We start from the raw sequence: 72,089 nt of genomic DNA on the forward strand, positions 1-72,089 counted from the left end.
GGTGCTTGAAAGCTTCAGATCAAACATGAACTAAAAAAGTCAATCGTTATTGATGCTAGACTCTAGCTTTTCAAGATCGCGTGCTGCAGTACTTTTCTGAAATGCTATGCACCTTCTGCTTAAAAGACAAATTATACAGCCTATTGTGTTTATTTTGTGCTTGTCTGTATGAATGATGGAGTTCTGTGGTTGTCTTCTTTTTTTTCATTATCGTCATTCTTAACAGTAAGGATTTATTTTGTACATGGCCAATATGTGTAGATGTGTGTTTATTTTTAGATGTTTTGTATTACCGGTGCTTTTCTCGCATATAGCTGTTATATGAATGTGAAACTTCTCTGTGTTTATTGTTGAGTGAGATAGTGAGGTGTATGACATTATCTCCCTGTCCGTGCCAGGAGACCCTCATGTCTCTCAAATGGAGAAAAGGGACATAGAATATTACAGTAACAGTACAGAGAAGTACCTGTCATTCTATACAGAAACTACAAATTCGCATACAGACGTGATGAGTCATTTCTGTATGAGGAGAACATGTGCTCCCGGTGCTTCAAAAGAGCCCAGCGCTACAAGATAACCACCCGACAGTTATCACGCACTCACAATTCGGTCTGTCGAGATCGTAATTAAAAAGTCAAACGGAAATAAAACAAAACAGACTACCCTTCATGAAAGTATTACCTTTCTGTCGTCATTTCACACTGGACATCGCCAGGCCTGCACACATAGGTACAGAACATTGGCTCCGTCGCCGAATTCCCACTCGGCGATGGAAAACATGTTTGACGGTCAAAAAAGGAGGTAGAAATCGATCACGCTACATCAACAGAAATGGATCCATACAGAGATACTTTTCACATAAAAAACGTAAAGCGTGTAACGAGTTTTCCGAATCAATAACGTTAAGTATTCTTTCACATTTGCTGATGGATTGACGCACTAATGGTTCTAAAGAAGATAGCACATTTGGCCTGGTTCCTATAAAGTGTACGGACAGTACCCAAGTTCTCTTTCATATCTTCAAAATGGCTCTGAATCCGTCTCAGACCTGCTTCTGCTCATCCAGGGAACGGTACTCAATAATTAAAAGCAGATGGGATTTAGCAGCGGCATCTCGGGTCTTCCTTGTTTCTGGTCCGTCATGATTAAATCTGGCTGAGGTGAACGAACCTGTCAGTAGCACTTATCTCACAGACAGACCATATGGACGGAGATAGATGGCTCTCTGCAGTGAGATTAAGTGTTTTACAGACCTGTTGTCTTAGTCGTTCCCTCACATAAGCAGAAGAGAAAGATTTTGTCCACAGTCTGTGACTAGCACCCCTCTGATCTACAGAGTGCCTATTTACAGTAGAGGGTGTAAGAGACAGGTAGGACAGCAGAAGTTCATTTATAGATCATATTCTAACCAAAATCCTACAGTCCCACCACTGTGTAGAGTTCAACATGTGTGTGTAAATGTGTGTGTGTGTGTGTGCGTGTGTGTGTGTGTAACAGGAGTGAGAGTCTTCAGATTGATGGAGAACGCTGATGAATCCGATGATTCGTGTAGAACTGCGTTCACTCCACACAGAGCTCTTCTACTCGAAGCGTTCATAATTCCTTGTCATTCGGACCCGTGGCACCATGTCAATCAGCAGCCTGAGAGCAAGGTTACACCAATCAGACATTACTGTAAGTATGAAAAGTATAGCTAATGCAGCCATATGTATTTTCTGAACTGGTATTGACAGTTCTAATAGGTCACCTAATGCATATACATTTACTTCAGATAAAAAATGCAGCTTTTAAATTTCAAACAATTTAAAAAAATTTCGAACACCTTGAAAGGTCAGTGGAAACCTTAGTTTGACTAAAATGCTGATTACACATTAATGGATCAACCTGTACCTTTTGGCCAAGGTGGTACAAAGGAGCCTAGCAACCTGGAAATTTCCACTGAGTTAGCACCGTAATCTCAGCCACTCATAGAGAGTATACATGAGCATGCATATACATTTAAGGGTCTTATCTGTGGGAAAGTTTCCACATGTTGACTAAAGTGAGAGTCTAATCTCTCTTCTCCCTACTGGTTCAAGACTGTTGTCCCTCTTCTCAGTGCTGGCTGGAGGCTATAGCTTCTCCTTTATATTAACCACGTTTTTTTTTGTTTTGTTTTGTTTTTAAGTACAAGCTGAGCTCTCACTTGACTCCGTAGCCAAGTATGATGAGGCCGATCAGAACACCGATGGTTCCATCCAGGTACCAGATTTTGGGCTCGTGTTTAAACACCTCTGCACTGATGAGGATGGAGAACCCCATAACTCCTCCCACGAGTGAATTAAAACCTGGGACACAAAGACTGGGATTAAACTGAATTTGCACTAGGTTTATGTACATTAAACTGGGCTTAAAATGGATTGATGTGTAAATTAAAGTGGTCTTAAAGTTGACAGAGACAGACATTATACGTCAAGTAAACTGGAAAGACACATAAAGCTTAAACTGAAAAAAAGAAAGAAGAATGATAATAAGTTTAGACAAGGAGAGCAGTGACATGTATTAATTGTGTTTAACAGGACTATTTATGCTGTCATGCTTGTGTAAACTGTTTCAATTGCCCATTATCCGTTTATGTGCCACTACCTCACTCCATTTCAGTTCATTTTCTACTATCTTTGCCTTCTGCTGTCTGCTCAGTAAATACACTTGGATAAGTTTAAGCAAAATGGCTTGTGAAGCAGCATGAACTTGATTTAGAGTAAAACTGCAGTACATACAGAAACGTAATATTCATGGACTGCGGTGTTGTCTCTTATAATGGTTTTTACTCTCTTCTGTTCTTCTGGAACATTCTATGGGTAAGTGTGTTGCTCAGCAGTAAACAAGAACTAAAATTCTGAAAGTCTGGTTTTGTGTACCCTGTAATGTTGGGATAGAGCAGTAATCTGTGATTACTGGATGTCTTTCGTAACCATGTAACTAACACACTGCTTTCTCAATCTAACCTCTGATGCCTGGATCAGACGTTTGGTCTGGACTTCTGGGTGGGACTGGCTGTGGGATGCAGTGCCTGAAGAGGTGGTGCAGAGCTTGAAATTGGGACACCCACTGCAGCCCTTTGCACCTGCTGTTGCATAAGCAATTCTGCCTGCTCCACCCCACCCTAGAGCTCCTCTCCATATTGGCCAGAGCCTTAAAGATGATTTTCTCCCTACTGGCTCAGGGCTGTACACTCTCCTCTCCCTACTGGCTCAAGAGTGTAGTCTCTCCTCTCCTTATTGGCTCAAGACTGTCATCTGTCTTCTCTCGACTAGCTTCAATCAATAGCCTTTTTCTTGTTGGCCAGCCACTATAGCCTTTTTCCATCCTATTTGCAACAAACTCTGCTATTGGCCAGGGTGGGAGTGGGAGTGGCTGAGGGGGGTCTAAGGTTGGTTCTGTTGCCATGGCACCGTGAAAAATCACAATGTGAGGTGGTCATTACGAGCGTAACCTACCAACAGAGGGACAACGTACCGTCAGTGATCAGGGCTCTGCTGGTTAGTACCTTCCCAAGCATGAACTTAAGCACAGCCAGTATAATACACACCACTCCACTGACAACCGACACACTGTAGAGAAAGTCATCCTGAGAGAGAGAGAGAGAGAAAGAAAGAGAGAGAGAGAGAGATGAAGAATGGGACTCTGCCTAAGCAGAATCATAAATATTGCACCAGGTCCTAGCAGGCATATAAAAATACATCTGTGCAACCCTGCAAGGGTACAGGGTCAAACAGAGGGGGGAAAAAAAAACAAAAAACCTAACAACCAGAAAACCGTTAAGGTATTTTCTGACAGTACTCTACAAACTCGACTGTGTGACAAATCTAAAACTCATCCATATTAATACTGCTAGGCTGAGAATCTCCCAAAATAGAATGAACCCGAGTGCTGTGTTATGACTACAAATAAACGTCTGTACACACCAGCCCCTGAGTGCAGTCTTCAACTCTGCACTCTGCTGCCACTGGTCTAAGATCTCAGACATCCTCAGACACCACCATATGTTAGGTTTGAGTGTTCTCTCTTGATTCCCACTCTAATGAGTTTAGTTTGTATTTCACAAGCATTCTGGTACTGGAGACATCACAGAGTTAGCAGTGACCTAATCATTAATGAGGAGGGACTTTGTCTCTGTATCAGCCTTATGTGTTACACACATTGCACCATGTGTGCTGGACACTGTCAAAGTGTCAGGACATATGCACGTTATTTCACCCTTGCACAAAAAGGTTTTACTGTTTCAATAACGATGGTTTGTCACTCTGACAATAAGCTTTTAGGTTTGCTCTTTTAGTCTGCAGAGGTTCCTCCCAGCCAAGCCTCTGCCTCTGTCACAAGCACAAAGAATCCCCAGCCCTTATTACGTTTTTATGAGAGAGAGAGAGAGAGAGAGAGAGAGAGAGAGAGATTCTGACATCAGCACCATCAGCACCAGTTGGCGGAGATGAAAAATATCAAAGCTATTTTTAGAATGTGCTTATGTGCACCAAAAAGAGCTTTACTTCCCTGAGCTAGACCTCCAGGGTAAAGCCAAAAGCCAAAGTTAAGATTAAATCAAATACTCTCTTTCCCTTCCTCTTTCTCTCTCTCTTGTTCTCTCTCTCTCTCTCTGTCTCTCTCTCTCTTTCTCTATCTCTCAATCTCTCTTGCTTAGTATGAGAGGGCATTTCTTTTATTTGTCTTGAGTTAATAAAATACGCTAGGTAAAGCAGATCAAATCTGTACCTGTGTGTTAACTGCTTTGTCAGAGTTAGCTCTTGGTTGGTTGGTAATGAAGCTATGTCGTCTCTAACTGATGTTACCGAGCTGTGTTCTCTTTCATTGCCTGGCAACAGTGGGGCAAGAATATTCTACGAGTGAGAGCATTTTGATCCCACGGTTCACACCTCTCCTCTGTCACATTCTTCATCTAATTACAGCAGTGACGGCAGGCACAGTCTCACGGACTGATGGAACACGGAAAGGTGCCATGCTCTTCATCTCAGCCGAAAATTTCTCTTCTGAAAGTGTTGCGTTTTCACATCACTCAACCCCAGAGCCTCCTAAACGGAATTCACACCCGCGGATGGAACTCAGACAGCAGGGAAAATGACGACACTCTCTCTCTCATAAACACACAAACGCTCACACTTACTCACTCACTCACACCAGTACACACTTCAGTTACTCTGTCACTGGTGTAGTCCACTTACCACTTCAGGCAGTAACTTGGTGGCCAGGTCATGGATGGCTTTGATTAGGATGGTAAAGGCAGACAAAATAAACACCACACCTAAGATAACACAGGCTCTGAGAGATAGAGAGACAGAGAGGGGGGGGGGGGGAGAATGATTTATCTGAGTTGTGTTAGACAAGATTACAAAAAAAAGGTTAGTCAGCCATTAGATGTCTGTGTGTGACTCCATTCATCTTCATTTATTTTCACCTTAGATCTCTTTTTCAGTTTGTCTTAGAAAGTCACAGGATCACCATAGCAACCATATCATTCAACCCCTTCATCTAACAAAGCTGAGAGAGGATCATACAGTCAAAAATGAAACAGGACAATACCCAAGAGTCAAACATCACTGCCTGTAATAACATACCCCTCTCCAGCAAAAGAGATTCACAGATTAATTAAAACAAATTTGGTTTAAAGGAGGATAAACTGGGTGGGGCTGAAATGACTGACTGTTTATATAAAGAAAGGACTGTTCAAATATGCAGAGGTTAATGGACCACAGTGAAATAAGGATGGAAAATAAATTAATGTCTTTTTTCATGGAACCTTCCCTGTAGTATTCCTTTAATCAAATAAATCTCACACACACTCCAAATTCCCGGGTGCCATTTCGATGGGTGTTTGGTTGTTAAGAGGGAAGACTGATTTTTAAACAATGTTTTAGCCAACAAAAAGAGCCAAAAGATCTAGTGGAGCATATGAGTGTCAGCTGGTTAAGTCACGCATGGTTGGTCTGGCTGTTTACACTGTCTGCTGAGACTGCCTGTTCCAGTCTCTCAACTTACACTGCTCTCCTCTCATCTGGGCAGGGGCTTAACCTTCTCACTGCCTCAGACTGGACAAATCCTCTCTCTCCACCCCTCCCTCCCTCCCTCTTTCTCTTCCTTTTCTCTCTCCTCTTATATCTCACACTTTACACACAAGCACACATACACACACACAGATACACACTCAGAGGAGGTCTAGATATCTTTTAAATTGTCCATGGTTATGAAATGGTCGCAAATGGTCATAATTCTGGCATGTTCTTCCTCACCAAAGCTTCAGTATGTTAATTAATTATGGTTATGACTTCAGTATGTTGATTAATTATGGTTAAGCTGTTTCTTTTAACATAGAGGCGTGGGGACAGGTGTTTGCTGTGTTTGCTCAGCGTGCTAACGGCTCGCTCACACACACACGCACACACACACACACACACATAGTGGTCTAGAACACCCAGCCCCCTGGGACGCCATAGGAGAGTTGCTAGGCAACTCAACAGTGAGTGGGTGTACAGGGGAGAAGTGAGGACAGCAGGGGGTGGGAGAGGTTTGGGGTGAGGGAGGGGTCTTGAGCTTGAGCATCACTGTTTCAAGTTCAGGGTAAAAGCAGGGTCGCTATTGGACATGTGCACTGTCACTCATTCTTATCTGATGGAAAGAATGATCTAGTCCTCAGTGTGTGTGTATCAGTCACGTGGAGACGAAAACTGAGCACATTACAAACACACGCACACACGCATCAATTAAAGTTCTGGAAAAACTGTTCCTTCCCAAAGGTTTCACCTGACACCTTGAACATGGCCCCTCTCCAAAACCACATGAATCTGCATAGTTATGCAAGTACACTGCATACCAACACAGCAAATGAAAACAAAACCAGTTGTTTGTTTAGTGTGAAGAAACACTAACTGGCCACGTGGATGTGAATCCATAGACACAAGGCATGTATAAAGTGCACAGAATATACTACCAATAACTGGACGTGTATGCGCCTTACATTACCTCTGGTTTGTCCTAATTTTCACATACAGAGTTTAAGTGTGAGATTTGAGGATGTGTAAGGTAACAGGTTTAGTGGACTGAGCAGGTCTTTCTGTCTGAGGGGATTTTTGGCTCACTAGCTGATGTCATCTCTCTCCCTGACGATCAGCATCACAACAGCTGTCCCCAAGAGACTGCGGCTTGTGGACTGCACCAGCGAGCAAGAGAAACAGGATGCTGTGTGTGCGTGCGCGCGCGTGTGTGTTTGTGTCTGGGGAGACCAAGTGCATCTCCGCTGCTCTCTTTCTTTTTTTGTCTTCTTTCTCTCTAACTGCCTGGCACTTCAACCTCTTCTTTCACTCAGTCAACAAAAGCCTTCTTGACCTTTACACACTGCCATTCTGTGTTTTACTGATAAGAAAAGCTGCACAGAGCCGACCACACACATACCCACACAGAGAAGGCCAGTACAGGACACCTTCTCTCACAGTGTCCACTGTCATGCACCTCACCTGGGACACACAAAGCCAGGTGGCCTGGTCCTTCTATGCACTACCAAGAGTTTCCATTACAGACTCACCCTCCCCAGTTTGGCTTATGGGACAAAATGTCTGTCAACTAAGAGCTCCAAAGGGAGGAAGGAACATCTGACAGTTTAACCCAAAGTATATGCAAATTTATCTAAAGAACCCCTTTATCAGTTTTCACTCAAGCATACAAAAGTGCTCACATTGTAATGTAAGTGTAATCTATATTCATGTTAAATGTTAAGTGGAAGCTGAGAAAAGTGTTGTTTAAATATATTCAAGTACAGTTTCCAGAAAGCAATTCTTATATCTTAAAGTTACATGTTCTCTAACTTTTAAAGAAATATAACGTTGTATAGAAATATAGACCTCAGTCCAAGACTGCAGTGCTCTCTCTCGGATACAGATTGGTTGTGAAAGTCCTGATTATGGACCAAGAAATGGCTACCTGAGGATTATTTGCAGCTGTAGTCTACACACTCCTCATTTCATTTCATTTTTGACACCATTATGCAGAGTAATTTGTTATCATTAACTACCTACAACAGAGGTCAAACACCACTGGATAGAATGTGGTGTTCATTACCTTACATTCACTTTGATTTATTCTCATGTTTATGTGGTCCAGGACTCAAATGTATTCCCTGTCAGCAGAATGTTGCTTAAACTTTGTGTTAGTGTGATGTCTGTGAGTCAACATGCATTCCCTGTAAACATAATATTTGCCATTGTTGCTTCAACAGAGATGAGAGCAGAGTTGTTTGTTGTTGTTGTTGTTGAAACTCTGTGTTAGCATGATGTCTGTGTGGTGGAGGACTCACATGTATTCCCTGTGAGCAGAATGCACAGCTGCTGCATTACTGTAGCGCCAAAGCACAATTATGGAGGACAGAACATCCAGAGTTGCATCAAACTGTCATGGGCAAAGAAGCACAAAAAAATCATATTTAACTGATACATCTGTAAGTAAAAAATCTGTAATTAAAATCATTCACAATAAAAAAATCTACTAGAAAAAAATCTACTAAAAAAAAGTACTAGCTCATATCCTACAAACTATGACACTAAATACGCACGACACATTGTTTATTGCACATACATGCAAAATTCCCACTTACCATTCAGCCAAACCAACAAACCACTGATGGAGCAATGTCTGATAATGTATTGATACACAGAGTAATACTTACAGCAAAACCAAAGGCTGATGCACTATGCCTCATGATGGAAACAGCTAGAGAAAAACACAAAGGAGAGAGAGACAGAAGAGGGAGAAAGAGAAAGAAGGAGAAAAAAAGGAGAGAAGAGACAGATAATGGTATAAATTTTATTTATTCATAGAGATGTTGCGCCAATCACACTGTTCAATATTTCCATAACAACCATTACTACCAGCACGTAATTAACGTAGTGTGTGGGTCGGTTACAGATCTCCAGAGGACAGTGAGAGAACACTTGAATGGACTCCAGAACGCAAAAGTGCCCTCTGGCTTAAGTTACAGTGCTTTGGGCTGCGGTAAGCACTTCCTGTCACGTGACCTGGGATACGAGAACCGCACTGTGGCCCCTCTCCAGATATCGACCCACCCCCCCGCATTGACCCGAGATGCCCTGCTTCATCTGCCCCGGGGACCCAGGCCCCTCTCCTAATGAAAGGTTGCAGTGTGACTGGCTTTGCTGCAGCGTGTTCATGAAGAGATGGATCTGTCTACCTCCACGCTAAACCAGCACTGAGCCTCCACAGCATGCTGCATCATGCTCCCAACAGAACCAAACACTCCGTTTACCCCTGGATCTGGACACATACACAGAGCGTCAATGTCAGAGCTCAGTTCATGAGGTCAAGAAAACAATAATAAGGGATGAGCAATGTCCTCCTCTCTATCCTATTCTTTAAAGAACAAAAGAGAGAAAGAAAAAAACCCCAGAAAATCCTTCACTTAGTCCCTCAAGTAACTCTTTCCATCAATATGCCCCCCCCTCCCAAATCTCCTTCACCAGCCCAGCAGAGGAAAGAAAACACTCAGGCTAACGTTGTAAGTCCAAGCCAGGCTGTTGGCAGACACTGAAAGATGTGAATAAGCTCACAGAGACTCACAATCACAGACAGTGTGAGAGGACTCTGCCAGTAGAGATCAGTCTGTAGTGTGGGCAGTGGAGCTTGTGGCTTCGGAGAGCGCTCAGGCTCGTCAGATGAGCAGGATCGAAGCAGAGCCTCCTGGTACCTCAGGCAATTTAGACTCAGACACAACGACACAGAGAAACTCTGTGGGAGGAACCGTGTGAGTCTGTTCGCTAACTGCCGTTACCCTTCAGTTCACATTCTGTGATCCTCCACTGCTGTCTTCAGGGGAGAAGTAAGTTATAAAAAAGGTTTGAGTGAAACTTCTGGCAATGTGATCACATTAAGAGGGGTATCATGACCAAACTGAAGTTCTGAAAAGTAGAGCAGGAAAATCCTGGACAGGCAGTTGCAGTATGTAGAATAAACAGTCTTTTGCAAATATGATTTTCCACAGTGTCCACGGCCATCCCAGTTATGTTCTTACATTGCAACCACAACAGATCACAGTTACAATCTTTGTAAATAAAAACATTTTTTTATTTTTGGCCTTCCAATATTTTGCTGGTATCCTCTCCCATTCTTTTCCAGGACTGCTGTATTCCAAATCACCACAGTTACCCACCAGGGTTTTAAAACCACCACAGCCAGAGAGTATAACACTACTTCAGCAAAACTGACTATAACACAAACACAGTCTGACTGACTATAACACAGATAACACACAAAACACAGCTACCATCTAGCAATCTGACTCTGGTAATGACACAGGTGTAGTATGACTGTAATTATGACACAGGTGTGCTATGACTGTAATTATGACAGGTGTAGTATGACTGTAATTATGACACAGATGTAGTATGACTGTAATTATGACACAGGTGTAGTATGACTGTAATTATGACACAGATGTAGTGTTAGAAAGACCGAAAGCTGTGGCAGTTCGTCATGCGCGCATGCGCTTAGGACTGTGTCATGTGCGTGTTTTGTAACATACCTGAGTGTTCACGCATTACAAGCTTGGTGGCTCATTCGCCTGTTGTTCTATCCAGCTTCGCGTATTTGCCGTTCGACTCCCTCCCTACCCCCCCCTCGAGTGCAAATTGTGTGTCGTTGACGATTTACCACAATATTGCATGTACAGCGTTCTCGACAGTTAAACCCCGTGTATTACTGTGCTGCCGGAATCCTAAAATTAAACCCGTTAACTGGCATTCTGACTCCAGAGTTGTTCTTACCGACACACCAGGGCGACACCACAATATCCGAGCACTCCCATACAGTCCTTTATCCAGTACTAGTTTCAACATTGGTCCTTCGAGCCGGATTGTGGTGCTACCTTGGATTCCTAATCCTTCAGAATGCAACATCCTTCACTTAGTGGGGAACTTCCACCAGCTTCTACACGCCCTAAGCGCCAGTCTCATCCACCTGCTTACTTGAGAGACTATGATGTCCAACCTGCAGGCAAAAGGCAAACACTACAGTCTCGGGCACCTAATGCAGCACAGTACGCACAGGGGTTAGAAGACAGGCACCACAGCATTACAGTGGTTGGAGCAAAGGGGATGACACCACATTCATCTCGCTCTGCCAGTGCCAGCCCTGTTAGCCAGTATGCAGAGTTTATGACAGTGGATGAATGGAGTACCATCGAGGACTCACGGGAAGCTAAGAAATCTGCAGATGAAGGTAACATGCAGTATTTCATCCGTCCCGATGCACGCATGGCAGTACCACCAGAGGTGGAACAAAGACCCTTTCCATCCTTCCATAGACCTTGGGAGGATCCTGAACCTCAAGGGACACAAGCAGTGCATTATAATAGACCTGTTGGATTGTCATCTTATGAACAGTTTGCACTTCATGGTGATAAGTCTTGTTTGAGTGTTTATGGTGATACTGTGTTTACCCCTTGGCAATTTCCCCTTGTCACTTCCCATGCTCCACCACCAAAGTCTAACGTACTACCTCTTTCAGAGCCTGTGTTACAACCGCCACCTCAGAGGTTTAGCACACCGGCCCCCATGCCTTACCTAGCACCTCAGCCCCTCATGCCACAACCTCCTGACCCTAAGGGAGGCAGGATTCCAGAGGTAACAAGTAGAGCCCACAATCATCCTGTAGACCCTGCTGCGCAGTCGGCAGATAGGAGAGAGCAGCTCGTCATGGACTCCCTAAACAGGATGATGAGTGAGCTACAACTCATCAAGGACCAAGCAAAGGCAGCTTTGCCTAGGAACCCACACTCAACTCCTCCACATCCAGGTGAACAGTCTTACCATCAGCATTTACATCCACCTCAGTATCAGGGAAGACATCATCACCAAGTGCCTGCCTCCGGCAGCCAGCCTTATGCCCGTGAGTATCCACAACAGCCTGTTTCCAGTTGGAATCCACCAAGACCTTCAGAGCCACCACGGTCAGTTAACCGCAAGCAGGCATATGTGCCCCTGGATCCCCAGCCTCAGCTTGGGCCACATCCAACGGCATTTGGTACACCAGCACAGCAGCCACTGGCATTTCTCAGAGAGAGAACTTATCGGGGTCCCATTCCAACCATTCCAGATTTCTCCAAAGGAGACCCTAGTGAGTTCACCCGTCTCAAGATCGCCTTAGAAAACCTCTTACCTCCTGACGCCACAGAATTGTTCCGCTACCAGATTCTTCTGGACCATCTTAAGCTAGAGGAGGCACGCCTAGTGGCCGACGCCTATTTGAACTCACCCACACCCTATTCAGATACAATGGCCGCATTGATAAATAAGTTTGGTCAACCTCAGAAGCTAGCTCTGAAGAAAATAGCCTCTGTAATGAATGCCCCAGATATCCAACAGGGAGATTCACAAGCCTTCCAGAAGTTCGCCCTCCAAGTGCGTGCTCTAGTGGGGATGCTGCAAACCCTTGGACGCGAAGGTGTGGTGGAGCTCCAGTGTGGGTCACATGTAGAACGGCTCTTAAGCAAACTGCCCTCTGATTTGCGATCGGAATTTCGCAGACGAATGTGTCGGCAACCTGGAATGGGGTACAACCTGATAGATTTCTCAGAATGGCTGCAGTATGAGGCATGGTGCCAGGACAGTGAAGGCCAAGCTAGTCTCAAGGAGTCTAAGTCAGAGAGTAAGCGGCGGGCAGATCAGAAACGCGACACTAAATCTTCTCGTCCAGCCACGATACTTCATGGTGCCGAGGATACCTCCGACAAGCATCCAGCAGAGCTAGCGTCAAGGAAACCTGACAGCACAGGCAAGAAGAAAGCAGGGCAAGCTTACTGTCCATATTGTGAAAGTGAGGCACACTTCTTGAGCCAGTGTGATACCTTCAAGTCTTTTGATAAAGACCAAATTATACAGTGGATTAAGACCAACCGCCGCTGCTGGCGATGTGGGAGAGCACATCAGGCAGCGCAGTGCAATCTCAAGAAGCCCTGCAGTAAGTGCCGAGGTAAACATCTCCAGATACTGCATGATGTTAACATCAAACCTGTAAAGGAAGGGTCCTGTCTTGTCAGCTCCGCCACCGAGACCCTGTACCTAGACCGACCAGCAGAGTGCAGTCGAGTTCTCCTGAAGGTTGTCCGGGTTCTCCTCCATCATGAGAACAAGACACTTGATACCTACGCAGTCCTAGATGATGGCTCAGAACGTACAATGCTTCTGCCTGCAGCTGCACATAAACTAGGACTACAAGGGCCTCCAGAAACTCTAGCTCTGCGGACCATTCGCCAGGATGTGCAAACGTTGAACGGCACATCAGTTACCTTTCGCATTTCATCCGTCACCCAGCCCAACAGAGCCTTCCGAATTAGTGATGCTTTCACCGCCAAGCGCCTCAGCCTAGCTGATCACACATACCCTGTGGCTACCCTCAAGTTAAAATTCAAGCATCTCCAGGATATTCCTCTGCAAGCCTTTGACAAAGTAAGCCCTATGGTACTCATTGGGGCGGACAACCCTCACTTGATAACTCCAGTTGAGCCGGTTCGTCTAGGACCCCCAGGGGGCCCTGCGGCCATTAAGACCAGGCTTGGTTGGACACTCCAGGGTCCAGCAAGGCTTACAGAACTGCAGTTATCACCCCAGCAATGCTTGTTCACTTCACTCAGTCCTCAGGAAGTAGAACTACGGAGGAATGTGGAGAAGCTTTGGCAACTGGATGTCTTGCCACCTAGAGGTGAGAAGCAGGTAACACGCTCAAGAGAAGACCAACAAGCTATCCATCTACTTGAGTCTAAGACCACCAGAGTTAACGTTAATGGCATTCTCAGGTATGCAACCCCATTGCTTCGGAGGAAGAGCTCCCCATTCTTCCAGGCTCCCATGGAGGCCGTGATGCCAAGGCTCAGAGGCCTGGAGAAACGCCTACTGAGAGATCCAGAGAGCTCAGCTGCCTATGAAGCAGAAATAAGGAAGCTAGAGGTAGCTGGTACTGTTGCAAGGTTACCTGTACAAGAGACACCTTCTGGTGGAGAGAGCTGGTATATTCCGCACCACATGGTGCAACATAATGGAAAAAACCGGATAGTGTTCGATTGCTCCTTTCGGTACAAAGGCCTCAGTCTCAATGAGTCCCTCCTGCCTGGCCCTACGTTGAGTCCTTCCCTACTTGGAGTCCTCCTGCGTTTCAGGGAACACAGTGTCGGCATTAGTGGTGACATCAAAGGCATGTTTCACCAAGTGCTATTACTTCCTGAAGACAGGCCCCTTCTGCGCTTCCTTTGGCGCAACATGGAGAGGGAAGAAACACCTCAAACCTATGAGTGGCAGGTGCTGCCATTTGGGACTACTTGCAGCCCATGTTGTGCTACCTATGCGCTGCAGCGGCATGTCGTCAATCACAGCAGTGCTGAAAGTGCAGAGCGGTTCTCTATAGAAAGGTGCTTCTATGTCGATAACTGTTTACAGAGCCTACAGTCTGCCCAAGAAGCAAAACAGCTGATCGACAACCTTAGAAGTCTCCTTGCTACTGGAGGATTTGAAATCCGCCAATGGGCCAGTAACTTGCCCGAAGTCATAAACCACTTACCTGCTGCTGCCAGATCCGACAAATTGGAGTTGTGGCTGGCACACGACAAATCTGAAGCACATGAATCGACGCTAGGGCTGCGCTGGCAGTGTGATGCTGACACCTTCAGCTACAAGCACAGGTCAGTTACCTATAATGATGCCACCATGCGTAACATTTACCGTGTGTTAGCTAGTCAGTACGATCCTCTTGGGTTCATGCTTCCTTACACCACGCGGGCAAAGATACTGGTTCAGCGGCTGTGGGACAGACAGAGAGACTGGGATGATCCTAATCTCCCCGAAGAGCTTCTGACAGCCTGGCGTGCCTGGGAAAGGGAACTTAAATACCTGCCTCAAGTACAGCTACCTAGATGTTACACCCCAGCTGACATGGACCACCCAGACACCAAGAGAGACATACACATATTTTGTGATGCCTCCGAGAAGGCCTATGGATCGGTTGCCTACTTGCGGTCCGAAGATGTCAAAGGAATGGTTCATGTTGCTTTCCTTCTTGCACGTTCAAGAGTTGCACCTCGGAAGCAGCTTTCAATGCCCCGGCTAGAATTGTGCGCCGCAGTAACAGGGGCCCAGTTAGCGAAGCTACTGAAGAATGAGCTCACCTTTGAGATCCGCCACTTTGTGCTTTGGAGTGACTCAACAACTGTCCTCACATGGCTGCATTCAGAGTCATGCCGCTTTAAAGTGTTCGTTGGCACGAGGGTGGCGGAAATACAAGACCTTACAGACCTCAAGGCCTGGCGATACATCGATTCCTCCCGGAATCCTGCAGATGACCTCACTAGGGGTAAAACCATGCAAGAGCTAGTGGAACCTAGCATATGGTGTCACGGACCAGACTTCCTACAGTTATCTCCTGAAGAGTGGCCAATCGCTCCTTCACAGAACCACTCTGAATCAGAGGACACTGCCGAGCTCAGGCGTTCCACCTTCTGTGGACTGAATATTACCTCCGATGTGCAAAGAACAGACGGGCCTACGTTCAATACCTGGAAGGAGCTAGTGGAGTCTCTCGCTCATGAGCTTCACGGGGCGGCTAACCTGTCTGGACCTCCTCCTGCTAGTACGTATCAGGCTGCAGAGATGCTTGCTTTCAGGAATGCTCAGCAAGAGAGTTTCGCAGAAGAGTATGAGCTCCTCAAGGCAGGTAAATCCTTGGCTTCCAGTAGTCGTCTCCTTTGCCTTTCACCTGAGTTCGACACAACTCATTTAGTCATCAGAGTGGGAGGACGACTCCGTAGAGTGGAGGGGCTCGATCCAGCAGCCATACACCCCATTGTACTTGACCCTAGTCACCCCTTTACGAAGTTGCTTGTCCAGGAGTATGACTCCAAACTGCACCATCCTGGACCTGAGCGAGTATTCGCTGAACTGAGACGCACAGTGTGGATCCTAAGAGGTCGTGCGGCAGTAAAGCGTCACCAACGAGGATGCGTTGAGTGTTGCCGATGGAGAGCCAAACCCTCCTTTCAAAAGATGGTTGACCTGCCTCCACACCGACTTAGGTTGTTTAAACCAGCATTCTACTCCTGTGGTATTGACTGCTTCGGCCCGCTCCTAGTAAAGGTAGGCCGGAGGATGGAGAAGAGGTGGGGTATTCTCTTCAAGTGTCTCACCACAAGAGCTGTACACTTAGATGTGTTATCATCACTTGACCTTGACTCCTACCTGATGGCGCTACGGAGGTTTATAGCTCGGCGCGGCAAACCAGCAGAGTTATACTCGGATCAAGGAACCAACTTCCGAGGGGGTGAGAAAGAGTTAAGGGAAGCCTTTTCCACATTAAACCCTGACCTCCAGCAGCAACTGGCTACCCAGCAGATTTCCTTCCACTTCAATCCACCTGCTGCACCCCACTTTGGTGGTGCATGGGAACGAGAGATCCGCTCAGTAAAATCTGCCATGTACACCACTATTGGCTCCCAGACAGTTAACGAAGAGGTGCTCAGGACCGTCCTCATTGAAATTGAGTCCATACTCAACTCTAAACCCCTGGGCTATGTTTCAGCAAATGTAGCTGATTTGGATCCGGTCACACCAAATTATCTGTTGATGGGGCGGCCTGACAGCTCATTACCCCAGGTGGTGTATCCGCAATCAGAACTCCTTGGGCGTCGGAGGTGGAGACACTCGCAGGTGCTTGCAGACAGGTTTTGGACTGCATTTGTGAAGAACTACTTACCTAGTCTGCAAACGAGAGGCAAATGGAAGACCCCTGCTCCTGACATCACAGTTGGATCGGTAGTCCTGATGGTGGACCCCCAGTTACCCCGGTCCCTCTGGCAGATCGGGAAGGTGGTTAAAGTGTTTCCAGGTCCTGATGGCCATGTCAGGACAGCCGAAGTACAGATCAAGGACAAAGTGTACACTAGGCCCATTGTTCGTCTCATCACTCTACCCGAGATCCCCAATGACGAAGCCAGGGAATCATGATTGCTGATGGAGGGCTGTTGGTCTTTCTAGGAAGCACATTTGACACCAAATGTGGGGGCGGCAGTGTTAGAAAGACCGAAAGCTGTGGCAGTTCGTCATGCGCGCATGCGCTTAGGACTGTGTCATGTGCGTGTTTTGTAACATACCTGAGTGTTCACGCATTACAAGCTTGGTGGCTCATTCGCCTGTTGTTCTATCCAGCTTCGCGTATTTGCCGTTCGACTCCCTCCCTACCCCCCCCTCGAGTGCAAATTGTGTGTCGTTGACGATTTACCACAATATTGCATGTACAGCGTTCTCGACAGTTAAACCCCGTGTATTACTGTGCTGCCGGAATCCTCAAATTAAACCCGTTAACTGGCATTCTGACTCCAGAGGTGTTCTTACCGACACACCAGGGCGACACCACAATATCCGAGCACTCCCATACAGTCCTTTATCCAGTACTAGTTTCAACATGTAGTATGACTGTAATTATGACACAGGTGTAGAGTGACTGTAATTATGACACAGGTGTAGTATGACTGTAATTATAACACAGGTGTAGTATGACTGTAATTATGACACAGGTGTAGTATGACTGTAATTATGACACAGGTGTAGTATGACTGTAATTATGACACAGGTGTAGAGTGGCTGTGATTATGACACAGGTGTAGTATGACTGTAATTATGACACAGGTGTAGTATGACCGTAATTATGACACAGGTGTAGAGTGGCTGTGATTATAACACAGGTGTAGTATGACTGTAATTATGACACAGGTGTAGTATGACTGTAATTATGACACAGGTGTAGTATGACTGTAATTATGACACAGGTGTAGAGTGGCTGTGATTATAACCCAGGTGTAGTATGACTGTAATTATGACACAGGTGTAGTATGACTGTAATTATAACACAGGTGTAGTATGACTGTAATTATGACACAGGTGTAGAGTGGCTGTGATTATAACACAGGTGCAGTCTGACTCACAGTCTAACCCTGGTTATGACTCTGGGGTAGAGGCTTGGATCAGTAGCAGACACTGAGAGAGAAATCTTGCTTTGACAGCAGAGATTCTGACCTAACTCACCAGAGATGAGACACTGATCCTCAACTGAGCATGTCAAGTCAATGACTTAAACAGACATACGGTCAAAAGACAGCGCTGGCAGCCATGAGCAGATAACAAAGTCTCTCTCTCACTCTTTCTCTCTCACCTTACTTAAACCTCAATTATGGGCTAACTGGCATAATAACTGTTACTCACTTCATATCCTCCTTCACACTTTCTTTCACAGTCCGTTCCCTCTTAAAGGAGCAACTGAATGGCTATGTCACATTCTTTGTACTCTCAACTCTGCTTCAGGCATCACACAAAACTATCTGCAAATAGTAGTGTTTTCACCTCACAACTTGCAAGAGACACAGGAATCTCTCTCTCTCTCTCTCTCTCTCTATATATATATATATATATAAATCACACTCAGCCTGGAGTAACTTACCATGCTATTCAGCTTCTTACACTGTATTAAATCATTTAGAAATCATTAAGAAGACCTATTCAGATCTGAGCACCTTTTTAATGAATCAACAGCATCAACATCATTCTGAAAACAAACACACACACACACACATACACACACCACCAAACGGTCTTGGTGATAGCACACTATGGCCAATTAACGGTGTGTTGTTATTGTTGTATGGTCTGTTTAATCATCTCCTTTCTCTTCCTTTCAGCACTCCCTTAATTCAGAATGCAATGCTCCTGTACATAATTACTTTTAATGACTTGCAGGAACAAAGACAGTCATTCTCTCTAGCCTAAAACTCCTCGTATTTCAGTCAATCATCAGCAAGAATTTGACAGATTCTCACTGCCAAAATAAGCATCTTTGAATAAAACCATTTGTAAATTCAGTTAATCTGTGATCATAAACAGTGACCATAAAATATATGTGACAATAGGGCTGGGTGATATCTACTGAATTGGCATATGACAATGTGATGGACAATGATTTGGGGGATGGGGGGTGTGGGGTAGGGAGGTGGGGGGCTGCACGCTGAATGAATTTGTGTTCAAGAACGGCACTGGCGTTTTACATTTTCAGCTGTAAAATGTGAACTTGCAATACCATGGCAATGGACAATAATGGCTTTTGAAAAGTATTTAGGGTTCAGAATGTGCTATGTATTAAGAATAACTCACAACAGTCAGTTCGTTTTTTTTTGAAGGATGGCGTTTATCAGTTTTTGCAAATGAACTCCTCCAATATTCTCAGTTAAATGTACGGGGCGAGACATGGTGAAAAGGGTTAGTAACAATATAACGCTTAGGCATTATTTGTTTAAGACAGGTATAGCAGAGAACGCAAGAATTCGCCTGTAGGTTAATCCCCAGTTTTGTGATACAAATAAAGACCCACCCCCTGATTTACAGAGGCAGGAGCAAACCAGGAAGATTTAAAAATATTTTTTTATGTTTGCGCCTAAATTAAAACATGCTTTCATTGGGCGGTAAATAGTGTGACTAAATAAGCTGTTTTTCCTTTAGTAAATCAGGCGCAAGGAGCTGTTATAATAGTTAGAATAAACCCATCCTTCATTTTTGTGCTCTCTGGCTGACACCCCTTAAAATACATCAGTTCTACGGCTCAACTTGATCCCTGCAAATAAGTAATAAATAAGAAATAAGTAATAAATATATTTTTCTGCGTTATAGCAGAGACACTGGAATTATAGTGCGTGTGTGTGTGTGTGTGTGTGTGTGTGTGTGGCAGAGTGTGCCCCGCTGTTGGTGTGGACCGGGGGGGGAATCACGATGCTGGGCTAAACATCGTGATGGCTGTCAGCCATCGGCGATGGACGATGGTATCGTCTATCAGCCCAACCCTATTTGACTAATCAAAACAGAGCTGCAGATATTTTCTAGTCTAGATAAATTAAAAATACCACTGAGGAAGAAAATCTCATAAATTGTTGATCTGATCTGCTTCTGTTTGAATGAGAACAGAGAGTTTATGTGGCTGTTTGTTTTTGGTAGAAATAGGTCTAATTCACCTGTGTAAAACAACTCTGGCATCTCTCAAGCTTCCAAACACAACAGCTATCAGAAACCGCAGCTGCTGAGTTTCCCAACGTAACCACCCACCTGCGACTTCAGAGATTAAACCAAAACAATTAGTCTAGTTTCTCTGTGTTTGGATTCTTCCATGAATATATTATAACAACTCGTTGATTTTTTTTCTCTTTTTCTCTCCTGTACTGCTGAATAAACTCACAAGCACACAACTTGATTAGAATCAAATTCAGGCACCTTTCTTCAAACTGTCCTTGCGCTCTCTCTCTCTCTCTGCTAATTCTTCCATAGGAACAACAGAGGGGCCCATGTTCATCCATCTTTTTTTCTCTCCCCACCTTTTCTCTCCTTCTCTCTTCCTTCCCTTCACTCTTGCTGGTTCCTTACTCTTATTTTTAGCCCGCCGGCTCTCTGGGAGTTGGCACTCAAGGCTTTTACCGGCTGGCTGGGTTGAATACATTAATACCATAGCACTGTCTCTCTATCTCTCTCTCTCTCTCAACTCAACACTCTGCACTGTAGATTTAAAGTCTCTTTAACTGCCACCTTGTGCCCTGCCAAATCACCCCCAGCCCTTATTTTGTTTTAATTTATGTAATTAATTAGCACCACCATTCATTACTTATGAGGATGGATGAACTGAGGCAGTATGCATTTGTTTCTCAAGCTCAAGTGGAAAACCAGGTGAAGTGGTTAAAATTCAGATCAAAATGAATCAGAATAAAATGAAAAAGAGTCAAACTGAAACAGTCTTCACCTGAAGCACTCCCAACACCCAGCCATTAAACAATTTAACCCTCACCTACATACTGCTTATGCGGATATACAGCATGTTGCTCTCAGCAAACAGAGTATCATATCATCTCATCATATCATCGCATCATATCATCATAATGTTATCGTCGTATCATTATCGTAATATCTCTGTATACGGTATACGGTATGTACATGTATATCATAAGGAAGTGTCACATGTATTTGTATTTGTATTTGAACAGAAAACAAAAGTGAGTGGGGTTTAAACTGGAAACTGTTAAAAAAACAAAGAAAAACCTATCCTTAGACGTGTATCCATTGTAAGCAATAGCTGTCAATTTACAGTTAAAGTTTACAATTTGGTATTTCACAGACACATTTAAACCAAAGCAACTTACAGTTAGTGCATCAATCAGGTTTAAGTACCTCATGAGCAAAATATTGCAGTAGGAATGCAAATTAATTATTTTCAGTAGCAAGCTCCTGTATATCCTGCAACTATAAAACAGAAATCTACGAACAAGACCTGCAGCATAGAGACAAGGTTAGTGCAGAAGAATTTTTTTTCCTTTTCCATTTTACACCATAAAATATAAAAACATAACATAAAGGAAAGGTTACACATTAGGGGACAGGTAGATTCTGAAAAGGTGGGTTTTCAGTCTCCTGTGAAAGATGGTGAGTGATTGTGCAGTTCTGGTTGGTTGAGGAAGGTCATTCCACCACTGCGGAGCGAGGGCAGAAAGAAGACGTGGCCAAGTGAAACGGCTGCCAGGTTCCCAAAGGAGGTTGAGTGGAGAGATTGGGTTGGAGTGTATGTAGTGATTAGAGACTGAAGGTAGGATGGGGCAGAGCCTCTTGGGGCCCGGTAAACCAGCACCAGCGTCTTAATCTGGATCCGGGCTGCTACTGGAAGCCAGTGAAGTGCAGTGAGTAGCGGAATGACATGAGAGTGTTTTGGGAGGTTCACTACCAGCATTCTGAACCAGCTGAAGCGACCTGATAGCGCAGGCAGGTAAGCCAGCCAGTAAGGCGACAGATGACAAGTGCTTGAACTAGGAGATGGGTTCCTTGTTGGGTAAGGAGAGGGCGGACCCTCCTGATGTTGTAGAGGGAGAATCTGCAGGACTGGCTGACCGCTGCAATGTGACATGAGAAGTTCAGCTGCTCGTCCAGGGTCACGCCAAGGCTTTTGGCTGACCTGGAAGGGGACATCACGGAACCCTCAATGGTGATCGGAGTGCTGATCATTGGAGAGCTCTTTGCTGGAAAAAAGAGAAGCTCGAACTTCTACAGATTGAGCTTAAGATGGTTAGTGGACATCCAGGAGGCAAGGTTGGCTAGGTAGGCTGCCATGCGTGGCTGGACCTGAGAGTCGGATGGGGAGAACAACTGCGTGTCATCGGTGTAGCAGTGGTAGGAAAGACCATGGGCAGAGATAATCTGTCCAAGTTATTTAGTGTAAAGGAAGAAAAGGTGTGGGCCAAGTACGGAACCTTTTGGGATCCCAGCCTGGAAAGGGCAGGGGGAGGAGACCGATTCCCTTCAAAACACCTGATAGGAACGGTCAGACAGGTAGGATTCAAAACATGTGAGCGCAGATCCTGAAACACCTATCCCAGCAAGGGATGAGAGAAGAATCTGGTGGTTCACAGTGTTGAATGCTGCGGAGAGGTCAAGTAGTATGACGACAGAGCTGAGTGACTTCACTCTAGCCAAGTGAAGCGCTTTTGTGACTGCGAGGAGGGCAGTCTCAGTGGAGTGGCCAACTTTGATGGGTCCAGGTAATTCTGGAGGAGATAGGGAGCAGGGAGGGAGGGAGAGGAGGGAGGAAAACGTAGAGTTTGCGAGGGTTCGAGGAGGTGGAGTGGATCCTGAAGTGGAAGAAGGCAGATTTAGTGGAGGATAGGGAAGAGGAGAAGGAAATGAGAAGAGAAGGGAAATGGGATAGGTCATCTGGAGATTTTGATTTCTGCCATCTCCTTTCAGTTTGGCTCTGCACGATTGCAGTCGGTCAGTCAGGGACTGGGAGGGGGCAGACGAGCTGGTTTGGTAATAGTGGGACAGAGGGTGTCCAGGGAGGAGGACAGCGCAGAGAGGACAGTAGAGGATTTCTCTTCAAGAGAGAGAAGTGAGACGGATTCAGCAGGAGGAAGAGAAAAGCAAACAGTAGAGGAGAAGGCACTTGAGGAGACGGTGCGAAGGTTGTGTCGAGCTGACACTGATGAGGTGGGAGCAGAGGATTTAGGGGAGGATATGAGCGGGAGGGAGAGGGATAGGAAGAAGTGATCAGGGGTGTGGAGAGGTGTGACCGTGAGATCAGGAGCAGGGCAGCCTCTTGTGAAGACAAGGTCCAGCTGGTTGCCAGCCTTGTGTGTTGGTGGGGACCCCCCGAGAGTAAAGTCAAAGGAGTGGAGGAGGGGGAGGAGACCAGCAGACTGAGTAGAGTTCAACAGAGGATTGAAGTTCCCAAGCAACAGGATGGGAGTGCCATCCTCAGGAAAGGAGCTGAGAAGGGTGTCCAGTTCATCTAGAAATGTATACAGAATGCCTAGTGGATGATAGAGAACAGTCATGTGCAGTTTACAAGGGGAAGAAACAGTAACTAGGGGCATACCATCAGGAGAGGCAAACCAGGCGAATGTTTGGGACTCCCAAAAAAAATTTTGAGAAAAGGGCTCCTGATGGTCGTTCATATTGGCACATTTTGCAATGACGACTATAAACACCCTTAAACCTCCCATAAAAGCACTACACAGTGCACCACCGCCACCCCAAAAAAACCCTAGGTGGGGCCCCTTCTAGCTATTGCATGACAGCTGGACAGCTTACTGTTAGTTAGGACAGTTAGCTAGCTAACTGTAACTGTCATACATACAATGTTAGGTGTAACCGTCAGTGTAATGAAACAAGCACACCATTCTGGTCACCAGAAACGAAAGAAAAAAGAGAAGAGGAAGAAAAAGAGAAGAGGAAGAAAAATGACACCAGGACATTGGTAAGTGGATATAATTACGATAAATAAATACACCATGATTAGATTGATTTTACTTTATGCTGTCTGTGCAGGCAAATGTGCTAACATTAGCTAGGTAGGTAACGTGTCAGTTCATCTCATTAAGCATTACTGTTCTGATGAGTCACAGCTTGTGGCAACAACGCATCTGGTGAGACAAGCTTCTTGAGCCTGAAGCTTATAAAGACTTAACTGAGGTCCACCATGAGCAAAGAGAGGCTCTCAGGGCACGCTCAAATCTCTATGGATCAGGAGGTCAGAAGATCTTTGGACCTGGAAGATCTGATGGTGGCATTTGCTGCAACCAAGGCACGAAGGCAGCGCTTTTAAAAGGTTAGGTCAGGGTTCAGAGCAATCACATTCATGTCTGCTTGTCAGTCATCACTGTGTGCATGTGTGTGTGTGTGGACAGTGTATACAACTCATGTGCAAAGAACACCAGCTATTTCAGAATGTCAGAGTGTGTTACAGAGTTCTAATAAGCGTTATTGTGAGTTGATATTCGATGTTCTGTATTTACATGTTTATCCTGTTTGATGTTACATATTTACATTTTGCTTCACCTTTGTTGTTCAAATACTCAGGTGTGTGTTTTTGCATGGTGTCATTTATTATTTTTTAATCAATGATTATACGTTTGGTCAAGCACATAGAAGGAGGGGGGAGGCTCAATGGGCTTCTTTGCCTGAGTCTAGGATCGCCACTGAGAGTAACAGTGTGAAATTCAAAAGAGGTGGGGGAGATGGAAGGGAGACAGGCGACAAGGAAACTCCACAAGGGGCGATCAGGAAACCAGTTCCTCCACCCCTCCCAGAGGGCCTGGGGGTGTGGGAGAAGGTGAAGGCAGAAGAGGGGGCAGCGAGAGTGGCTGTGTTCCCCGGTGTGACCCACATCTCAGTGAGGGCTAGGCAGTGAAGGGACTGCATGGAAGCCTGAGCAGAGATGAAGTTGGCCTTCTGTACTGCCGACTACCAGTCGCAGAGGCCACCAGAATTGACAATAGTAGTATCAGTAGAACAAGATGGATGAATAAGGTTAGATAGGTTACAACTGCGAGGTTCCATAGGCCATCACCTGCGAAGATTGGGAGGGGAGACTTGGACAGGAATGGGTAGATGGCACATAAGTAGTGTATTGAGGGGGGGGGGGGGTGCAGAACAATAGGTGTTAGTAGCACAAACTCAGGTAGATATACAAATGAGTGAATGAATCAGGAAAACTATACAACAACTAGTGCACGGGCACTGGGAGGAAAACCAACCACAGGGTAGCTAGCGAGCAGACTGAAGTAGTGCCCCTCGTCGTCTTTCCTAAGGGGACTCCCGCAGTTAGACTCTCTTGTCTTAGTCCGACTGAGTCTTTATCCAACGAGACAAGGGGGACGAGACCACTCCAGAAACACAACTAAAGAGTAGCGATGTGTTGTTCATGAACAATTCGTTCATTTTGAACGAATCGTTTGTATGACTCGGGAGTAAGAAGTCATCTGAGTGATTTGTTCATTTTTTTCCCTAGGCCGCGCATACACGCCAAGCAGGCTCACCTTTGTTCACAAAAGGGTCTTTCGCGTCTGTCTCTTCCGTTTACTTGTCACACACCAGCTGCACAGGTTCAGTGTAGGAACGACTGATTCATTCACGACACATACCTACAGGTCTTCGGGTCCTGAGCCTCTTGTTCACTTGTCACATGGTCGCTGCACAGGCTCAGTGTAGGAATGACTGATTCATTCAAGAATCATAACTATAGGTCTTCAGGTCTTTAGTCCATTATTCACGTGGTTACAGCAGTAACATGACCAGCGCTATTATTACTGGTGAGGAGAGCATTAGCTCGTCAACCAGAATATTTCCATAGCTGTTTGCAATGTAGCTATTGAATGGATGTTTAATTTGCCTTTCCATTGGAACGAGCTCATACACTACGGGTCTTCAATGACCAGGTAGGCTAAAGTGAATAGCTATCATAGAATCATATTTTTTTTATTGATAGGTGCAGCGCTCTCATACGGGCAAATTAAGTAATCAGTCATTTCAACTGAGTAACTCAGTAGGCTATGGTCCAAAGGGTTCCTTCAGAGCTTAACAAAAGTGAACCTGTGTACTATACTTTACCTAGTGTAGCAAACCATGTTGCTCTTAGTGTTATCACTCAGATGACAGCTACAGTGCCATACTGGTTCCAATGAACAAAATGAACGACCGATTTGAAAAAAAGATTCGTTCATTTTACTGAATGAGATTCAAAGATCCAAGTCAGAAAAAAGATCCGAACTTCTCATCACTACTGGCTACAGCCCCGCCCCCTCAGGAACCAGAACAAACCAGAAATCGGCCATGGCAAAAAACTAACGAACTGACAAACAAACGCAAATTAGCAACCTACGTAGGTTCCCTTACGTAGGTCCTGCTCTGATGAAGAAGAAACCTGACCTTCAACGATGCACATACTGTCATATATCATTGTAAAATATCATACATGCCTTGTCCCATTAATAAAACTAAAACACTCTGAAAAAATATCTCATGTAGAAAAGCTGAACAATGGTAGCCTAAACCTTGATCTTGGACAACAGAAACCTAAAATGAAAAATATATACTCCCAGCCCTTTATGTTGGACAACAGTGACCTAAAATGAAAAATATACACTCAAGCTGTGTTTTAACTGAACACAACGCGAAATTTACAAGTGACACGAATGCATGAAAAGTCAATGGCAGGAGGGAAATGGGTGGAGTTAATCGCTGCAAAACTGTGAGCGATGCAAAATGGGCGAAATGAGTGTTTGCTTGAGTCAAAAAATGTTCAACTCGAACAAAATTTCGCCTGGCAAAGGCCAATCACCTTCAAGTAGGGCTTGAAGCCATGTCCCATTCCCAGAGAACTCTTCAGTCGTGTGTAATCTGATTGGTGTAATCTAAATGCTTGCTGTGACGTAGCGCGAATTTCGGTTGTCCATTTTTCAAGGCAAGCGATCAAACCCACGCGAGTAAAGCAAAGCAAAATTTCGCTTTGCATTCGGTTAAAATGCCCCCCCCAGCCCTCTAGTTGATCCTGGCAAGTTTGGATTTTGGAGACCAAGACAATCCCTTTCTCTGAAAAAACAGATAGATAGATAGATAGATAGATAGATAGATAGATAGATAGATAGATAGATAGAGAGATAGAGAGATAGACAGGGAGATAGAAGCATGTAATATGTAAGTACTGTTTACTTTAATAAGTTTGTATGAATGTATAGTGTTAGAACTCTATCGCAGCATTGTGTATAATCATGTGTATTATATGAAGATGTGATTTTGTGTTTTCTGCCTCTGTGCTCATTAAGGCCAGGGTAATGTGTCTGCTGCTTTCAGATGCAGTGCAAATGAATCTGCTATTTCAGAACAGATAGCCTGTCACTGAAGGCCTGCTAATTGGCTCCTGCAGAGGCTGCAAGGCGTCTGGAGAATTGAGATCTAACAGTCTGGCTGGCACACATTTTCACCACCATGGTCTCTCTTTCTCTCTCTTTCTTCCCCTCTTTTTCTCTGTTTCCACCTCGCAAAGGAAGATACCCAGCACTTCTCAGATATACATTTTCAGTAGCTCTAGATAAACACAAGAGATGCGTGCATTTGATTGAGATAAATGCTGGTTGCATCTGATAGATGCGGTTATCTCACACCCTGGCATTACTAAAAATCTTGATTCCTAAAAAGAATGTGAATGTAGTCAAAGCTTAAAGCATTTTATTCCACGGAGATCCAACAGAATTTTCTTCTCTGAAATTGAGAGACTCAGAGGGGTAGAACATTACCTCCACTTCCCTCTCTGAAACGGAAGTATAAGTCAGCAAAGCGCCAAGGAACCCACAAAGCCTCCTGTTTACTGATTCTTTTCTTACATAACACCTTCCTCAGCCGATCTAGTCAGTGAAGGGCTTTCATCATGTTCCCCTGACGTGCTACGCTGTTCTTTATGGTTCTCAAGATCAGATGTTCTAAACTTATGTAAGCGCCGACGTGATAGAAAGGTTTTCCTCCCGGGATAACAATTTTGCTTATCTGAAGGATAACAATACTCTGCAGCACACATGAAGACGACAGCGTGTTTTGTCTTGTTGTAAAATGTGTTAATCAGAAATGCTATTTGTATCAGCAGGGTAAAGACAGACCTCACCCAAGCATATCTAGGTTACACCCAAATTAACACAAATCTCACACACAACAGCTGACACCACCTTAATGTGTAGGTTTAGCAGAACATTTGTGAGTGGAGAGCTAATGCTGTAACACCATTGTCCAACACAAGGCCAGCTTAACTAAAGCTTTTAGCCTGTGTTTTTAGTTCGTGCAGAACAAATTATAAATACAACAGAAGCTAAGCGTATAACAAATAAATACACCCATACATGGCTGTCTTATCAGCTTTGCTTCAAATCAGCCATGTATAAGAAAATCAATAAAGATGGAATCAAACATTTTTTTTCTTACTGAAATTAAAAACGGGTCAAGTTACATCAGAAGACAAAGCCACCTTCTATATTTCCCAACATCTGTTCAAACAGACATGTTAAATACATGAGTACACACTCTGGAAGAATGCCAAAGCACAACAGGATTGGTCTGATCCATGACAGGATGTGTGTGTTCTGTAAGTATACCATTTGCTCAGCAGTTTTTCTCATAGTGTTTAACTAACCTAGCAGCTAGTTGGGCCTGTGAGTCTGCGTGTGTGCATACAGAGTAAGAGAGGGAGAGAGAGAGAGAGAGAGAGAGGTAAAGGTATTAACTGGATCCCTGTGGAGTGATTTAGCTGTTCCCTTTATCAGCAGTACAAGAATGTATGTTTTGAGTAACTGTGAAGCAGGAAGCCCCTGTCAGGAACACAATGACATGCAGCATGACATGCCAAAGAATACAGGCCTCTTCTCACTCACTGTTTTACGCATGTCCATGGGCAGACACAATCGAATTCTACTGAAATACATCTACTTGCAGATTTCTCTGAAACTCTTCATGACTTTCCATATTGTCAGCATGATGAGACAGCAAAGAAGAGTTCAGCATTAGCCAAGACCTTCTCTGCTTTACTAGGTGCTAGATAATCTTATACTTCATCAAGTTATTGACTGAGTAACAGAACTGGTAATGAGATACATGCCACAATGCTGCATAGAAAAAAACTGGTTGAAATGTTTTGAAAAGATGTCTTCATCCTCCACCCCATTCTTGCACCTGTTTCTCTATTTGTTGACATTTGTGCAGACATGTGGTTCTTTTTTTTTTTTTTTTCAAAAGTCAAGTCTTAATCTGTGGTTAGGGTTCAGTTCTCCTGCAGTTTTATCTGGTGAATCAGCATTAAATGCACTGTAACATGAAGCTCTGATCTGCACCAGTACAATACAACTCATTTTCAAAGACATGTCTTGTTTTCTAAAAATATTCACCATTTTATAAGTTTTAAAATGGTTTTAAAAGGATGTCATAAAGGAATATATCTTTAAGGTATATCGGTAACAAAGCAGTTTCAGATTGCTCATTAAATACTGTTGTGCCAGCAGAGGTTTTCCACGCTTGAGTGATCTTTGTTTGTATTGTAACAGTTTTTATGGCTGAGGAAAAAGAGCTATGAACATGGCTAAGCCAAGAACATTTCATAACAAACAGTATAAAGATGACTCAGTCACTCAGTGGGAAAGTCCTTGATCTAGACTTTCAATTTTCATTGAGAGAAAAAAATCACAGAGAAAAACAGATGAATCCATCTTAGAAGCTTCTATCATAACATCACTTCCAAAATTGCACTGACCTGTGTGAAAGAAAAGCAGATAGCTCACAATCCTTTGTTGCAATGTTTATTCAATAACCTTTCCTTTATGATATCAAAGGGAAGATTATTGAGGAAAAATGTAGTGTGAGATGGAGCCTTCGGTCTGGGCTCAGCTCTAGACGTGCCTAGCATAATTTACTACTGTTTTAAAGGTTATGCTAAAACACTAAGACTAAGTCACATTCGAATGATAGAATTCTTGTACTGACTATGTTCATTAGTGTCATTGTTTGTGGATGGCTCCTTCATGCTACTGATGTATGCTTTGATTAATTTTGTTTACAGACTGTGGGTGCACAGACATACTGGTGTGTAGACTGTGAGGTATCAGCAGATGTAAGAAGAGGAGGAAAAGGAGGAGGTGAGGTGAAGAAGACTTACTGAATGCGGCCACTGCCAGGATCAGCGTCACCACAATGGACACCCACGATACCCATAATGCCTTCTTGCGGTAGCTCTGGGCCTCATGAGGTTTGAGGCGCATGCTGCTCTCCAGTAACCCTGTCAGTCAGAAGTAACACACACACACACACACACACACAGGGGATTAAAAAACATGCTAAAAACATCTGGGATTGTTAGTGATCAGAATAAACATCGGCACATCTGGGCACAGGGGACAAAAAAAAATATCAGCTTTAATCCTGTTAGTGTGGATCTGTGTGAAGCCACAAAAAGGGATCAGTCTTAGAGTTTTCTGTATGTATACAGCGATGTAAAAAAAAAGGATCAGCCTTAGAGTTTTCTGTATGTATACAGCGATTTAAAAAAAAAAGGATCAGCCATAGTGTTTTCTGTATATATACAGTGATGTAGAAAAAGGATCAGCCTTAGAGTTTTCTGTATGTATACAGTGATGTAGAAAAGGGATCAGCCTTAGAGTTTTCTGTATGTATACAGCGATGTAAAAAAAAGATCAGCCTTAGAGTTTTCTGCATGTATACAGTGATGTAAAAAAAGGATCTGCCTTAGAGTTTTCTGTATATATACAGTGATATAGAAAAAGAATCAGCCTTAGAGTTTTTTGTATGTATACAGTGATGTAAAAAAAGGATCAGCCTTAGAGTTTTCTGTATGTATACAGTGATGTAACAAAAAGGATCAGTCTTAGAGTTTTTTGTATGTACACAGTGATGTAAAAAAGGATCAGCCTTAGAGTTTTTTGTATGTGTGCAGTGATGTAAAACAAAGTAACTATTGCAAAGGTATGGGCAAATGATCAGCAAAATACTATTCAGCTTTTCCAACCTTTCAGGTACTGTCAATAGCATTGAAAATAGAGCATGTTCTGATATTAGCAAGTGACACAGGGCCAAAACCCTCCACTCCATTAAACCTAAGAGTTTACTTCTTAGAAACCCAAACAGTGTCTCATATTCTGCTTATCTGAGAATGATGAAAGGCTTTCCAACTGGTGCACACACATTAACCAGTCAGTCGGATATGCCCGTATACAACAATTCAGAACTGATATAAACATAATTCTCTCTCTCTCTCTCTCTCTCTCTCTCTCTCTCTCACACACACACACACACACACACACACACACACAAACGACAAATAAACGAACCTAAAACTGATATTAATTGTTAGTATAGATGTCTTATCCACATTGTATATGTTCTCATACCTCGGTCCTCGACATTGTCGGCTATTTTCATGCTTTGGTCCATGTTGAAAGTAGCCCCGGAACTTGGTGTTTTGGGTTGGGGCTGATCTGCAGACTCGCACTCTCCGTTTAGAGACGTGGGATCCACAATTGTTGGATCGGGAACTGGACTAGTTTGAGGAACCGATGAGTCGGTCATTGTACCTCAGATACGGTTCAGGCTTGGCATTAAAAGAATTCCACACCGGAGTGAGAAGAGCAAATACTCAGACCGCGCGTGCAGCCAGCTTTGAGGAAATACACTCTCTGCACGATGCATGCGTGCGTCGATCTCTGGGCTCTTATGAGTGTGATTTCAGCGCATCACTAAACCGTTGTCCCCGACACACACTCGCTAACTATGGCCAAAGACTACAGCACACAGGCTCTAATTAAAACCTCGGTTTTGTTGACGAGACCTGTGTCCTAAGTGGAATGGAGTAGATCCTAGTAGACGCAAAGTCGGTGAAAAGTGGCAAGACCTCTGGCGACATCGAGTCTTCCCGGTGCGACACCTCCAAGACGCAATCTGTTTCGAGTTTGCGTTTAGGATAACTGTTAAAGTTAAAGTTTATACATCCAGTGCATGCCTGCCATAGTGTACTGCTTCGCCTAGAGTGTTCTAGGAAGACTGAGAAACATTAGTTACTGTGAAGTAAAGGACTTGATACACTTGATACATCATGATGGTAATATCATGGTAATATATACACAATATTGTTGGATGCCTAGCTGTACTCTTCACTTAAAAAAAAAAGATAACAAATAAATCGCGGTACACACACCATAGTGCAAAAGATGCTACGGGATTCTGTGCAGGCTCTCACTCCGAGACCTCGACAACATTGAAGTAATGTGGTTGGTTTTGTTTTACACTGCATAAAATCATTTAAGCCAGTCAACTGAAATGTGCCCTTACTATCTAATCCCGGTGTCGACCGCAACATTGTTCCAACTTTTAACTCGGTATTTTCGGTCTACCTATTGCTCAAGTAACAACACATTAGATTATATATTTACACATATAAATATATGAAACCAATACATTCAGGGGGTCATTTACTCCTACAGGGCAGTTTGGCACCATCGTGTGGATGAAAAGCTATACTGCATTCTTCCAAATGTGCAGTATAAACTGTACATTCAAGGGAAACAACACGTCCGGGGGAAAAAATTCACGCTCTCTTTATGTCTTTACACATATATTTTAAACTGTTTAAACTGTTTGAATTCATATGTTTCTTTTGGATCCTGAATCCATTAAAACTGTTATGTTAAGAAATTTGTGTGGGTCTTCACAGGCCACTGTAACACCTATCTCTAGACAACAAAAACACTATTCCAGTATTTCACGATCGAACAAGGTTATAGTCACTTTTGTGTAAAACTGTGCAGCGAAATTTGCGTCCTGTCACATTGTCAGTAAGTGTACTAATAGCTGTGTTGGTTCCTACTGTTGGCTTGTTATCACGGTACAAATGATTGTACACATGGTGTCAACTGCTTGTTCATAAAGACATCTTTACCACACTACATTCACCCTCCATGGAAAATATAGTACCGCTACACCGGGCGCGCATGCAGTCCTGCTGGTACCTAAGACAGCTGATAAGTCGAAAGTAAATACACGGTCAAAATGGCAAATTCTGCACAGCCATAGATTGCTATTTATATATCTGTCAATCAGCCTTATCCCGTTTCTTAGTAATAGTCCTATTAGCACGACCATATCCAGTTTAATCTGACAAAACGGGGATCATACATGATATGTAATCATAGCTGTAAAGAGCCACGTGCGATCATTTTAGTGTACTTTTGATAAAGTACACTAAACTGAAATACAACGGCTGAATTATATCAACAAAATGAGCACGATGATTTTACATGGTGGAGGGAAAGTTCTTAAAATAAAAGATATTTAGTCTTATCACGTATTTAAGATTGTATTAAGTTAAATTCGCCACTAAACCGAGAGAGATTTTAGCTGCTCGGTCAGCGACGTTGGTAATTTGACTGTCTGTGAAAATCGCTGTCATTTTATCTGCCTATTTTGCATGAATGGAACTTTTCAGGACTACAACACTCTTGTCACATCACATCTGAAAATCTAAAGCTCTTTACTAGGAAATGTGATCATCTCCCAAAAAACGACAAAAGGGTAAACGAACAGTCTAGAATTTACGATTCAGAAAAGACTTGTTCGTCAATTGAACGTCCACAACGCTGGGTGGCACTATTTCAGGGTGATCAGTGGTTCAAATAATTATATTCTCAACGAAGGAAGAAAGAGAACGTCCGGACGAACATGGCGACGGTTCGCCGGGGCTCCGCGAAATGGCTTTTCACCCGGGAACAAATAGAAAATTCACCGTCCCGTCGCTGTGGGATCGAGCCAGACCGGGAATTGTCGTACCGACAGCAGGCAGCCAACCTCATCCAAGATATGGGCCAAAGACTTAACGTGTATCCTTTCTAAATTGCAAAAATACGTAATGGTGATTTCTGCCTAACTTGCTAGCATAGCTAGCAAATGTAACATGCAATGCTCGTGGCGAAGACCAGTTAGTTTCGAAATTGTAGGTGATGTGGCAGTCAGAATGTAGTCGAATATAGGTGAATATTAGTTGGATGATTGGATTTTAATGTGCATAATACACCATACTTCAGGGGGAAATCGTGGCTAGAACTCAGAATAAAACGACTATTTTGTCACATCTAGATGTTAAGCATCGACGACGTGGTTTCAAGCTAACTGCCCGAGCTAGCTAGTCGTTCTTACCCAATGTCCCTAAATAGACGTGTTGTGTGTAAACCCAAGGTTATCTGTTTGATATTTAATTTAAAGAGATGTTTACGTCTTTATGGAAATACTAGGTACCTTAGTTTGCATGTACTAAAATAGGATTGAAGAAATTAGGGGCCAGGTGAGTCGGCTACCCTATGCTAACCGCAATAGTGCAGTGCGTTAGCCAGGGGAGAAGAGATAACGTTAATTAACTTAAGACATAAAGTTAATTAACGTGTGAAATGATGTACCGTCGTATGCGTCCACCATTCAAGCTATAGTAATCTGCTGTTCATATGTTATAATTTCTTTAGATATTGTATGCTGTAAAGGCCTTGTGGGAGTTGGTCTCCCTTTCCTTAACTAGTGTCTGCAGTTCTCAACTTACAATTAACACTGCGATCGTCTACATGCACAGGTTTTACATGCTCAACTCCTTCACTAAGTTCCACAGGAATGTAAGTATTACATATGACTGCCCCGAGCAGTCATATTATTTTGAATTAGTGTACTTAAATGATGCAACAGCGTCAATCTCTTTGGACATGTGAAACAACAAATGATGTAATGTCAGCGTCCTGCACTGCAGAGACTGTTTGGTTAGATCATGATGCAGTGTATTTTGCAATTCTGCCGAAGCAAGCTGCAGCATGTGTATCTTATGCTTGCTGTCGTCGTGCTTTAGAAGTTTTCTCCCTCTCCTGTTGTAGATTATCTCTCCAGCTGCTTTGTTCCTGGCTGCTAAAGTTGAGGAGCAGCCCAGAAAGCTTGAACATGTCATTAAAGTGGCACATGCTTGTCTTAACCCACAAGACCCTCCTTTAGATCCCAAGAGCAATGTAAGTGTATTGACCATTGGAAAATGTAGGGGGGTTTTTTTCCCTTTTTAGTCAGCATGCTGTATCTCCTGTATTGATGGTGACTCTCTTTGAGAAATGACTTAGCAGATGTTTCTTTCAACTGTGTTGAGATATTGTACACAAGATCATGAGATTTTGTTCCAGGTTACAATAAGTGACATAAATAACACTTTGTCGCATTGGCATGTTGTTTAGGCTGGTTGGAGAAGTTGTAATTGCATTACATTGTGTGTGTGGTTATTGTTGAACTTCAGACGTACCTCCAGCAAGCTCAGGAGCTGGTTCTTCTAGAAACAATAATACTACAGACATTGGGTAAGTTGAAAAGCAGAACTATGTTGAAACTGTCTGTCTGTCTGTCTGTGTGTGTGTGTGTGGTGTTGTGACTGTGGAGGATGCAGATATGGAATCTTTGGTATTGGAGTGGCTGTGATTTTGCTTGGTTTTTATTTCATTTGACACTTCATGGTTATTGCACACGCTGATGGAAGTGCTCTGAGAATCTGTAGCAATTTCCCAAATGTGGTACCTTTCAGATTGGACACCACAACAGATATTTCCCCATTGCACACTCATACTTCTGTGCCTCATGACAGTTTCAATGTCACAGTGGTTTTCTGCCGTATATTTCTAAAGGAAATTGTGGACTGTAGTTTATGTTCTTGTGTTTGGCCAGCATGTGAGAGCATCAGGTGTGATCAGTCAACCTAAAGCCCAACTGACTGAAATGTTAAGCATCTCTTCAGCAAAGAGACAGTTCATAAAGTTTTGGAACTTGGTTAATCAGTTCATTTTGTCTTCAACACAACCGTGCTCATTTTTAATTAGCAGGATATTTGTGATATGTTTGCTTAGAAATCTGTCTGGAATTTGGGGAAGTTCATTGACTAAATTTGATTTTGTGTTTGTCCTATTTTAATATTTGGTTTCATTTCAGGCTTTGAGATTACTGTTGATCATCCTCACACTGATGTGGTGAGATGTTCCCAGCTAGTGAGAGGTAGCTATCTCCTCCTGTATTGTCTGTCTTATCAGTCCGCTCACAAACCCTCTGCTTCAATGCCCTGTTTTTTTGTTTGTTTGTTTGTTTTTGCCCACAAAGAAAAAAGCAGTGTTTTATAGTCATGTAAGTGAAGCAGGTTTTAAAGTATGTGTGGCATGTAGAACAGTTCCTGATAGACTATTTCATGGAAAATTAACCTCTCTCTCTCTCTCTCTCTCTCTCTCTCTCTCTCACGCTCTCTCACGCTCTCTCTCTCTCTCTCTCACGCTCTCTCTTGCTCTCTCTTCGCTCCACAGCAAGCAAGGACTTGGCACAGACTTCGTATTTCATGGCTACCAACAGGTTGTTATCCTGACCCTCTTTGTTGCACTGCAATAGCACCCTATAGCTTCCTGTTTTACAGGGTTCCCCGTCCGCTGTCCAACGCCCTCTATGTGCCTGGGCGCTGGGCGTCGCCATGCAGGTGACCCTGTGCCCGGTGCGCTGCGGTGTACTGTAGGAGTGGCACGGTTGGCACGGACAGGCGGAAAGCAGCGGTGCTGTAGCTCAAGTTTGATTGGTTCAGAGTGCATAGGTCTAATGACACAATTGGTAGCCTGAATATCAGCTAAGCGTTGCAAAGATAAACTTAGAGATTGTCCCGGTAAGTGGAAACTTTTTTTTTTTTTTTTTAATATAGCAGGCAGCTTAGAAAGATGTAGCTAACTGAATGGTCTTTGTTATCCATCTTTTCTTAATAAATTAAGATTTGTGTGGGATGATTTATGTGACCACATTCCTATAGTAACAACACAGATTGTTTTCTGTGAGCAGTAACTCAAAGAATAAACAATGTAGCTATCCATAGTTATTTCTAAAACATTTCATTGTTCTTTTGGGTAGAAGACACAGGCTATTTATTTATTTATTTTTTGTTTGTTTTCCAAACCTGCTTGTGTTTTGTGGCCATCCTCAGTAATAATGGTTTAAGTCCTGCAGGTTTTTCGCTGTTGATTCTCTCGCACCACTGGATGATGAGATTAACTCCACACTGTGCAATAACTGTGTGCAGTGTCTGGATTCAAAAGATTAATAATATTTAAAACAGTGTTTGGTTTTTTAAGCTTGGTTACACTTGCTACAGTCTCCTTTTACAAGATGAGACACACTGAATAGAATTTTCAACTCTACCAAGAAACAAATGTTAATGTGCATGTGAGAGTGACTGGTTTTAATAGGCAAGACTTCTGCCCTGTGTGGCTACGTTTTCAGGACTGTACAAATATCAGTCTAATGAAATGGAAAGGTAAAAAGGATACTCAGTTACAGACAAGTCCTGATATGTGTTTTGCAAAACGTTACATGGTACTTGGACAGGACTGAAGCATAATTTACATCTGTTGGCAGCACCTACTAGACTGAATGGACTTTGTTAATCACATTAATGTTGCATGGAAATCTAGAATGGAGCACTGTTTGACATATCTTATCACTAATCAATTTGGATGAAATTAATTTAAGTCTGAGATGTGTGTAATTAAGTCTCACTCTCTTCTCTCTCTCTCTCTCTCTCTCTCTACCTCTCTCTCTCTCTCTCTGTCTCTTTATCTTTGTCTCTCTGTCTGTCTATGGCTCTTTTTTTGTGGAACATTCACCTGTAGCCTGCACCTGACCACATTCTGCCTGCAGCATAAGCCCACTGTCGTAGCGTGTGTGTGTATCCACCTGGCCTGTAAATGGTCCAACTGGGAGATTCCCATCTCTTCTGACGGGAAACACTGGTGGGAGTATGTGGACAGCACCGTGACCCTGCAACTATTGGACCGTAAGTCAAGTCCCTAAACCAGAAGACCTGACCTTCCTTAGTGTGTCCTTAAACCTTTATATCGTCAATCCCGAGGCAAAGACCCCGAACTCAGACCTAAAGCCACAAAGATTATACCCTGCCTTCCCTTAGCTCTTAACGGCGCTAGGGTTGCACTTCTGACTGAGTGCTGTTTCATAAAATTGTGATTTTTTGCTGAATTTCATAAAATGATGAATTAGCTGCCATCATTGATGCGCCGTCGAACAGTGCTTTCCAGCGGTGTGATGAATCGCTTTCCACTGACTGGGTTGTATTCATGCCAACCAGCATCTGACATTTCCACTGACTGGTCAGGAACAATCACATGACTTCACACTGTCTTGTGTGAATCACTGGCTTTCCCGCCACTGCCTAGCCAGCAGCCCAAAGCTGAATGGCCTGTTTGTCTTTTCTAAATATAGTATAGTATTTGTCACAGTCTGTGGGAACTGAAAAAAAAACTATAATGGGAGGGAAAGGACTTTAGTACCTAAAGTGATGCAGTCCCTCATTGCCTCCTCCATGCAGCATTAAAATGATATGTACAAATCTGTCTCTGGCCAGTTTTATTTTATGAAGTAGTGTTTTTTAAATATAGGGGCATGTAAATTTGGGTTATGTCTGTAGTCATGAGGTCCAGTTTTGTTATTTGTTGTTGTTTTATTAATAATATCAACACTGCAGTGACAAAGAAATGTATGGGCAACCAGGGCAAATGTGAAAACACATTTGACTAGTCATTTTAACACACTAGGCTGTTCTGTTTTCTTTGAGACAGCTGAATATGAGTGGATAATACATTTTCTTTGAATTACAATGAATGTGCACAATTACAATCACCGGCAGAATAATAGCTTTATATTTTTTCTGATTCTCCCGCAGGTTTGAAATAAAGCATAACCAGAGCCTGATCCGTAACTCACTTGAATCAGATCATGATGGCGAACGCTTAATAGCTCGTTTCTCTCTCTCTCTGCAGAGCTGACTCATGAGTTCCTGCAGATTCTCGAGAAGACGCCAAGCAGGTTAAAAAGAATCAGGAACTGGCGGGTATGCTCACCTCGATATGTGTAATGAAAATGTTTTATTTTACTGTATCAGGCCTGACACAGTTGGTGCCAAAAGGGTTTGGACAATTTCAGTGTTCACCTGTTTTTTTGTCCCCCTCTTGGTCTTTCATTGACAGGCGTGTCAAGCCGCTAAAAAGTCCAAGACAGAGAACCAATCAGTGGACACACCGTTCCAGGCACCCTCCCTGTTACAGGAAGGCTCATTGGTTGAGAGCATTTCTGGGGGCCCATACTCTGAATCATCCTCTTCCTCCTCCTCCTTCCCCCTGGACCTGCCCACTCAAACAGGCGGGGCCATGGCCCTGAACGGCATCCCTAACTTGCAGATCTCCACCTACCCTTTCCCTACTACCAGCCAATCGGACACCTATGCAGTCAGCCAGGATGGGCTGGGCTCTATGCACGGCTCCCTGGGTAAAGCGAGCTCAGGCATTGGCCAACCGGCGGTTTTGGCTCCTCAGAAGCTGACTCTGGATAAATACAGAGAGAAACACGCGGCAGAGCTGGCACTTCAGAGACGCAGGCAGGGAGAGGCTGATTACACGCAGCCTCAGTCACACGGCCAGTCTGATCAGCACAGGAGACATGTGACTGAGGCGTCTTCTTCCTCCTCCTCATCCTCGTCCTCGTCCTCAATGAGGATGAAGTACTCTGGGTCATCTCAGGAGCGGGCGGTGAAGAGTGGCTCTCTGAAGCGTCGGCACGCTGAGAATGGCAGCGTGGCTCCAGAGGAGCTGAAGATGAAAATCAAAGTGTCGTCGGAACGCCATGGCGACGGGAAAAACCGCCACGGAAGCCCGCGTTCCAGCAGAGACAAACACAGAGAGCACTCTGGCCAGCGTTCGTCTAAACACATCCACCACACACACGCTGACGTCAACCTCAGCCACCACTCTGCCAAATCTCACCGCAGCTCTAAAACCCTTAGCCAGTCCACCAATCAGAGCTCAGCTTTACATGCCCAGCCCCCTCTTGGCCATGCCCATGTCCCACCCACGTCACTAGGATATGGTCAGCTGGGCTCAGCAGTGAAAGCAGACAGGAGAGCAGTAGAGAGTCATGGCTCTGAGAGCAGTCACGGCTCCACACTGCCGTTAAATGGCCAACATGTGAACTATGAGGACACACTCAACATGCTTGACTCCCTGTTCAACGCTCAGCAGATGAATTTTTAAAATGAGGAAGAACGTTTGGTGGGGAATATTACCAAGAAAAAAAGGGTTCTTGAGGAAAAGGCCTGAAAGAAAGGAGAAAAAGATTTTAAAATGATTTTATGTGATAATCATTCAGTCCATGGTATTTCATATTCACCTCTGGGTCAATTCATACTAAATTCTTCTTCACAGTAAAAAAAAAAAATATATATATATATATACATACACACACACACACACATAATATAAAAAAAAAACCTAAAAAAAAAATAAAGTGAAGGCTCTATCATATAAATGAACAGTATATCCAGAGTTTGAAGCTTCCGTATAGATAGACCTTTATCTGTAATGCTGTATTCCCTCACATTTCCTCAGCCTCTAGGGCAAAAGACAGATGAAGACATGTCACAGGTCATGCAGATATGAAATGGGTTTTATATTTGTCTCTATTCTTATGTTTGAGTTTGATTTTACAAATCAAAGGGATAAAATAGGATTCTAATTACTGTTTACGGTGGAGATGCAGAGAACTCTTCGCATTTTTTTTATATATTTTTTTTTTTTGGATGCTCAGGTTTGGAGATGTTTAATGATATAACATAACATCTACATATTACATATCTGTATAACAGTGTAAACTTTTGATATTCTGGCTCTAGAAGTTAAGTTTCTTTTTTTTTTTGTTTTTTTTTTTGAAGGGGGGGGTGGTTCCCTCATATTGACTAGGTGGGGAAAAAGAAGACATGCAGTCTGTGCTTGAACACACAAGCACTGTAGTAGTCCCCCCTGCCCCTTCATGCAACGCTGACAAGTTTGAGTGGTTAAAAGATCATGGAAGAGAACCTCTCCATCCAGTTTGTGAAGTACCATTTCTTCCCTGACTTGGAGGTACTAAGGAAATGGCATTAAAAGACCAGTGTGATGTCACTCTAGTACTTTATCTCTTGTTACACCATATCTGTTTCAGTGTTGCATTGGCGCATTGTAAATGGCTGAGATCCTAGCCTTGTATATGGCTAAGGAGGATGGTCATTAGCTGTCAAGTGTTAACAGGTCAGATGGTGGTAAGAAAAGTTATGTATGCTGGTGTGGCTGGTTTCGACTGGACATTATAAACTGATAACAAAGGCGGGGGCTTGTGAAAATATGTTCTCCGACTCTCATTGGCCAGAGGAAAGAGGTTCACTTTACTGCTTTGACCTCTGAAACTGACCATTAGCTAAAAGCCAAAGGCGGTGCCTCTAACTGAGATGCAGGTGATTGATGTATGAATGAAGTTATGTTTATGTACGTTACGTTGCAGTAAAGTGCATTTCTTGATGTCTCAGTTCTTTGTAATAGCCTTGAATTTGAGTCAAAGCGGATGGACATGATGGATTATTGTCAAATAAACCACCATGAAAATAATTTGTCTCCAGTCTTATATTATAACTTAAGATTTACAGTACTCTGATACATTTATACTATTTTAATCAGCAATATTTATTGGGAATACTGCATTCTTATTGGTAAATGAGTGATTATTGAAAGAGCCACACTCTTCTATAACTACGCACGAAATGCTAGTTAAAGATGTAGTTTAAGTCGAAGTGATGTTTGTAGAAAGCCGATTGCGAGACATGGGAGCACAACCAACTTATTCCAGCACCTGTGGCAGAGACATGCGGTGGAATGGCAAGAGTGTGTAATACATCCTGATACCTATACTGATACTGATAATTTAAAGTCTTCTTGTGTACACAAAAACAGGACATCTTTGTTGTGTTTATGATGAGAATTGGTAAATGCAGACATCAGTGTTGTATTTGAAAACTTTGGAACTAGTATGAAAAACAAAAGATCAGACTTCTCTATTTTGTTTTAATTTTTAATAACAGCAATTATAAAACTCAGGTTTAAGAATGTCCAACAAATGTTTATTTACATTAGTATCCTTTTCAGGAGTTATTTTTCACATAAGTTCTAGAATCTTCAACAAATGTTCATTTATATTCGTATCCTTTCAGGAGTTATTCTTCATATAAACTGAAAACAGAAAATCTGGGTAATCAGGTACCTTGAAGTGAAATCAACAATATGAATAAAATCTAGAATAAAACCCAAACCTCCTCCACAATTAAATAAAACATCTACATTCATTCTTTCCCCGTTTGTGAGTTTTTGTTTAGAAATGACAGTTTGTTACCATTTTCCCCCCGCAGCCTGTTTCTCCTTTGGCTCACTAACTCTCCTGCCTTTGAAAAAAGTTCTTTGAGGGGACAGATGAAGCAATGACTCCCAGGTATTTTGCTGCAAGTCTGCTTAGGGATGGGAATGTTTGATCATGCTCTTTCCACCAATGGTGGTGGTGGTGACTCTAAAGTGGGCTGATGGACTTCCTGTATTTCAGTAAGGATTTGCTTTTTTTATAGTTTCCACATTGTCTCTGCAAGGTTTTTAAATCGCATGTCCAAGAATGTGCAGAATGTGCTGGAAGCAAATCTGCGTTGACATTGCTGTGCTGGTTCTCTGGCAAGGGAGCTACCTTGACGCTCAGTGGCTACTCTAAGAAGTAGTGACACAAGGGGAATCACTTCTGACTGACACATTTTGCGGAAGAAATTTCCTGCGTTGCTTCTTCGAAGGGTCTCGGAGCCTAAATGATTAGGTGGATCAAAAACAGCTCTTCAGTGTTTAAGCACAGGGTGCTCTTTCCAAGTGTACAGAGTGCTGTGGTAACTGCTTCCCTCTGCTCATGGAAGCTCTCCAACATATAGAATACAGAATTCCACCTTTTTTTCCACTGACTAAATCAGTTTATGCACCTTCAGTCGCTTTTGCATGTCTTTGAGCTTCTCTGTGGCTTTCGTGCTGTGGTGGAAAAATGATACAGTGCTACTGCATTTTTCCAGGAGCTGAACAACTTAAGGGACCGCTTTAATACCATCTTTTACGACCAAGTTTAAGGTGTAGGCAAAACAGGGGTAGTGCCTCCACCAAGCCTTGTGCACTGCCGAGACCATATTTGCGCCATTGTCTGCTACAACTGCTACCACCCTCTGAGTTATGCCCCATTCATCTGTAGCTGTAAGCTAATGTTGACAGCTGTATGTTGTCCATAGAAACAGTAGGTTTCTAAAACAAACTCCTGCATTTGTCAACGAAATGACAGGACACAGCCTAATATGCTTCTGTGGAAACTGAAGTCCACATGACTGTTCTCAGAACCACAGTGTGTGCACGCTGTAAAGTTGCCCTTACTTTATAATATACGAACCTGTCCCTGTGGGAATAAAATATCAAACTGGGATACTCAGCAAATATGTGTGATGTGTCTTGATCTGAAGCACGCCCAAGTCGCCTTCGAGCCCACGGGAGAGTGCACTCACTGTGGCCGACTCTTCCATAAAGTGCTTTATCGCTGGCTTGCTCATCACACGAATTTGTCCAGTGGCGAACCCATTGTGGCATCAGGAGCCAATGGAGCTAGCTGAGACAATGGCTTCCGAAACTGAAGCTGGACCGAGTTGGGGGGATCAGCTCGACTTCAACTTCAGACCCACTTCCTCAGGAACTCAAGACAGGTCCACTGGATTATCTGGGGGGAGGGCAGGATTCCAATAGTGGGTCGGCGCTCCTCATGTCAGACGAGGATGATGACGATGACTCCTCATTGGCATTCTCAAGCCAGGTTGAAAAACCCCATCTCTTAGTAGTGGCTCTGGAGGGAGACGGGGACTCGCCTTCTCCCACATTGGATTTCGACTTGCAGGACATGTGCAAATGTGCTGCTGCGAAGCTCGAAATCCAATGGCCTGAAGTTCAGGTCATTGATGCGGTCCCGCTATAACAGCAAAAAATTACCCAAAGTCAAGAGAACGGGAAAACAGCACCTGCCGATCTTCCCTGAACTGCTAGAGGAGTTTGCTTTCTCTTGGTGCAACAAACCCTACTGAGAGAAGCATCCTGTAGCAGGCAGCTCTGTGCTCGACTGTAGGGGAATGAAGAGCCACGTTCTTCGCAACTTGCCCTCAGTGGAGCCTGCTGGTGCAGCTCACCTCCACCCAAAGACATCTCTGTCATCACTGGGGCACGCACTCCCATCCAGAGCGGACCATTTTCAATCCAGCCTTATAGACAAGGCTTACAAGGCGGCTGCACTGTTGGTCCAGGCCTTCAATGCCACCTCTCTGTTAATGGCATACCAGGCTGAGCTGGAGGCAGAGGTGACGGTTTCACCTGACCCGTGTCATTACAGACCACTGCCTCCACCTGCACAACGTAGCGGTACAGTCACAGGGCAGAGGCATGGGGCTGATGGTCCTGCAGGAGAGAGCACACTGGCTGAACCTCACCACCTTGTCCACCAGGGAGAAGGAGGACCTCCTCGACACCCCCATAACACCCCAGGGCCTCTTCGGTATGGGGGTCATGTCAATGCAGAAGAGGTGCGAGGAGAGAAAAAGGGAGGATGAAACCTTGAAGCTGTGCCAGAGATCTAAACAAGCACCTCAGGAAATACAAATTCAAGATGTTAACGCACGCATCTCTGCTGCGTTTTTTTTCTGCGCCCGGGCGATCGGTTCATTTCAATCGACCTCAAGGATGCTTATTTTCTCATCCCAATATACCCACCACACAGGAAGTACTTCAGATTCGCCTTCCAGGGGACAAGTTACAAGTATCTTGTCCTCCACTTTGATCTCTCACTAAGCCCAATAGTGTTTGTAAAATGCACTGAAGCAGCAGTGGGACCACTTAGGAGGCGGGGAATCCGAATAGCCATGTCTATTGACGACTGTCTTATTGCAGTATCCTCCCGGCAAGAAGCAGCAGATCACACACAGTTACTCGCGGAACTTGGTGAATCTAGGCTTCAAAATAAATCTAGAGAAGGGTGTTTTTCTTCCTTGTCAGACAATCTCATTTATAGGCCTTTTTATAGACTTGGCTCAGGCCAGAGTGAGGCTGACTGGAGAAAGGTTACAGACACTCAAAGACTGTCTAGCCCTTTTTCGCAGGGGAAAATTTGTGTCTCTCAGAGGCTGCTGCCAGAGGGTGCTGGGGCTGATGGCATCAGCCCTAGTGGTGGTCCCAATGGAACACTTGCACATGAGGGGAATGCAGCATTGGGTGGCTTCTCACAGGTTAGACCCACGCCGCCTGGGCTCCCACAGGGTGAGCGTCTCGGCAGCCTGCACAATAGCACTAATCCCGTGGAGAAGGGTGGGTTTCCTGACTCAGGGAGTGCCTATGGGGGTTATTTTGTGCAGGAAAGTGGTCACAATAGATGTCTCCCTGTCAGGCTGGGGGGCTGTGTTCAAAGGGAGAGCAGTGAAAGGGATCTGGGATCCTCAGATGCGCTCATTTCACATAAATTACCTGGAATTGTTAGCAGTTCATCTGTCACTGAAACATTTCCTCCCTTTTCTGAGGGGATATCATGCGTTAATCCTGACAGACAACACCACAGTAGTGGCTTATATCAATAGACAGGGGGTCCTGAGATCCCTTCATTTACACACGCTGGCACACAGACTGATTGTCTGGAGCAGCAAACATTTTCTGTTCCTGAAGGCCACTCATGTGCCGGGGATACTGAACCGCGGAGCAGATCTTCTGTCCAGGGGAAACCCCCTTTATGCAGAATGAAGGCTTCACCCAGGCGTTGTGAGTCTAATTTGGGAGCGTTACAGACGGCCATCCATGGACCTCTTTGCGATGTGGGAGAGCACTCAGTGCCCTCTTTTTTTCTCTCTTCACGATCAGAATGCACCTCTGGGGGTGGACGCACTGGCCCACCAGTGGCCTCATGTTCTTTTGTATGCATTTTCCCCAATAGCTCTGATCTTCCCAACCGTAGCCAGGGTGTGGGAGGAGGGTCTGTCGATGATTCTCAAAGCTCCTTACAGGCCATCAAAGCACTGGCTGTCAGAGATAACCCAACTTCATTATTGAGAGCCATGGCCTCTGCCAATATGCAGGGACCTGCTGTCTCAAGTGCGTGGAGAAATTTTTCATCCCCACCCAGAGTGGCTGGCTCTATGGGCCTTGCCCGTGAGTGGTTCAATCTGAGGACCATGCGCATTATTGAGACCATCCAGAATGCCAGAGCCCCCTCAACAAGGTCCCTTTATGAGAGTAAATGGTCAATTTTTTAGAAATGGTGCTCAGACTTACAGGAAGTTCCCTTTCAGTGTTCTGTGGCTGTGATTTTGTCTTTCTTACAAGACATGATGGACAAAGGGAAGGCTTTCTCCACTGTCAAGGCATACTTGGCAGCTATTTCTGCCTGCCATATCGGTTTTGAGGGGAAGGCTGTGGGTCAACATCCCTGGGTCTGCCGCTTCATGAGAGGTGCACACCGTAAACTCCTAGTTTCTAAACCATTGGTCCCATCCTGGGACCTTCCCACCGTATTGGATGTCCCTTTGGTCTCACCTTTTGAACCAATGGAACAGGTGTGACTTGCTTCAGCTAAAGTGGGTGAGATTCATGCTCTTTCAGTACATCAGGCGTGTACAAAGTTTGCTTTGGGGAATGGAAGGACCACCTTACAACCTAACCCTGCCTTTACGCCTAAAGTGCTATATATTCCCCAAATGACCTTGTGTCCTTCTATCCCCCCGCCTTTCTCCTCAGACGAGTATCAGTGGTTACATATGCTGTGCCCAGTGTGGGCTTTACGCATCTACATGGACAGGACCAAAAGCTGTAGGAAAAGTGACCAGCTGTTTGTGTCTTGGGCAAAGAACCAGTTGGGGAAGCGCTCTCACTGGATTGTGGGGGCTATTCCTTTGCATACAGCTCTTGGGGTTTGCAGCCGCCAGAGGGGCTGTGTGCACGTTCTACCAGGGGTCTCACCACCTCATGTGCCCTTTTCAGAGGGATCTCCATTCAGGAAATTTGCACCGCAGCAAGCTGGGCCTCCCCACACACCTTCATCAGGTTCTACAGACTTGATGTTATGGCCTCCCCATTAGCCCATTTGGTGCTTAGTGTGGCCAAATCTCAGTAAGACTGATGTTGGGACAGTCAGTTTCTTTGTAACATCTGCCTAGCAATCTGGGAGTCTGTATTTTTCCCAATGTGAGACATGAAACGAATGCTATGAAAGAAAACTTTAGGTTACTTGTGTAACCCCGGTTCTCTGAGTAGCATGAGTGAGTGTCTCACCAGACCACCCTCCTTGTGCATTCATAGCGAAGAAGATCTGAACGTTTTTTGAATGAATGGCAGCGCAGTGTCAAGCCCTATTATAAAGGGGGAGTCTCCACACTCCCCTGACATTGGCATGCTTAATTCCAGCCAATCCTGGTTGGCAGAATGTAATAGGAGCTTCTGATGAGATCACACTGTGGGCACTCACTCATGCTACTCAGAGAAACGGGGTTACGCAAGTAACCTAAGGTTTCTCATTTTTGCCATTTAAACGTTTGTGACTGACCATCATCGCAAAACAGTCAAATGACCAGGAGGCCACAGTGGATTTCGACCTTAGGGCAGATTGGACCCCAGTGCTCCTTGTTAGTGATCCAGTGCATATTTGTAACGTTTTGTGACAGTAGCGATAGAGACTAAAGAATAAAATATCTATCCGTAGACATTTTTAGACCATCTGAACGATACGTATTGTCATGTCACACAGTCCAACATGGAATGGTCTTAACCGGTATTTCATTTGGTTCTAACCGGTTTGGGAACGATAATTTTAAGGTGGAACACAAAACCAGAAATGTTAAATACCGATTCTGCTCGGAACAAACCGATTAAAAAAAAACTTTGGATTGAAGTCCTACATCTGTGGGATGTACTGGACCAACAAGTCCGATCCAGAGCGGCTTCAGGGGTCTTGTAGAGTCCATGCCTTGGCAGGTCGGCGCTTTTTCAGCGGCACAGGGAGGACCAACAACGTAGCAAGCAGGCGGTCATAATGTTTTGGCTCATCGATGTACTCACTGTGATAATTCCTGAAGGTATTATGCTGCATTCCATTTGCCTCGGAATTTGGAACTTGGAATTCGGAGCTGGGATGACGTCACACCCGAATTGACCACATGGGGGCAGCCATCTTGGATTTTTAAGACGGGGCTGGTGAGGTTCCTCCGACTTTCCGAGTTGGAAATCCGACTTCAGGGGTGTTCCCGTTGAAATTTCCGACTGGGAACTCGGAAATTCCGACTTCTAAGTTCAAATGGAACGCACCATACGGAACCTGAGACCTTTATCTTTAAAACAGTAACATCTAATAAGATAAGATATTGTGGGAGGGGAAAGCACTGTTCATTAACCCCCTGCCACTAACTGGCAGAATCTGCTTCTTTGTATGCCTCACTACTAACCTTCTATAAACTGTGGGTGGGAGGGGGGTGGGGGCGGGGGGCGGAGCAAGAAGGTGGAAGGGAAAGTAGTTCCAAAACAATTTAAAAAATGAATAAAATATGTATATATATATATATATATATATATATATATATACATATATACAGTAAATATATATATGTGTGTGTGTGTGTGTAGTGAAGACTACTTAAAGACAGGAAGACAGCACCGATTATCAGTTTTTTTAATATGAGAATCAATTCTCAAAACTGAACCATTGTAATTGGAAGTATCGATACTTTGGTATCGATCTGCCCATCCCTACTCAGTACTTTGACCTTGTCTCTGCAAGGCCAAGATGCCAGAGTGTTGCTCCTAGCTTACAAAGTGGATGCATTCGTCGGAAAACCTTTGACAGGATAATTGTTGGAAATCACGAAATGTTCCCAAACCTTGCAGATTTCATTGCTGACTTAAGCGGGACCGATTTCTCTCCTCCCCTTCTCTCAGCTGCTGATCACTTAACTGCATTAAAGGAGCAGTTCGCTTCATACTTTACCGAGGACTACAGTTCATTCACGTGCGTTCGGGACCCGTTTGTCTGCACAGCATGCAGGAAATGTAGGAACAGCTTATTGAGCGGAAGAGTGATGGAAGGTTGAAGCACCTTTTTGGCACTTGTTCTCTTGTGACCTTGGGAAGCCCTGGGTAGCATTGATGTGGGAATACCCCCAACTCTCGGATGCGGCCCTGAAACCTCTCCTCCCTTACACTTTGACATACTTGTGTGATGCAGGCTTTTCCAAACTGACTGTACTCAGAGCAAAATACCACAGTCGCGCTCAGATTGAGGATGACCTTAGGCTGTGTTTATCCAAAATTGAACTGAGAATTCAGCAGCTTTGCAGAACAAAGCAGGCTCATGTTTCACATTGAGCTGAGACCTAGCATAAATGCAGGCTTTGTAGGAATGATGATAATAATAATAAAGGCTAATAATACTACTACTAATAATAGTAATAGTAATAGTAATAATAGTAATAGTCCTGAATACCTCAACTATAACTATTAACTATAACTATAAGTATAAGTATACAACCACTACTATCTATCTATCTATCTATCTATCTATCTATCTATCTAATTGGGAGGAGGATCCAAGTACAGTATAGCAGTTTGGGGGAGCCAGGCTTGCAAAAGTTTGAGAACCCCTGTCTTAATCCATCATGCCACACACATGCACACACACACACACACACCCTCCTACAGACACTATGTCTAAAATGAGGTGACATATTGGAAGCAGAGAGGCTGGAGTGGTTCTCATATATAAATAAGTAAAATGCTTATAAAATAAGCTCATATAAAGCAGGCGAAGTTTAAGTAAAAGAAAAAAACACATACATAAACAAATAAGATGCAAATATAAAAGATCATCTCATATAAAGCGGATATATAATGATCTCATATAAAGCAAACAGAATGGCAATAAAAGAACAAACTCTTGAATTTAAAACAGATAAAAGTGCAAAATATATGGAAGTGCATATAAAAATATAGAAATGATGATACTAAAACACCCACAATAAAGATTTGTAATGACAATAAAATTAAATAGAATAAATAAAATTAAATGAAACACCATAAAATAGTAATATAAAGAGGAAATATAAAAGTGGTGCGATAGTAGAGAAGGAAAACATTGTTAAGTGTAGACCATCTTGTAAAGGTGAGTTTTAAGGAGGTACTTAAAAGCTACTGTGGAGTCTGCCGATCTCACACTGAGGAGAAGGCTGATCCAAAGACGAGGAGCCGTAACTGAAAACACGCGGTCACCCTTGGTTTTCAGTTTGGTCGATGGAACAGCTAAAAGTTTTTGATCAGCTGATCTTAGGGACCTGGCTGGACTGTAAGGGGTTAAAGTTCTTTATTATACTCAAGAGCCAGACAACGGATAGCTTTGTAGGTAATTAACAAAATTGTAAAATGTATTCTAAACTTAATGGGCAAGCAGTGCAGTGATGCTAAAACTGGAGTGATATGACAGGACCTCCTAGATTTAGATAATAATCTGGCTGTTGGTACTAAGTGAACCAAGGGAGGACTATATGTGTAGTTTGTGATGCTCTGGACCAAAGATCAAAACCTCTGTTTTTTTGCTATTAAATTGCAATAAAGTTGTTGCAATGTGCAATTTCCGAAAACCACTCTGGAATTTTTCAAAGATATTATTGTTCCTTAGTGCCTATAGCAGTTGCGTCAAAACTACTCTCTTGGAAATAGGCCGAAAGTTTTGTATGTCAGCCGGATCGAATGTTGGCCCTTTCAGAAGTGGCTGAACATCTTAAAGATGTCAGGCACACATCCAGAGGAAAGGGAACTCTTTATAATAGTGAGCAGATGAGGTGTGGTGGAATCCATTATCTCTTTCAAAAATTTAGAGGGGAGAGGGTCAAGTGGGCATGATGACATGCCCATATGTGACACAGTGTTAAGAAGGTCCTGTAGTGATGTGGGAAAAAACAATTCAGTAATTCCAAGTGAGGGCCGGGAATATCCAGAGATGTTGCAGGACGAGTTATATGTGCTCTGATGATATTTATCTTATCAATAAAGAAAGTAAGGAACTTTTCACACTCTGCTGGACATGAGGCAGTTGCAGTTGTTTGTAGGGGACTGACGAGGTTATTGATGGTTTTGAATAAAGTGCGTGGATTATGCTGATTAGCAGAGATTAACTGTGAAAGGTATTGGCCTCGAGCCTCCTTCACTTTGTTATTATGATACTGTAATAAATCTTTTAATGATTGATAGTGCAGTTGTAATTTACTTGATTTCCACTTTCTTTCTGCTCTCCTGCATATTCTTTTAGGAGTCCGAATGTCCCCGTTTATCCAGGGGGTTGATCTTGCTGTCAATTTTAGCTGGGTTTTTAGAGGTGCAACCTTGGCCAGGGTGGATAGATACAGCTTATGAAAAGCATTTGTGAGGTCATTTATATCTGAATTATACGTCAGATTGTCCGTGGCACTATTAAAGAGGGGAATGAATGTATCTGCTGTGCACTCATTAATAACACAAAAATGTACCTTCTTTTTGTAATTTGTTTCCACAGTCTGAACCACAGTGTCAAACAAAATGCATATATGATCTGACACCGAAAGGTCTCTGATAGAAGGATTATTTACATTAAAGTCTAATGTGTGGCGGTTGTGAGTTGGGCCCTTAATGTGTTGAACCAGGTTGTACGATTCAGTGATATTTAAAAATGCTTTAGAGTGGTGATTTGAAGTGTCATCAATATGGAAATTAAAGTAACCAACAATAATGAATTTATCATGGTCAAGAGCAATGGAAGATCGGAGTTCTGAAAATTCTGTTAAAAACATGGGATATATTTTTGGTGGATGGCAGATGAGAGGGCAGAGTATGGGAGAGGCACAATTTATTTTAAACATTAGAGCCTCAAAACTGGACAGATCACCCATGGCAACAGGGCTGCACTTAAATTTATCTTTGAAAACTGCAGCCAGACCTCCTCCCTGACCACTGACCCTAAGAGAGGTGAGTAATTCAAAGTTTGGGGGCACACCTCAATCAGCTGACTGAATTCACCAGGCCAAAGCCTTTTTATTCAAGAATAAAAATCTAAACCACTGGAGGTAATGTAGTCATTTAATATGAAGGCTTTGCCTGATAGTGACCTTACATTAAACAAGGCACATTTAACAGGTTGTACATTAGACTCTTGACTGGCTGGTTTAATATTTCTTAGATTGTGTTGATTAGCAATGTTGATTCTTAGCTTGCCAGGTCTGGGCCTAATTAGTGTTGATATTTTTATAGGGCTATACATACGTAGGGCTTAGGATAATAATGCTGTGTGAGACAGGGGAGATGCGGTGGGTCAGCGGATTCTTTGTTGGTTCTGGGTCATTTGGGGTGGTACTACAGTGGTAAGGTTTCGCTGTAAATCGTTTGTGGGTGTGGTTTAATACAGAGTAGGAAATGTTATCTACCAGAATACGTGCACCAGACCACTGAGATGAAAACTGTCCCGGCCAAAGAAGGAAGGAGGGGCGGTTCCAAAAAAGATTAAAATTATCAATAAATAAAATTGTGCACTGTGCAGGGTGACTGCAGCCAGGTGTGGGGACTTAAAATCCTTCTGAACTGTTCAGTGCCTTTTCTCAGGGCGGGGACTGGACCAGAGATTGAGATTTTTTTACCACATTCCTGCAGTATGTTAAAAAGGCAATTAAAATCCTGTTTTAGCAACTCGGTTGTGGATATCATTTACTCCGATGTGAATAATTACGTTTTGTGCAGAGTAGTGGTTATTCATGATATTTGGGATCTTTGCTGTGATGTCTGAGACCTTAGCCCCAGGAAAAAACAGAGTTTTACCTGTTTTTTTCTTTACACGTCTCACAATGGAGTTGCTAATTATTAGTGAGGATATGGGCACGGCGATAGTGGGGCTCGGCCCGAGGAAGCTGAGCGCATTGAGGTGCACCAATTCTGTGGGGAGACCATAGGGTAATGTGATACTTTTACTTTTACCGTAGAAAAAACGGGATACTTTTTACTTCCACGGGCAGGATGACCCTTGACTTTGTGTAATTTAGTTCAAACCGGCGCTGTCGTTTTTTCATCCTTAAACAGTGATCTCAGGACACTTTCCACAGGCTGCTGGTGACCAGAAAGCGGCAGAAAATCCTGTTTATTCTGGATATCAAATCTGTTGCTCAGCTGAATATCTTGGGACAGAGGGGACCAGGAGATGGATCTCTTATACTTTTGGGGATTGCATCCTCTAGTCCACTGCTCCCGTGGGTGCAGTGTGGAGCTGAGGAGTGCTTTTGGTATTGCTCCTAGCTGGATCCACGGATCAATGGGCAGAGCTGGAGAGATGGCACCTCGCCACGGAACAGTCGAGTCCAGCTTTTCCACGGCTGTTGTTGCTGCAGGTCCAACGCATACAAGGGTGTCCATGGGCTATCAGCCTCCTGGATCTTACATAGAGTGGATATTCTCTCCTCCAGCTCCTTCACTTGAGGTGGGTGCAACTCTCACAGTCAGAAGTGCTGAGTGGAGGCATGTCCAGTTACAGCTGCAACCAGGGCCCAAAACTGGTACTGGTCTTGTTTCGTCCCTCAGTGAGTGGAATGAAGCTCTCTTGGATTGTCTTCAGGATAGTGGACCAAGTTGTTGTCCAAGTTGTAGCAAGCCGGCTGGCAGGGCTCCACAACGGTTAATTTCCATTTATTTAAGCAGAATAAATGAGTAGAATCTCAAGCTATATATATACACTAAAAGCTCTTTTTTCAAGGCAAAGGATCCTTAGGATCAATAAATACAGATGATCACAGCATTAACAAACACTAACATTTTTAATACCAAAACAAACAGCGGGAGATGGAGCCATCTTGACACATCATCAACACTATTCCTCGTCCACAAAGCCTGCACCTCTGGTGAGATTTTAGGAGACTGAAACGTTACTGATTCAGGCTGCTCCAATGCCACCCAGAATTCCCTGCTTCTCCACTGTCTTACCACATGCAATTTGTGGGAGTTACAACTTGAAACAGAGTTTGTAAAATATTACACTCACTTTGTGCACAGGGCTATGAGGCTTTGAACTGGCTTGCTGACGTGAGGTTAATATAGTAGCTTAGGACACTGAGCAAATTTCATTATCAAACATAGATGCTAATACTAGTCTAACAGATTCAAGCAGGTGATGTCAAACACAAGTAATGATACTACTGAGGAAACCCAGGTCCGAGCGGAACTAGAGCAGAGTGAGGACTTGGGCATGGAGAGCTGGAGTGGAGCACAAGCACACTGAACGAAACACACACGCACACACACCAACCTTCATAACAGAAACACCACACATACACATTCATACAGACCTACCCCATCAAAACAGAATTCAATTGCCACACACATACATTCACACACACCCTTATAAAAGAACTGCCACACACCCCCACCCCCCCACCCCATCAAAACAGAAATGAATCACCACACACACACACACACTTGTACTTCTATCTTTGTGAGGACGCTCATTGATATAATGTATTCCCTAGCCCCTTACCCTTAGCCTAACCTCAACCATCACAACTAAATGCCTAACCCCAACACTTACCCTAACTCTAACCTAAACTTAATTCTACCCTGAACCCTGAAACCAAGTCTCAACCCTCAAACAGCCCTTTGAAGAGGTGAGGACCAGCCAAAATGTCCTCACTTTCCCAAAATGACCTCACTCCTAAGGTCTAAAACTCAAACTGGTCCTCACAAGGATAGCTGTACAAGTACACACACACACACACACAGTGAAAGAGTAAAGAGCAGCAAAGTGAGTGTGGGGAGGTCAAGAGCTGACTGCTGGTTGACCTTAGCAATAGCGTGGAACAGCACAACAACAAGCAGAGAGAGGTAAGAGAAAGTTGAGCACTGGAGAAAGCAGATCCGCACACAACAGGAAATATCCAGCATGTATCACACATGTCCAGACTGCATGTAAACTCAACCCTCTAAACACAGAACAGCAAGGTTTAGAATTTTCGCGAACACCATCTGCACAACTTATCACACAAGGAAAAAATATATTTTTTAAAAAAGTGTTTTTAGCACATCTCCTCTTCTTATGAGTGACATCATGCACGTGCTCCTGTTGGAGTTTTTTTTTTTCTTTTTTCGTGAGTATGCATGTTTGTGAGTTTTTCATATGCTGTATGTGAAGGATTAGTCTGTGTTTCCCAATGTTGCATGTATGTAAGGAGGTGCGTGAGCTCCCTGCCCATCCCAGGTAGCCCTGGATCCGATGCTGTTCGTTCTCTAGCCTGTTCTGCATGTTGTCCAGATACCTCAGCTGGTATCCCAGAGTTCCATTCATCCGTTCTAGTTTTCCCATCAGTTCTGCGTAGAACTGGGCTGCGCTGTCAGGCAGATCATCCAGAATGGCCTGATGATCCTCTTGCACTTCTGATCCATGATCCTTCAGTTGTTCACTTTCCGTGCTTCTGACAAATCGCGCACACAAGGGTGATGAGATGCAGATGCCAGTTCAAGCCGCAAAGCGCGCGCGTGCAAAAAAAAAAAATAAAAAAAAAATGCAGCAGCATTTTCAGTCATTCCTTGACAAGAAAGGGCCCTCGTGGCAGGCGATCACAAATGCGGTGACATATTACATCGTAAAAGATATGGTTCCCTATACCGTAGAAAAAACGGGTTCATTAAGATGCTGCAAAATATTGACTCGAAATATCAGCTCCCCAGCCGCAAGCATTTCGCCGAAAATGCATCGCCGAATTTATATAACAAAACAAGAGCTAGAGTTGTGGGTGAAATTCTCAGCCTGGGCCAAATGAGACTAACATTGAGTCAGATGCAGTGTAAGTTTATTGTATAGTTCAAAAGGCATACAACAAACTGAGTCAGGTCCCGCGGAGTGACTGACGCCTTCACAAAGCACCGGTTTTTATACACGTTTTCTCAAAAAAAAAGATACACATTACTTTGTCTCTTTGTATGTGGGGCGCCTCTGCCAGCCCATCTTCACAGACCCCTCATTGCTGGTTTATGTTACTTTATTATTGTTTAGTTCCTTTACGTTTACCATATGTCGTCGCCAATATTTACTGCCCTGCTAAGTGGTGGAGTAAGATATATCACAAACCTGGAATATTTCACCTTCTCCATATATTATGACTGACCACAACACTCTGGCAGAGGCGCCGTTCTTTTCCCATATATTATGACTGACCACAGCACTCTGGCAGAGGCGCCAACCTTATCTCACATGCTGTCCCCTAAAGGGCCACACAGGCCTTTTCTTTCTGAACAAAGAGAACTTGATGTTTCTTGCAATACAAAGGATTGTATAGTTATAGCTGTTAATATAAACGATTACATTGATTCACCCCTATAATAATGAATACATAATTGTTACATTGTTTATCATGGTTACTACAGTGGTTATCTTAAAAGAGAGTAATATTTCTCCAACAGAGTGGCAGAGCAGCAGCAAAACAGGTTTTTATCACTACACCACTACGAACCTATGGTCCAACCAAACCACAACCATATATGAGTCTGACCGTGCGTTTTATTGACAGATAATGGACCCTGCAACATGTGCCTGCAGACATCGTACTTCCCGGACGACCACACTGGCAATGTAATAGCCCAAGGGCTGAAAGACTCACTGGCCCCCTGGAAGCTTTGAGAAGACCATCTGAATGTCCCAGCCTCCACTGCTTTGGACACAGGACTCAATGCCATCGGTAAGTGGCTACACAATACATAACAAAGTGCTACATAGGATGTATAAGAAGGAACTGAGTGGACTGATGCAGCTGTAACGTTTCTAAAACATCACTAAAACATCGTTTTAATAAAATATTTTGTGAATATAAAAGTACATAAATAACGTAATCCTATTGTGTGTGTGTGTGTGTAGGCTATGCATTAATGAAATTATACCTACAATGTGAAACTTTTTTTCTTTGTCAAACAGAATTAAGCTTAAGTAATTAATGTTAGACTGTCACAATGTGTTGATGCTGTCCTTGTCACATTAATGATTAAATGGTGGCATTCTAAAATGTTCCTTTTTGGTTTCTTCCCTTTTTCTTTCCTTTTCATAGTGAATGGTATGAAAGATCTATAGATTGACCGTGCCATCGGAGTTTGCAAAAAGATTGTAAGTGCCTGCTCCTTCAGTTGGAAGAAGAGAAGAAATATGGCAGTGGTACAGGCTGAGCTTGGTCTACCTTCTCACAACCTCATCACGAGTCCCCAGCCAGGTGGGGTTCAAGACAACTGATGGTAGAATGAGTGTTGGAACAGGAGAAAGCCATAGCACAGGTCCTGGGAGCAGACAAGAAATTGTACATTAGTTTCCATTTGTAAAAAAAAATGAGATTTTATTTTTAGGCCAAATTGCTCAGCCCTACTTCAGAATTAATTGAAATAAATAAATAAATAAATAAATGTGTCACTTGTAATTGATTTTAAGGCATATTAGGTGAAAACCTTCCCATCTAACAGCAATTAAGAAGAATTTCATCTGCTCGCATGCACTTCATGTACTTCCCTCATATAAATCAACTAGAGAACTGCACTGAGAAACAGCAGAACAGACCATTAGCACCGAGGTAGATGTATAAAATATATGTACCCTGTGTGTGTGTGTGTATTTGGGCTAGTTCCAGCTTCACTATCTAGTGCTTACTGCTAGCCTGCTTGTGAGAATACTGCTAACAAGCTAGACTGGTGTAGCACAGCTTCACATTTTGAGTTTAGAATGTTTAACTGTCTAATCACTAATTCCCAGTATTTGCAGGGCCGGATAATGTTACACAAAATTTGCATGAATTTGCTTAGCGGTGCAGCAGTCCATCGTAATTTCACTCTTTCCCACTAGATGGAGCTGTTAAGATACACATGTGCGGTTATTCTGGTAAATGTGCAGCAGCAGTAGGTCAGAATCCTCTGTAGCTATGAGACAGTCTGATCGATGGAGTGTCATTGGATTGCACTCAGAGCTATTCAAAATATCGTCCAGTGCTCTGTAGTTTAGCCAGGTGCACACACTCACAGACACACACTCAGCAAATACCCAGAACAAACTGATCTACTTTCACACACACACACACACACACACACACACTTCTGAGCCTGTTCACAAACCCATCTGACTCTCAGAATATTGAGGTGAGAAATCTCTTTTGTCCTAAATTGTCGTTACAACACTAACATTTCACACTGTGGAGAATATTTTATGGAAATAATTGTTCACTTTAGTAGTAACTGTGCAGATATCTCTCAAATATTTCTTCTCCTGGCTATAGTCCATTATTTTTAAGAACTGCAGCTTTTGGGACATTAAATTTAACTGTCAGATGACCTCATCTGTGGTCAAAGAAAGTTTAAATTTGTGTGTACACATCCTCTTGTGTACGCTGATATTTATTGTGACACTGAATGTTACTGAAGACAATCAGTATAATCTGTGGCCAGTGCAGTGTATTCACCGCTGAACTTCACTCTGCTTAATTTGTAAATCCTACCATTTCATACCATGCATCGGTTACTAAGCCACCACCAAACAATTTAAAAATGATGCCATTTTTTAACATTAATTGCTCACACTGCAAGAGCATCACAGGACCCCGCTGCTTCTCTGAGTGCAATAGCTCAGCCAGCCCAGGGGGGCAGAAGACACTTAAAACTACAGTAAATTTGATTGACATCCCCCTGACAGATGAAAAAATACCTTGTCTTGGCCACGTAGGGAGTCTGTTTATTCTGACTGCTGCTTTCCTCTGTTCCTGCTTAAGCTGTTAAGTACTGTAGTAGACAGCCTTTTTACTGTCTGAGAGCTGGCTGGAGTGCTAGTGTTCGGAGGTATTGCGGCAGGATGGGGGGTCTGGGAGCCAGAGCCTGGGCTGTGGGATTGAGACTGATTGTGGTTTAAAATGCCAGCTCACATTGTGGGGTATGACGCATGACTGACAGGCACAATTGAGACTGTTTTTCAATGCTCTTTAATGGAGTGGCAAATAGGAGGGAAAGTAGTTGACCCGTTAGATTCTGTCCGCGCCCAGGAACAAATACTTTTCTTTTTTTTTTTTTTTCTAGAAAAATCTGTCTGTGTTATGCATGATTTCTAATGGTCTTGTTTCTCTTTTCTGTCAAGCACATTTTGTTGAGTTGAATAATTATACAGATGGACCTGTCTGTTCTAATGGATGCATCTGCATGAGGAGAGAGAGAAGTCAAATAGCTGGCATAAAATTGGGTTTGGTGAAGATGAGAGAAGAGAGTAAATTTCTGCTCAGAAGAACCTTATCCTCCCTCTGCAACCTGCCCTGTAATGCCCAGCAGAACTGAGTCAGAAAGCAAACAAAGTTAGCCTGAAAATCAACACGCTCCCTGGACTCTTATTTAATCTACACTTTTTTTTTATCTCTCATATGTGTTCCCTTGGTCCCCATCCGCACCAGCACAGACCCACATCACTTTATCTATTAGGAGTGAGGAGAACAAGTCTGTGTTAGTCTCCACCTGTTTATTTTTTCCTTTTCCTTTCTTTTTACATTACCATTCTGCTGCTGTTGCTGAAACAACGTACATGCTCGGGAGCTTTTAAATGACGCTTTCATTAACACATTAAGATTTCACTTAGATCAGTACAGCTCTCTCCCTCTAATCTCTGTTTTCAGTGATTCCTTCACTCTTCTGATTTTACACACACAATGTAATAACATGGTAAAAAAAAAAAAAAAAAAAAAAAAAAAAAACTCTGCATGGCTAGTCGGATAATGTTGTATATTAATGCCATGTTTGAGTCACTCTTCACACTGAAGTGCTTCTGGTCAACTAAGACATTTTATCGTAAGTTTGGTTAGCTCAGGTGGATTTCAGTACTATGACATGTTCTTTCTGGCCATTTCCGACAGACGATAACTCACCAAACAGTGCTGGTTGCTTTCAAAACTGTTGCGCCTCTCAGTAGCCTAACTTTCAGGGCATATTTAGTGTGTTCATGTCCCCTTAAAGCCACATTGAAAAGCTGCAGAATTGATTGACTTCCCATCTCATTTATAATTCAGAGCCTTTGACGTTTGAACTAATTATGGCGGTGAGGGACTGACCTATTTGAGTTATGTAGAGCATGATGGGGAGAGGCTCAGCTCCTGGGCCCTATCCCCAACACAGACGCAAAGAATATTTAACTACTGCCGACGCTCTGAGCTGCGGAAAGTGGCACAGACACACAATATCCTAATAAAACCCTCCGCAATAATGCTCGTATCCTTTTTCATAACGTTTTTTTTCCCCGACAGATGTGCTCATGTCAAGTCATGAGCATACAAACACATTCCGCTGTACTAAACTCACAGACACTTCCAGTACAGTCTACAGTGAAAATATTCAGAAGTTTATTTATTTATTTTAAAAAAGCACTTCAGAGTCTACATAACACTGTGATCATTTTAGTGGCTGCTAGAGGCTACAACTCTGTCACTGTGCATCATTGTTTACTGAGGTTTTCTCACTACTCATATAAATCAATATTAAATCATACTCTCTCGGCTCAAGAGTGTATCATCAGAGGGGTTCGGAGCTGTGGAAAAGAAAAAAAAAGAAAGAAAGAAAAAAAGGGGTGAACCCTCTGGCAGAGTCGATGCAGAGCGTGAAGTGGTAATTGAAGCCAGTAGCGGTAATGCAATATTGTAGAGGAAAACAGCTAAAGTGATATTCATTAATCTGCGGCAGATTGGGGGAAAGTGTGAGCTATCCTAAGCGCCTTATCCTCTTCCGCCTGATCCCCACTGAGTGAACTGATTGTGTTTTGGTCATTATCCGACGAGCACCATGCATCCTACACGACAGCTCTAAAACGCCCAAACAAACAGAGAGAACGGCAAGTAGGACCACCGCCGGTGCGACAGAAGAAGGACATTTTTCCTGCTGTATATCAAACGACGTTAGCAAATTACGCCCATTAGAAAGAGGTTTTTCACACTTCACCAAGCACTTTATAATCGTCTATGCTCTTTTTTCTGCAACAACATCTTGAACGTTTTAGTCTGTGCATTCTGCATGTGTGGTATGTCATTAGAAACTCGTTTAGGAAAACTGGCCGTAAAAATTTCGGAAGGAAAACGCTTCTTTAATTGTGTTCAAAGCAACAAAATCTATACTTCTTGTTTTCACTGGCTGTTCTCTTTTACAAGAAAGGCTGGATAAAATGAATAATGCTCGTTTCTAAAGAAAGAATTCATTTCGGAAACCTATAAAATGGTCGACGCTTTTCTTTTCAGGGGGTAAAAAGTTCATTGTAACACATTAAAATGCTACCTGTAATAAAATTCAACGTGAACTGAGTACAATGAGGATAGTGCCTATTACTGAATACAAATGATTCATTTTCGGTTAAAACGGTGTTGGAAAAAGAGAACAGACTGCAAGCACGTCACAGTCTGACAGGTACAGATAGAGAATCACACAAATAAACAGGGTTTTCATCTCTCATATCCTGAGCTCACCCTGACCAAAATGTATCAGAAAATCTCTTCCTTTGTAGGGGAGCAGCTCCGTGAGACTAATCAACCGCATGGATTTTACCGTTTCATATTCATACCTGAGGGCTGAACTCAATCCCTGAAGTGATTACACTTATTAATTGGTTGGAGCTAAGGAGTCCCCTTACCAACATCTCAATCCTGAATCAGTTAAAGTAAGGTTTAACACACAGTACTGAATGACCTTGAATGACATTCACATGACCCAAAGCAGAGGTCAAACAGGTCGATGTAACCATCTCATCTTCTCCCATGCACTTGTAGAATTATATAGCCAGAGTTCCAGGGGGAGAGTCCTGTTCCCCTAGCAACAAGCTTCCCACTTTAGCAACTACCTCATTACCACTGACCAGAGCTTGAAAGCATTACACTTTTCTGAGCACCTCTAGGCATGAAAACATCAATTTATGTATCATCAATAAGAATGTACCTAACAGTGCCACATTTCTGAACACACTTAAAGACAAAAGTGTTACTAAAATCAGGAAGGTATCTACTGACCATATTATACAGAATGCAGTTACAGGTGAGAATACATGGAGACATATAATAAGGATGAAAACATATATTCAATACAACTGAATATGCCTCTGCTGAATACATCAAAAAGTGTATCAGCATTATTGCACACAATTCATGGACATGTCTAGGACTGTTTGGGCAGAAGATCACAGGAAGTAGCTCTGGCAAATCAAAAGCACATTCAAGGACACTGACAAAGGCCATCCCACTTGTTCTGGAGAGATGGAGAGAGATTGGGGGGAGACAGGAGAGAGAGAGAGAGAGAGAGAGAGAGGTTGTTTGTTGTTGTGCTTTGATTTTGACAGGCAGTAGTTTTACATCCCTGAGCCCTGATCAGTTGTCTGTCTGTCTGAGACAGCGTTGAGTTGTGTCCTTTATTGATTCCACGGTTAGTGTTCTTTCCCTGCTTCCCAGTGAGTTAGACAAACAAAAACAAGAGAAGAAAGTCATTTGAATGTGGGTGGCTGAACCCTCCCAGCATGCCCTCATCCTCTGGGCACTCAGTATCACTCTCTTCCACACCTTATTAAAGCTTGAGCTGTTATAAAGGTGTGTGTGTGTGTGTGTGTGTGTGAGAGAGAGAGAGAGGGAAAGAGTGAGTGAGTGTGAACAGCATTATTATGGCTGTGGATATGTAAACTTGCTTGCGTCTGTAGTAGTGATGGTCTTAAGTTGTATCACCACTTAATTGTTGGCAGTAGCAGGTGTGTGTGTGTTTTCCTCCAGACAGCAGTCGTTGCAGGGGTGTGTGTGTATGTGTTCTGGCCTGTGTGAGAAGCCAAGCTCTCATTAGAACAAAAATTTATGTAGAAAATTATCTCATGAAAAGTTTGACAAAAAAGGGCGTAATTTGCATTTTTCAGAACCTCTGGTTCATTGTCACTGTGTGTTCCTTTCAGACAATGTTGATTGATTAGTGGATGACTTAGCAGGGTAATTGCACAATTGTGTTTACCTCTGAAACCCCGGGAAGTTTTGTGTGAATGGACTGGAGGATGGTGTGATGAAAAACATGCCTTTCTTTATTCACAGGAGACCATTCATTTTTCATACTAAGTTTTAAACGTGGTTGTAAAAAGAGAAGAATGGAGAGCACAAGTCAGGGTGATAATTTGGCTCTCACACACACGCACAAAACAACCTCACAATGGAACCAATAAAATAAAGGCAGTTCACAATTCCATTTCGTGTTTAATCATAAATCATTTTTCATTTCAATGTTTAGAATGGCCTATGAATGCTTTGTCTCCTCAACTCTGACACATTTCATCCATCTGAGAATGGCTGTACGGTTCCAATGTCCATATTCTCACAATACTCATCAAAAGTTAGCAGCTACACAGGGTATAGGGCACCTTCCTCCGGTTTAGCTGCAGGTCACCTCTCCCTTTGCTCCTCTAGGCTGGTCTGAAGCTGGTGAAGCTAAAACAGATTTGGTGAGGGTGATAAGTTCGTGAATAAGGTCTTTTAGTGCTGGATTTGCTAGGTATCTGCTGCTATAGCTACACACAGAGAATCTATGGCACTGATAGAACGTGTGCGGGTTATTAGTGTTACCAGTTGAAGCTAGATACACTGAGCATTTCCTCTGAGAAAAACTGACTGCTGAGTCAAATTTTTGGTGGGGGGGGGTCTTTGAGGTAAAGCCAGATGACACATTATCTGACCTGGCCAGTCACTGATTCACTGATAAACATTTTTTTCTCTTAAGCTTTAATTAAAGAAAGGTGTATGTGTGTAAGGAGGCAAAGTCTTGAAACAGTAGGAATCATGTATCTATCTCAACTGTATTCAATCTGAGGACTTGTTTAACTGCAAATTATTCAAAAGCGGACTGGTAATGATCATATAAATTCTTTCTACCGTTTTGCTGCTCTATCCATCATTCTTACATTCTTTTGCCCCCCTCCAATTCTGTCCGTTTTTTTTTTAGTGTAAATGCACAGAGCGGGTAATTTGTTAGGCTGTAATGATGTGGACTGCAGGGAAGTCTTCAGATTGATAGAAGGTGCTCATTTGTCCCATAGCATTTCTCAAAACAATGTCAACTGTGAAACGCCTCAATGTTCTCAGCAGCGCAAATCACTCAGCTCTGTTTCCATAGTAACAAACTGCACTTCCCCTCCGCTGCTGTCTTGATTGAGTTTACTTATAAGAGCAGAAAACTGTGCTCACAGATGGACCAAAATACTGTTAAGTTTTCACCAGTACATTTCCGTGAGGTGACAGAAAAAGTTTCCGTTGTTACGTTAAATTGCACACCGGCATTTCTGCTTTTGGTCGGTCAAGTGAGTGATGCTTCTGACAAAAACTGACGTGTTTAGACACATTTTATTTTCAATCATTGCCCTCCCCCCCCTTCAAACTCCAACGCCCACCAGGAAAACAAACAAATTCAACTTTTAACTTCACAATTTAACTAGCAGCTACCATTGAGACGGACCCATCACGAACGTAATCAACAACCAGACACATGCCCACGATAAACCAAGCTTCGACACTCTGTGTCCACACACTCGTGTCACTGTTAAGAAATATGCTCTTTTGAATGGTACTAGACATTGGTACTCTTAAAGCATCCTGCATCATGTTTTCACAGCACCTCCGTGTTGGGTTGTTAGAGATGTAAGGAGTGAGTGATGCTTTTCTCATTTCTTGTAAAAGAATCTGGTGATGTCAGAGGCCAGTTTGCTGGCGGCTTGTCCTTTCTTCATGATGCTCCTCTCTGATGCCTGTTGAGAGGTTCTCTGCAAAAAAAAATCCCCACATATAAACTCTTCATTTTACACATCAGCACTCTCAAAAACATTAGCACAACAGGCCCAGACAACAGGAAAACGTGAATGGTAGAGTGTAAACATTAAAATGAATGATGTGCTCTGTGGTGTGTTTCGTTAACCTTTATGATGAGTGGATTCATCGTCATGATTTAGTTAGCTCTACGTGTCACTGTGACATCATAATCAGTTTGTTATTGTGAGCCTCTGATGCATTGCCCTGTCACATTATGTATTGTGGAAACACAGACTGTTTCTGCGGCGTGAGGGTGTGTAGATGCATGGTCGTACTGTTCTGTGACACACGGTGCAGAGGGTCTGCAGGTTGTCAAGGAGACACTGCCCACCGCCGCTGTAGACGGGACGAATGTGGTCCACCTGCCAGAACTGGCCTTCCACCGGGTTACGGATCATATCGTTCAGCTGGATCGCGACAGGTACCAGGGGGAGGGAGACAGAACAGATGAAAAGTTAATGACGCTGTTGCGTGGATGTGGTGCTTCAACATGATCTCTCGACATGCTTTAACAACAGAGAATCCCTTATTTCCTGCACTATTAACAAAGAATCTTTGGCAGCTGGGCTGGCATGTGTGTCTGTGTGTGCTTGTGTGTGTGTGTGTGTGTGTGTAAGAGCGGCAGAGTAAGTGGTTATGTGTGTTCAGACTGGTGTGTAATGAGTGGTTGTTGGGCAATGAAAGCCGTATGGGAGTGTCTCTCTTCCTCTAACTACGTTCAGTTGGTTCTTTCTCTCTCACTGGTTCTGATCCAGCTGTAATTCCTGCAGGGACAGGCCGTGGAGCATCGAGGAGAAAAGAGATGGAATCTGAGGTGAGGTGGAGTTCAGCATCACCATTTCAAATACGCAATGAAGCCAGGTCTTTACCACACTACATCGGTAGACTGGACCTAGTCCTACACCAATCCGCCAATCAAACCTCTTTCCCCTACACACAAGAGTTTTCCCATAATCACCTCCTGTCTCACAGGGGTCCCGATACCATGGCGCTCAAAGCCTGCCCCAACCCCTGTCTGACACACTTTATCTGCCGGGGCAGTGGTACCGCTCAACCACAACAGTAAAGCCCAGCCTTCTCCTGGATCCAGCCAATAGAATTCATTACCGGCCAACTCGGGCTGATTCCCTGGTAAAGGCAGAGAACCCTAAATCCGCCCATTGATCTGTTTGAAGGTGTTGCTGAGGGGGGCTTTGTGAAGAAGAACGGCAAACAAAAATCAAATGCTTGGCTCGCAGTGTTGCAGTGTGGGAAAATCGATGCCAATTTGACAGGTCCACTGTTCTATTTACGCAGAGCAACAAGAGAGCGAGCATTGTCCATTTAGTGGATCGTCGGCCATATCTGTGTTATTGCAGGTTTCCTGCAGAAGGGTTACCCAGTCTGCTGCTGATAGTTTATCTACCCCGGCATATACTCACAGATAACTGCTATCAGCTCTTCACACACACTAACACACACATGCACACACACACACACACACACACACACACACACACACACACACCATGCCCTCTGATAACGTTAGTCAGTGGTGTGGATGTCTCTGTGGAGCTCTGCAAAATATGTCACAGTGTTATTTTAGATCCATTTCATTTGGCTGTTTGGTTTGGCTTCATCATATCTGTCACAATCAATTTTGTCGTCTTATGAAGCAATTTGTGCCCAGCACCACCTGTCAGAGAAAAGTAACTGTTCTCTGACAGGCAGTGCATCTAGCTGGTTTAGTTAACTGGTAAGTGGCATCAGTAGACCTCTTTTTGACTGATAAGAAAAGGTTCTATAATCCAGTGTAAATACAATAGTTCATATATAGCTCTTTTCCACTAGGACGGTGCTGGTGCCCGTGCCGGTGCCGGTGCTGGTGCTGGTGCCGGTGCGGAGCTAGTGCTGCCTTGGTGCCTTTTGAGAACCGGCCCACATTTCCACTGGTTTGGGAACCGAACCCTACATAGCGAAAGTTTGGGTATTTTCCGTGGGGAAAAAATAATGTCGGACGGAACGCATCTGCTTGCTTTTTATAAATTTACTTTTACGCTAGGCTTCCACACAGCGAAACACCTCACGAATTTTGTCCTATAACTTTTCGCTCGGAGGGCAAAATTCATGAAAATAGTAAGTCTGTCACCTAGCTCAAAAGTTAAAACGAGTGTTTAAATGAAGGTCTGCAGTGGTTTATTTGCACAAGCTAGAGCTGAGAGAGAGAATGTCTTTTTCTACCACTCTGGGTCCGACTACGTTCATGTAACATGTAAAAAACAGCCCATATGGATGTAGACACAAATTGTTGCTCATACATCTTTTAATCATATACATATTTTCATGCTACAAATATCCTTTAGCCTACCGCTACTTGGTCAGACGTTTTTGTTACTCCCGCCTCTCTAGAGAACGTCACGTACCAAACACATCAAACGCTGAACTGATTGGTTCTCGCGTGGTTTTTATTTGCATAGCCTCTGACGTCAGCGGTTCCAACTTTTGGGACCAGCAATTCTGTGGTGCCGTGCCGGTGCCAGCTTTTCGGCTCCGGCACCAGTATTTTGTCAGTGGAAAAGCACGGCCCCGGTGCTCGATTGGGCACCGGCACCGCGGCAGTGGAAAAGGGGTAATAGAGAGCAAATGCAGGTACATAAATGAATGTGTGTGAACCTCAGAGCTTCTGATGTCTATTCATCGCTGGACAGAGGGTCAATTTCATGTTTACTCTCTCCTGCAGCTACAGTACCTGTTCACACACCTAGACCAGCTAAACACTCACCTGTTTGAGAGGTAGCTGAGCAAGCCAGGTGCTTTCCAAGATCTGTTTCCTGTGTGTGTGTGGGGCGTCCTTGATGCGCAGGTACAGCTCATGAGCGTTGAGTCCGCAGTGTTGACACACGCCCTGCTCCGCTTCCAGAACCCGCGTACGCATGTGTGATTGGTACGAGCGTAGACGGAGCTCCTCCTGACAGGCCGAACTGCAGAAGCCGCTCTCTGAGGCTCCTCCCTCCAAACAGGGCTTCTGGCATGACAGACACAGTGGCACACCTGTGCTGTCCACTGCTTGTACATATCCCGCCTCCTTAAGCTCTGCCTCCACCGACTTCATCCCTGGATGTACATCAGCTTGTTGTGGGACACTGCTCTCTGACTCTCTGTGAACAAGCAAAATCAAATGAGTAGTTCTACAAACATTTCCCACTACAGCTGTGGGTCGAGGGTATTCTCTACAATGGTGACAGCCAAAAGTTTGCGAGCTGCTGGTTGGTCATCTTACATAAGACATGATAGTTGTATAGCTTAATTAACCTAAATATGGAACTCCTTACACAGACCCTGGAAAAAGCAAGAATGGTGTGTGTTTATGTGTGTTGTTTAAACTGCATGTGTTGTGTTCAGACTAACTGTGTGCGTGTGTGCGCGTGTGCGTGTGTGGTGTTGGTGCAGGGTTCGGTTTTGTGTAGTAAGCTGCTGAATTTGTCTGGAACAGGCTGATCTCTTGTTAACGGTTAGATGACCTTTTTAAGGAGCACACATGGCACGTCGACACCTTGAGAGGCAATGATCGTTAAAGGCCATGAAGTTCTATCACCAATCAGCAGCTATGGTAATTATCATCTGTGGTAAAATAGTTAGAGTTCAAAACAAGGATGCTGTAATTCTTTAATAACACCAAAACAATGAGGTGCATATATCTGGAAGAGCACTCTAAATGAACATATGAAGGTTTCCATTATGACTGGTAGTAACTGCTTTGAGTTTTGTTTAGCACAGGAGACTACACGGAGGGAGAAATGGGGGGTTATTTGAGAGGAGCTGGAAATGGGAGGGAAGTTAGGTTTATTCTCAGCTGTTTCTGAGGGCTGACTGCCTCCCTCACCCTGTTTCTGAAGGCTGACTGTCTCCCTCACCCTGTTTCTGAAGGCTGACTGCCTCCCTCACCCTGTTTCTGAGGGCTGACTGCCTCCCTCACCCTGTTTCTGAAGGCTGACTGCCTCCCTCACCCTGTTTCTGAAGGCTGACTGCCTCCCTCACCCTGTTTCTGAAGGAACCGGCACAGACCACCGCTTTTTCTCATATCAGCAGAAGTTCCCCAATGTTGAGAAGGATGGCAGAGTGAAAGAACTCAGTACTGTGCAGCTGATACTAATGGGTGAGCGTGTGTATTGTTCATAGAGTGTTTATGCACTGTTCAGACAGTGTGTGTGTGTGTGTGTGTGTGTTTGTGAGTGTGTGTGTTAGTTTGACAGGGTGATTAAGTGTTGTCATTCCTGTGCTTTATCCATGAACCACTGATGACATGCTTTCAGCAATGGATCTTTCTCTCTCTTTCTTTCTCTCTCTCCTCCTCCCTTGCTCTCCATCCCTCTCTCTTCGTATCTCACACTCTCTTTTTTGCACTCTATCCCTCTCTCTTTGTATCCCTCTCTCTTTCTTTCACTCTATCCCTCTCTTCATTTCTCTCTCTCTCTCTCCGTCTGAAGAACATCCCTGCTGGTCTTCAGTCAGACTCTAAAAATTCTCTCTCGGTTTCCATGGTAACGCTGGTCTGGCAGGAGCAGTGTATTGAATTGAGCTGCTTTGAGTGTTGAGGTATGGCCAAAATCCACAGGCACTTCAGCACACACTGGGTCTACCAGGGGGGTCAGCAGCTTGCTGTAGTTTGCACAGCTGACCTGCCAAACACATGTGATTACAGCCGGAAACGGGCTTAGAAAAAAAAAAATCAATTGTGACTTCAACGCAATTCTTTTCTCTCGGCGTTACGAATGCATAAATATGTACCTGTCAGTTTCACTTTTCATGCTGACCACATGAGTGTAATTTGATCATCCAAAAAGCTGACTGAAAAAAAGATCTGTTCATTTCCATTTGGAGATTGGACACAGCTGATACAGCAGTGGAGGCACCGTACTGTTAGGTGCTGCTGATGAATTTGCAAAGTGTCAGCTCAAAACTGGACCTCAAAAAACAACAAAAAAAACAACAAAAAAAAAACAAAACTCTTCATTTATGTACTGAGAGACTTCAGATGGGTACTCTGCCACTCACTTACACACAAAACAGAAGAGAATGCACCTGTCACGAATGATTAAAGCCAGCACACTCCGTGTGTGTGCGTACGCGTGTGTGTGTGTACCTCATCTATGGTTATGACCTACTTGCCTTGTCTGGTGCTCTGTTGTTGTTGCGTTTCTTTTCTCTTTGCTGATGATGCGTACGCTACCTCCTTCCCTCTGGGCCTTAACCAGGGAGGATTGGGCTACGTCTGCTTTGGTGATGTATCTGGGAAAGAAAAGGAGGATGAGGAGAAGGAATGTTGCAAGGAGAGGAGAAAGAGGGGTGAGGGGTGGGGGGCGAAGGGGAGGGGGGAACATCAAAGAGATGACACCTGTAAGGTGTGGAGCACCTGCATGAAAGGGTGAGACACCCATACCTTCAAAAGAGCACTGGAACACACTAGTGATGAAACAGACTACATGAAAGCTGAGTCCAGCAGCGCCGTGTGTGTGTGTGTGTGTGTGTGTGAGTGTGTGAGGCAGGGTGTCAGAAGAGTGCAATTGAAAGCGTATTTGTGCAAGTGGTGAATGTGTTCAGGAAATCATGTGTCTCCACAGCCCAGAGAGTCATGAACTGTGTGATAATCCCTAGCCAATTCTGTTCAGTTCAGTGTAATTTAATCTGAAAATAACTACCCGGTAAAACTTTGGAAAACTAGACTGCTCTGGGATTATGTGTGTGTGTGTAAGCGTCTGCGTATGTGTGTGTTTGTTTGTGTGGGGCAGGACCTTGATTGGCCTCGACAGAGTGATTTACTTGATTTGCACTCCCCCACACACACACTGTTGTTCCAGCATCTGACTGGTTTATTGCAACAGCTCCAGAGGGGCACTGTCTAGCCTTCTTCACGATGGACCCCACAGGTTTGCAACACACACACTCACAACAAGTCTGTCTTTCGCGGAGATGCACAAGTGCAAAGGGACAAGTGTGTGTGGGTATGTACAGTCAGGCAAAATAAAGATGGTGAGATGTAAAATATCAGGCTTTTTCTTCAGTAGGTATGAATTTGTACCATAAGACAGACAGGTGTGTATGTGTGAGTCCAACAGATGTAGACATATTGGGACAAAGAAATGGGTATGTTCAGACAAAGAGATAGGGGTGTATGGTGTGTGTATGTGTGTTTGTGTTCAGATGGAGAGGTGTGTATATGTGTGTATGTAACTGTGTGTAAGCCAAGCCTCAGATATTCAAGCGTGTATGATCAGACAGTGAGACAGAGGTGTATGAGTGTGTGTCCGGTCAGAGGCAGGTGTGTGTGTGTGTGTGTGGATAATCAGAGAGTGGCAGGTTGTCTTGCCTCTTGGTGCTGCTGTGTGTGCGTTGGCTGTGTGTGAGTTGTTCCAGTAGCTGGACTGGACTGGTGAACACACGACCACTCCTCCTCACCAGCCTCTGCTTCATCGCTGTTAGACTGTTCCACTCCCGCACAAATCGCACCACCTACACAGCACAACACCGTAAAATACAACATCACACACCGCAGCACAGACACAACACACCCACACACATCTCAGAACCACTGTCACATACAGAACACAACACTATCACAAACACACTCACACACAACATCTCAAAACCACTGTCACATTCTCAACACAACACTATCACAAACACACTCACATACAACATCTCAAAACCACTGTCACATTCTCAACACAACACTATCACAAACACAACACACCCACACACAACATCTCAAAACCACTGTCACATACAGAACACAACACTATCACAAACACACTCACATACAACATCTCAAAACCACTGTCACATTCTCAACACAACACTATCACAAACACACTCACATACAACATCTCAAAACCACTGTCACATTCTCAACACAACACTATCACAAACACACCCACACACAACATCTCAAAACCACTGTCACATTCTCAACACAACACTATCACAAACACACTCACACACAACATCTCAGAACCACTGTCACATTCTCAACACAACACTATCACAAACACACTCACATACAACATCTCAAAACCACTGTCACATTCTCAACACAACACTATCACAAACACACCCACACACAACATCTCAAAACCACTGTCACATTCTCAACACAACACTATCACAAACACACTCACATACAACATCTCAAAACCACTGTCACATACAGAACACAACACTATCACAAACACACTCACATACAACATCTCAAAACCACTGTCACATTCTCAACACAACACTATCACAAACACACCCACACACAACATCTCAAAACCACTGTCACATTCTCAACACAACACTATCACAAA

At 43.7% G+C, this 72,089-nt stretch overlaps 3 protein-coding genes across 3 annotated transcripts in view; 1 reads left to right on the forward strand and 2 right to left on the reverse strand.

Moving 5' to 3' along the window:
- Positions 1 to 1,580: 1,580 nt before the first annotated feature.
- On the reverse strand, positions 1,581 to 31,538 carry tmem163b (transmembrane protein 163b). The gene is made up of 8 exons (XM_030772771.1): positions 31,322 to 31,538; positions 30,073 to 30,192; positions 8,708 to 8,751; positions 8,339 to 8,430; positions 5,217 to 5,313; positions 3,499 to 3,610; positions 2,186 to 2,327; positions 1,581 to 1,641 (listed from the first exon to the last, which is right to left on the reverse strand). Exons 1-8 carry the CDS (start codon positions 31,497 to 31,499, stop codon positions 1,581 to 1,583), a joined length of 846 nt encoding a protein of 281 aa, XP_030628631.1. The 5' UTR covers positions 31,500 to 31,538.
- A 2,106-nt stretch (positions 31,539 to 33,644) lies between these two features.
- On the forward strand, positions 33,645 to 40,207 carry ccnt2b (cyclin T2b). Its single transcript, XM_030772522.1, has 9 exons — positions 33,645 to 33,802; positions 34,501 to 34,582; positions 34,835 to 34,963; positions 35,239 to 35,299; positions 35,922 to 35,984; positions 36,284 to 36,329; positions 37,628 to 37,791; positions 38,792 to 38,862; positions 38,999 to 40,207. The coding sequence occupies exons 1-9, from the start codon at positions 33,645 to 33,647 to the stop codon at positions 40,055 to 40,057; spliced, it is 1,833 nt and encodes a 610-aa protein (XP_030628382.1). The 3' UTR covers positions 40,058 to 40,207.
- Positions 40,208 to 64,556: 24,349 nt separating this feature from the next.
- The window catches only part of zranb3 (zinc finger, RAN-binding domain containing 3), a 36,267-nt gene continuing 28,734 nt past the window's right edge, over positions 64,557 to 72,089 (reverse strand). The window contains 5 exon segments of the mRNA XM_030772186.1: positions 64,557 to 64,718; positions 65,040 to 65,171; positions 67,526 to 67,899; positions 69,905 to 70,032; positions 71,111 to 71,253. Coding sequence (XP_030628046.1) covers positions 64,620 to 64,718; positions 65,040 to 65,171; positions 67,526 to 67,899; positions 69,905 to 70,032; positions 71,111 to 71,253 — 876 coding nt within the window. The 3' untranslated portion in view covers positions 64,557 to 64,619.

Source organism: Chanos chanos, chromosome 4 (assembly GCF_902362185.1).
Source record: "Chanos chanos chromosome 4, fChaCha1.1, whole genome shotgun sequence".
Classification (NCBI taxonomy): Eukaryota; Metazoa; Chordata; class Actinopteri; order Gonorynchiformes; family Chanidae; genus Chanos; species Chanos chanos.

Excerpts from the sequence above, each read along its gene's own strand:
- ccnt2b (XM_030772522.1), top strand. The coding sequence starts at position 33,645 with ATGGCGACGGTTCGCCGGGGCTCCGCGAAATGGCTTTTCACCCGGGAA. Across the intron at positions 35,300-35,921 it reads AATAATACTACAGACATTGG|GCTTTGAGATTACTGTTGAT; the intron begins GTAAGTTGAAAA and ends GTTTCATTTCAG. Across the intron at positions 36,330-37,627 it reads TATTTCATGGCTACCAACAG|CCTGCACCTGACCACATTCT; the intron begins GTTGTTATCCTG and ends ATTCACCTGTAG.
- tmem163b (XM_030772771.1), bottom strand. The coding sequence starts at position 31,499 with ATGACCGACTCATCGGTTCCTCAAACTAGTCCAGTTCCCGATCCAACA. Across the intron at positions 30,193-31,321 it reads CGACAATGTCGAGGACCGAG|GGTTACTGGAGAGCAGCATG; the intron begins GTATGAGAACAT and ends TCTGACTGACAG. Across the intron at positions 2,328-3,498 it reads CAGAGCCCTGATCACTGACG|GTTTTAATTCACTCGTGGGA; the intron begins GTACGTTGTCCC and ends TTTGTGTCCCAG.